This window comes from Episyrphus balteatus, chromosome 3 (assembly GCF_945859705.1).
Source record: "Episyrphus balteatus chromosome 3, idEpiBalt1.1, whole genome shotgun sequence".
NCBI classification, from domain to species: domain Eukaryota; kingdom Metazoa; phylum Arthropoda; class Insecta; order Diptera; family Syrphidae; genus Episyrphus; species Episyrphus balteatus.
This window is the reverse complement of record NC_079136.1, coordinates 48,996,644-49,068,158: the sequence shown is the minus strand read 5'-3', so window position 1 is coordinate 49,068,158 and position 71,515 is coordinate 48,996,644. Positions and strand designations below refer to the sequence as shown.

General features: G+C 30.5%; 6 protein-coding genes, 1 long non-coding RNA gene and 1 pseudogene across 9 annotated transcripts; 5 read left to right on the top strand and 3 right to left on the bottom strand.

Moving 5' to 3' along the window:
* Window positions 1–3,321: 3,321 nt before the first annotated feature.
* On the top strand, window positions 3,322–13,362 carry LOC129916097 (phytanoyl-CoA dioxygenase domain-containing protein 1 homolog). The gene is made up of 5 exons (XM_055995878.1): window positions 3,322–3,816; window positions 12,196–12,456; window positions 12,521–12,671; window positions 12,730–12,975; window positions 13,035–13,362. The coding sequence occupies exons 1-5, from the start codon at window positions 3,793–3,795 to the stop codon at window positions 13,214–13,216; spliced, it is 864 nt and encodes a 287-aa protein (XP_055851853.1). The 5' UTR covers window positions 3,322–3,792; the 3' UTR covers window positions 13,217–13,362.
* A 4,177-nt stretch (window positions 13,363–17,539) lies between these two features.
* LOC129915249 (omega-amidase NIT2) lies at window positions 17,540–18,812 on the top strand. Its single transcript, XM_055994733.1, has 4 exons — window positions 17,540–17,698; window positions 17,754–18,091; window positions 18,146–18,314; window positions 18,363–18,812. The coding sequence occupies exons 1-4, from the start codon at window positions 17,680–17,682 to the stop codon at window positions 18,683–18,685; spliced, it is 849 nt and encodes a 282-aa protein (XP_055850708.1). The 5' UTR covers window positions 17,540–17,679; the 3' UTR covers window positions 18,686–18,812.
* On the bottom strand, window positions 18,730–25,095 carry LOC129915248 (golgin-45). Its single transcript, XM_055994732.1, has 4 exons — window positions 24,929–25,095; window positions 24,088–24,821; window positions 18,994–19,371; window positions 18,730–18,933 (listed from the first exon to the last, which is right to left on the bottom strand). The coding sequence occupies exons 1-4, from the start codon at window positions 24,963–24,965 to the stop codon at window positions 18,808–18,810; spliced, it is 1,275 nt and encodes a 424-aa protein (XP_055850707.1). The 5' UTR covers window positions 24,966–25,095; the 3' UTR covers window positions 18,730–18,807.
* Window positions 25,096–31,244: 6,149 nt separating this feature from the next.
* Window positions 31,245–47,804, top strand: LOC129914141 (AP-1 complex subunit sigma-2). 3 transcript variants are annotated; one of them, XM_055993218.1, is made up of 5 exons: window positions 31,245–31,385; window positions 31,515–31,693; window positions 31,758–31,866; window positions 34,970–35,107; window positions 47,486–47,804. In XM_055993218.1, exons 1-5 carry the CDS (start codon window positions 31,383–31,385, stop codon window positions 47,528–47,530), a joined length of 474 nt encoding a protein of 157 aa, XP_055849193.1. In that variant the 5' UTR covers window positions 31,245–31,382; the 3' UTR covers window positions 47,531–47,804. The 3 variants fall into 3 exon arrangements, with proteins under 3 accessions (XP_055849193.1, XP_055849194.1, XP_055849195.1); XM_055993219.1 differs by lacking the exon at window positions 47,486–47,804 and adding an exon at window positions 45,218–45,315; XM_055993220.1 differs by lacking the exon at window positions 47,486–47,804 and adding an exon at window positions 38,640–41,122.
* Window positions 47,805–49,968: 2,164 nt separating this feature from the next.
* Window positions 49,969–54,228, bottom strand: LOC129915788 (MOB kinase activator-like 1). Its single transcript, XM_055995464.1, has 3 exons — window positions 53,823–54,228; window positions 53,390–53,556; window positions 49,969–50,483 (listed from the first exon to the last, which is right to left on the bottom strand). Exons 1-3 carry the CDS (start codon window positions 53,834–53,836, stop codon window positions 50,005–50,007), a joined length of 660 nt encoding a protein of 219 aa, XP_055851439.1. The 5' UTR covers window positions 53,837–54,228; the 3' UTR covers window positions 49,969–50,004.
* A 4,465-nt stretch (window positions 54,229–58,693) lies between these two features.
* LOC129917002 (cytoplasmic dynein 1 intermediate chain-like) lies at window positions 58,694–61,454 on the top strand (annotated as a pseudogene).
* A 107-nt stretch (window positions 61,455–61,561) lies between these two features.
* LOC129917003 (uncharacterized) lies at window positions 61,562–63,135 on the bottom strand. The gene is made up of 4 exons (XR_008772578.1): window positions 62,856–63,135; window positions 62,704–62,773; window positions 62,028–62,651; window positions 61,562–61,963 (listed from the first exon to the last, which is right to left on the bottom strand). It is a non-coding gene; the product is annotated as an uncharacterized LOC129917003 (long non-coding RNA).
* A 1,555-nt stretch (window positions 63,136–64,690) lies between these two features.
* On the top strand, window positions 64,691–66,799 carry LOC129917001 (nucleolar protein 56). The gene is made up of 3 exons (XM_055997299.1): window positions 64,691–64,825; window positions 64,966–65,368; window positions 65,444–66,799. Exons 1-3 carry the CDS (start codon window positions 64,823–64,825, stop codon window positions 66,547–66,549), a joined length of 1,512 nt encoding a protein of 503 aa, XP_055853274.1. The 5' UTR covers window positions 64,691–64,822; the 3' UTR covers window positions 66,550–66,799.
* The last annotated feature ends 4,716 nt before the right edge of the window (window positions 66,800–71,515 follow it).

Genomic DNA, 71,515 nt, shown 5'->3' with positions numbered 1-71,515 from the left:
TTTTCATTTGGATTAGCGAATAGAGGTTTGAATTTTTGAGAGATAGTGGCTATAGTTTTTTTCTGCGATTCTGACATATGGTCAATTTTTATACCTATGGGGTTTACGTATTGTGACTTAAGTTGTTTAATTCGAATTTTAGTTTTGCCTAAAATTGACATAAAATTATCTTTTGTATGAATAACTGCATGTAAATTTTTAAGACTATCATTTCCCAAGATCCCATGAAAAGATTTAAGGGTTGGGAGAAGGTAGAATTTCAGTTTGACGTCATTTAAATTAAATAGGTTAACGAACGTGTGTTTCGTTATTTCAATGTTACCTGCAATTGATTTTGCCAAAAATGTTTGTTCGTTTGGAAGAGGTTTCTCTACCAAACATGGTTGGATGTAATTTTTACTCGAGCCTGTATCAATTAGAAAATTTAGTAGTTGTCCACTCTTCGTTCTGCATTGAAAGTATGGCAGCGAAGAGTCATTTAACCTAAAAAATGAATGTCACATTCATCGGCTTCGGGTTCCTGATCTTCAATCTGTTCTTGCATATAATTATAAAGATCGGGATCGTTTTCTGCTTCTTGTACGTTTGGTTGTTGGTAGAAGGCATAAGCATCGTTAGGAGAGATATATCCAGTTGGCTGCAGGGTGAAATCTGGAGGTATATTTGAAGATGATGGAACTGGATTTTCAGAATTTATATGAAAATTCCTTTGGATTTTCTGAGGTACCATATTTTGAACTGAAGGGTTGAACCCTTGTGTCCTTTTACCAGCGTATTTAAACGGTTGGGGACGGTTCTGGTAGTTTACGGCACCAGAGTGGATAGTTGATGTCTCCATTGGTTCCGGTTTGGGTTGGGGTTTGGGTGGGCGTGGAGGAGCAAAATTGGGAAAATTATAGTTAGGTTGTGTTTGTGTATAGTTAGGGTAATTAGGATTGGGGTAGTTATAATTAGGGTGCGTGTAGTTGGGGTAGTTGGGATAATTTCTTTGCTTATTTTGGTAAGCAAGATTAGGGATACTGTTGTTAGGTTGTGGCAAGTAGGCAATTTCTGGATAGAAAGCATTTTGTTGTGGTGTTCTCCTATTCTGTGCATATCCGGTGGACAATGTTGGTTGTTGTCGTCTATTTTGGAATTTTTGATAGTTTCCTAAATGTTGCTGATTTTGATGGTTGCTCGCATATTGGGAGCGAAATTTTTGATTTTCCAGTTTTTGGCATAAGTTTAAGGCTTCTGGGAGGTCCGACGGCTCTTTCATGCCTAGGAGTCTTGGAAGATCTCCGTTTAGGCCTCTAATGAAAGTATCCAATGCCTTGTCCCTGTAGTTGCTAGTCAACAGAGAGATGGCCTCTTGACCAACGTCCATGCAGGAAATCTTATTTAGGAGGAGTGACAAGTGTTTATATACCGATTGGTAGAACTCTTGCACTGAAGAATATCCTTGAACAAGAGATGTCATTTGGTACTCTAAAGTACCCAAATCTCTTTTATCCGCATAGTGTAAGGTTAGACATTTGGAAATTGCTCTCCAGTCTAGTGGAGTATTATACGACTCCAATACGGCGTCTGCATCACCAATAATTTTATTACGAATTATACTCAAGATACCGTAGAACTTTGGTGTACCTTGGAGAGGTTCATAAATTTTTAAGATACGTTCTACACTTTTACGCCAGGAGCTGAATTCTCCTGACTTACCCGAAAAATCCCGCAAGGATCTTACGACATCGGGTATCTTATCAAGTTCTTCCAAATTGTTCAATAATTCGGGGCGAATGGCTTGGTCCCGTGTAGGGACAGCATCAAAGTCTGGCCTAACTATTGAATTAACTACTTCAGCGATAATATTTATTAATTCCGGAGAAGCGATAAAGGCAGGTTGAATAGGTGGTGGTGGTCGATTCCCTTGTGGTTGTGGATTTGGAGGGGGTATATTCAAATTAGGGGGGTTAATAGGTGGGGGAACTAAATTATTGTTTTGGTTTGCCATGTTGCACTTTTTATGTTTATATATTTTTCTTAAAACTATTTATTCTTGATTTAAAATTTTCTACACTTTTGTGAAGATAATATTTTTGAAATATAAAAAATATTTATTCTTGGATTTTTTGTAATATAAAAATTTGTTTCTTTTTTCGCTTGTTGCGTAATTATTTCTTATTTAATTTGTGTCACTTTTTTTTGTAATAAATTCTTATATAAATTTATTTATATATTTTGTCGTATTATTTTAATATATTTTGAATTACTGCGTAATTATTTCTTATTTAATTTTTGTAACTTTTTTTTGTAAATTCTTATATAAATTTATTTATATATTTTGTCGTATTATTTTAATATATTTTGAATTAATTAAATTAAAAATAATTTTCTTTTGAGAAAAAAAATTTTTTAAAAAAATAATAAACTTCCTTACGCTATTATGATTGTAATTATCATCTTCCTTATGTCCTGGGCGGCTGGTAAATAATTTCACCTCCTTTTTGCTGGTTGCTACTGGGGGGCCTCTTTTCCTCAGGGGAGTTACGCACTGTCTTAGTTCACTTTTTGTGTGTTTTAATCCACTTTTTATCCACTTTTTTTTTTATTTGCTTTTAGTGTCTTAGTTCACTTTTTGCATTTAGTGTTTTAATTCACTTTTTTTTATTTTTATTTGCTTTTAGTGTCTTAGTTCACTTTTTGCATTTTTTTTAATTCACTTTTATTTTTTTTTTAACTTTAACCGGGTTTCACTTATTTTATTTAAGTTTGCACGGGTTTTCAGTAAACGGTTATTTATTCCGCGATAATCTGCTCGGGCGCCAGTTATGGATTTGTTTATTATATGAACTAAAAAAAACAGTTTTTGTACTTTTTGCTCAATGAAGTGAGCTCTTTTATTGATAGAAGTAAACTCAATTATACATATTTTGTTGGCCCGAAAGAAACCTAATTTTATTGTTATGTTGTTAGTGTTGCTGACTGTAGTACTGCTGACTTCATATTCCTGGAATTCCCACCTGTGGGAACCCTCGCTGCAGTCTGGTCACTGGCTCGTGTTGACTGGGGTCGACAACATGTTGTGTCAGCTAAGTTGTGTCGCGCGTGTTGTTAGCGACGACAACTTATACTGTGATAACTTATATTTACACTCAAACTGAAAGACTTTCACTCACCAAAAATCTTGAAAAGCATCCTCTTTTTGAATGAGTGTTGAGTTTATTTCTGTTAACATTGTTTACTTACTTGAGAATTTTCAATTTCCGATCACACTGAGTGCCACCCTCAACGCGCTGCCTGCTGACACATTTGATAGATTCCAATTTAGTTATGCTGAGGTTGACTGCTAACATGTGCTAATGTCTGGTGTATATCGCAGATACAAATTACCCGCCGGAGTCGGCGCACTAAGAATATAATTTTTGAACACTTCGAATTCGAAGCATAATATTTTGCTGTTGGATGCACTAAAAAAATTGCTTACTGGCTGCTGATTTTAGTTCAAAAATCAAATTCAGTTTGTAAACGATCGTGAAACTGTTGAATACAATAGTACGATTCTGTTCTAAGATACTTTTGTGTATAGTCAACGAACGCTTATTTATTAAGAAAATTTTCCGTGTCGGAAGTGAACAAAAAAAGAAGATTTTTTTTTTTCTACTTGTTTCGGAAAAAGTGAAAGGAAATTAATAGAAATTATTGAATTTCAAAAATTTTAGTAATTTAAAAAATAAAACAAAAAGTGTTATTAAAGAAGTGTTGAGTTAAATTGAGATTATTCTTAAGTGGATTTGTTGAGTGAAATATTTAAAAATGCATAGCACAATCTTGGAGGAGGTTTGTATTTTTTTTTTAAATTGTTTGTTTTTATTTTTTTCAAATTTATGAGTGTTTTCTGAAATAAATTACAAAAAATTATTCGAAAGTATTAATGGGTTTGAATATTAATTTTAATAATTTGTCTTTGAGAGAATACTTCTTCGTAAAGATCTTTAATAGAAATTTCGATCTTTTTGACATTTCTGATACTTTGAAAGTTATCATCACTGATATCCTTTTAATTGGATTTTATTTCATATATGTTTTTATTTTTAAGTGCTTGAATGCACTTAAAACGTGTGTTTGTTTGATTCCATAACAAAAGAATCAAACAATGTATTGAGCATTTTTTTTGTTAAAAATATTATCTATAGTATGCAAAAATGAACGTCAACGAATGTTTTTTTTTTTTGTGAATATTAATTGACACACGTGCCATACTTTTTTGAAGAAATACTTAAATAAAAATACATACCCAGCATTTTTTCAAATTTATTAGAATAATCATGGATTATTATATTAGAGCTATAAAGGTTCATAAGATAATAATGGTTGTTGGAATTTGATAAGTTTTTTCCCAATCAACATTATTTGACATAAAAAAAAGGTCGGAAATTAATGTGGTTATTTTTATTTTTTCTATTTCATTCAACTTGTTATAACTTCTTTGTTTTAATAGATAGATGAATGAATTTTGTAGATAGGTAATTAAATAAACTATAAATGTACAAAATTTCAATTAATTTCATATTCAAAATTCTGAGATAACGTTATATCTTTTTATCTAGTGCACATACAAATTTGATTTAACTTTAATACGCATGCTAATAACATAACCTTTCATTTGATATATCACCATTAACTCTACGAGCTCTAAAAGTTACACAATCTTAAATTGAAAAACTTGAAAAACCTCAAAACACCTGTGGAGATCTGTTGACGATGACCAGTGTAGGAAGTACCGTAATCTCAGCTTGAAATTTCGACATAGTTCGCTTTAAAAAATTCTTATTTTTTTTCTAGGCATGGTAGAAATATGATTCATACGTCATATAAAAGGTGAAATAACCTTTCAGATGATATAAAATTTACTATAGGTTGTCATTTAAAAAAATATATTTAATGGTGTTAAAAGAGAAAAAAAATTGATTTTTTTGTTGCTTTTTTGATGAAAAGTGATTTAGTTTGAAAAAAAAATAAGCTCTTTTTGTTGATGTTGTATAGACATGGACGATATAAATATTTTGAGCTTAAACAATAAGCTTTCAGATGATATAAAATTAATATAGGTTGCCATATAAAAAATGTGTACTTAAAGCAAATAGAATACAAAATAGGTAGATTTTTTCTTTTTTTTTTTGCAAGAAATTTTTTTTTTTAAGGTTTCACTTCTACCACGTGTGAATTGCACACATGACTTTTTTTTTAATAACAAAGCATTCAAGAACATTTATACACATTCGGACAAGAAATACACCTGTTCTAATTGTTTCAGACTTTGTCTATGTCGATGTTTTAACAATGAACAATTTCTCGGCCTGCTTGAGGGCACTTTTTTCCCCAGGATTCTATTTGGGTTTAAGTGATAAATATGTAAGTTTGTCTTAACAGTGATTCAGTTCTTCCTGATCTTCTTTGCGTTTTTTAGTGGCTGGTTCATTTAAGGGCATTTGCGACAATGATTTGAGAACAACCAACCTGTATCGCTATATTATTGTTAAGGTGTTTCCGTCGCCTCCAAGCGTTCTCTTACCCTGTTCCATTAATTGGAAAATAATGAAAAAAATATTTTTAACAAATAACAAACTAAGTCACACCATTAATAAGTCAAAAACCATGAATGAGAGGTACCTATTTTATTGAGACATTTTGGTTGGACTTATTATTTCACTACTTCCTAAAAAAAATCCAAAATTCCCTTTTCGTACCTTTTTTTCCACACTACTGTCTATTTATTACCTTGAGTGATTTTCTTCAAACTTATTACCTATGATTTTTCTAAGATTTCTTAGTTACTAATTTCATGGAAAATTTATATACAAAATCTTTTTAGTAATCGTTTAATTTAAAATATGTACAATTTTGGAAGAAAATATTTTTTCTTGAAAAATCAGTTTTTTGAAAACGGATGATGAGTTTTTTGTTTTCTTTGAAACACTGTCTTAGGCCCAATTTATTCACTCTCCATTATTTTTAAAGGCTCCATTAAAAATTATAAAACTGTCAAATCGCATACAAATTTTAAAATTTCCCTTTTTTAATGGCGACTTTAAATTTAATGGAGTGTGAATAAATTGGACCTTAAAGCGTCAATTAATTTCTTTTGAATGACATACCATATTTTAACTTACGATAAGAAAAAGTTGAGGCAACAACATGATTTTACGGATAGCCCGATGATCATCAAACTTGGTTTGTAGACTCTCCATGATGGGTTTTTTAAAATTAATTTTTTTAGACAAAAAGTAAAATAGTTTTGGAAAAGTATAATTTTCTCAAAACGGCTTCGACGACTTATTTGAAAAAATTCAAATGATATTAGGTATGTAGTTTTACACACGGTCTATATTTTTACCGACTTTCGAAAAAGGGGGAGGTATTCAATTCGCCTGTATTTTTTTTTTTTTTTATGTTTGTTACCTCATAACTTTGGACTGAGTGAACCAATTTTGATAATTCTTTTTGTATTGGAAAGCTGGTGGCTGCAATGTGGTCCCAGTCCCATTTCAATTTCGTTAGATGTTAAAGTTAAAGCCCTAGGAACTATTACAAAAACCATAAAACCCAGTTTTCATCCATGGAAGTTGGTTTTGTTTTTTGATAAAAAAGATTATAATGAGACTTTTTTTTCGAAATTCATTATTAACGATACCTGCCATAAAATCGTGTTTTTATCTAAATTTCTCCCTTACAACTAATTGAATTTCAATATTTAGAAAAATTTTGAATTTTTTTTGAGAAAACAAATTTTCGAAAACGGGAAAGTGATTTTTTGTACAAAATGGCAAATCGAGCTATAATTATATTTGCGTTTGCCCAAAATTATAGCAATCAAAGTTGTTTTATCCGGCTTGAGATTGAACCTAGATATACCTATATTATGTATTGCAAACGAGTAAGAAATATTATAAATAAATTTTATTTTGGTTCTCTGATTGATATAATACTTATTTTTCTCACTTAATTAATTTATATTTGTTTGTGTTCAAACTAACTGATTGACTTAAACAAGAACATGCGCGCGAATAGAAAAAACATATCTTCATTAATCATTTTAAGTTTCTTTTGCCAAACAAAAAAAAAACATTTTATTCTTTCTGACAATGGTCTCGTAGTTTAAAAATTGACAAGTACAAACCAATACCTACAAATTCAATCATAACCCATAAAAACTTTTCGAACTCATCACCAAACAAAACTTTATTATTTGTTGTTTTCTAATTATAGAAATTTTGACAGACGTGGGAAAATCCACTTAATTATATTTACTTTATTCATTTATCTATTTTTATTCTTCATAATCATCTCTTTCATTTAAAATTTCAATTTAACAATTTTCAAGAAAAAAAACATCATCAACATTTATTCAAACAATTTTTGAAAAATGACGAAAATACTCTTGATTTCCATCGCACTTTTACTTTATGTTTATAATAAACACCTTTACCACCGGCCACTTTCTTGACGTGATGAGAAATCACTAAATTCAATCACTTGTCTTAAAAATAAACTATAAAAACAATTTTCATTTCTTTGAGACTTCTTGAGAGAGGGTTGAATTGAATTTTGGCTGAATATATAAAATTGGGTGTGTGGTGTCTTGCAGGTGTATATTTTTTTGTGGTTAGACAGACTTCCTATTTTTAATAAAAAAAAAAAACAACCACAAAATCGACGGGCTCTGTTATGTGTCAGGTGAATAAATGGTTTTCTTATGCATCATCTAAACAAAGAAAGATTTTGGCCTCTGTGGCACCAACCACCCTGTTGCACTTTTAAGTGATAGTTGCCATTTAAATTTAGGGTATTGACGTGATGTGTTAACACCTACACAAAATGTAGAACTTTTTAAAATTTATTGACAAATGATTTGTTTGTTTATAATGTTTGGCGATGGAATGGTTTATTAATTTTATTTGTTTATGCTTTTGCATTTTATTTTTTTAGATTTTTAAGTGGATAGAAAAAAAAACTTGATAATTATGAAAATCAAAAATAAAATTCGCAGAAAGATCCATCCTGTTTGATTGAGATGAAACATTACCCTTCAAGTTAGAAAACGGAGTTTTCAAAGCTTCGCTTTGATTATAATTTCCATACTAATTTGAGCCGCCTTCGGACCCGTTTCTTAGCCGAAGTCGGACTCAGCTCCGCCTGAGGCGGAGTGGATTCGGACCGAGGTCGGACCTGTGTGCTTGAAGGGTAATTTATTTGTTGTCCGTGGATCTAGAAAAATTTAGGTTTCTTGAGAAAGATTTTGATGTCATTTTTACGTTGACGGATTTTTACGTTGACCTTAATCAATTTTGTATTCTAATCAAATAAGCTGAAAAAATAAAATAAAATGGTGGAAGAACCGGGTCATTTTGCAAAAAAATTGAGTAATATGTAGTTTCATTTGCACCATTCATTGGGAGAAATCTTTTTGCGAATACAAGATAATGCTAAACCAAACATCGCACATAGGAGTATTTAATAAATTTAGGCGGACAAAAGACAAAATTTTAAACTGATCCAAACGTATAAAATTAACACCCTACTAAAAGTAGATAACTTGCTTAGCACTTTCTTATAGTTTTAAAATTAATTATCACTCCAGGGCCCCTGTTCTGTAACTCTATCACTGGCGATAAGCGTTTTTCAACGTCTCTAAAATCCAATTTCTCCCACACATAAAGCAAAATTTCTTTCAAACTTAGAGTTTATGAACTAAGAAACTATGATTTTGAACCAAATTTCTTTTATTTCGTTGAGATAAAGTGGATTTTTAAGTCATTCAAATATTTTATCGCCAGTGATAAAAGTTACAGAACATGGGCACAGATGATTAACAGCAGTGGTCTAGAGTTCAAAGTTTTCAGCACAAAGAAAAAATTATTTTTTTTTAGCGACAGTGCTTATGTAAGTACTTTTTTTACTTGCGATATAGGTAGGTTACTATATATCAAGTTATGCATTCGTACAAAAAAAAAATTGAGATAGCATTTTTCCATGACATTACGATGGTAGAGAATGCCAAAAAAGTGGGTCCCGGAAGTCCGTCTGTCTGTCCGTCTGTCAGTCTGTCTGTCTGTAAACGAAGCTACAGCTTAAACGGATGAACCGATTGATGTCAAACTTGGTATGTAGCATTATTTGGCGCCTCTCCAGAGGGGTTTTTGGAATTAATTTTTTTGGACCAAAAATAACGGTACTTGTCATATACCGATTTTAGTAAAATTGAAATTTCTCAAAAACGGCTCCAACGATTTTGTTTAAAAAATTCAAATGTTAGTTTTAAGACAAGGTCTATCTTTCAATAAAAATTTTTTTTTTTAAAATCATTATTAACGGTACCTGCCATAGAACCGTTTTTTTTTCAAATCCGATTATCTCTGAAAGAGCTTATTCGATTTCAACGAAACTTTTTGTGAAGAAGCATTTATATAATTTAAATATAAACCAAAAACAAAATTTCAAAAAAAATAATTTTTGGATTTTTAAAAAAATGTTGAAAATTATTTTTTCAAAAATCAAATTTTCAAAAACGGGACATTGAATTTTTTTGAAATTTTTTTTTAAATGTTGATTAGTGATTTTTGCAAAATGGCATACCAATATTATTTTAAAACTTTTTTTCCAAAAAATTATTTATAAAAAATTAGATTTTTAAAAAACGGCTCTAACGATTTTGAAAATTTTTTTCTAAAAATGCATGTTAATATATCAATCAAAATTGCATACTTGTTTTGGAGGGCAATTTGATTTCAGATTTTATTTTATTTTCTTAAAAAACTAATTTTATTTTTTTTTTTTACCTATATAGTAGGTACCTACATTTTCCAAATTTCTATATAAAAAGTCTTAAAAATTTAAGCAACTTTAACTCTAAGAGCAAGTTCGTGCGACCCAGTCGTGCATTTTATTTTTAAGTGGCTATTGGCTATAGAAAAATGTTTTTATGGAATATTGATATAGAGATACGAAACTGTCTACTAGATGCTTTATCTAAATTTTATATTACTTTATAAATAAAAAAGTGATAAGTTGAATCTTAATATAAATTAAACGTACAAATAGTTTTCTTTCTGTGAAAAGTTATACTATTTTACATTATTGTGTCATAAAATTTAATGTTTTCTAAAGGTTAAACTCGTATCTAATTGAATCTGCAAAAAAAAATTGCAACTAAGTGCAACTTCGACACATTTGCTCCTTTTAAACGTTTTAGGCTTTTTAAAATGCCTACCTTTTCTTCATGCATCCATATTTAGTTTTTTTTTTTAAGATTCAACTTTTTGAATTACAGAATCTGATTCCTTATAATTTTTCCTAAATTTTAAGACCTTTATTTTGTCGATACCATTAATAAAACTCCATTTATAAGCATTTTAATAGACCATTTGGGTCCATACTTGAAACTTTTTTGTTTAATCAAAAATTGGTTTTGGAAGAAAAATGTTTTTTTTTGAAATCCACAGTTAAAATACGTTATTCAAGTACTAAATACAAGTTTTTACCTTGTCGATGAAGTAAAACCGGCAAAATAATTTTGTCCGCGTAAAACTGGCAAATACCCATATGTGCATTGTCGAGTGCACTTCCGAGTTCCGAGTACCTACTTGCAAGAATTTGAATTTGGCTTGAGAGATTCTCTTAATATTATAACATTTCGTTTTTTTTTAATATAAAATATTCAATTTTTCCTCAACACATTTCACAATACATTAATAACTAATATTGCAATAGTATTTTTTGATTCACAGACAAAAAAGAGCACCTTAAAATAAGATGATGCTCACCTCCCTCCCCCTTTAATCAAAAGATTTCCGCTTAAAATAAGTTCAATCCGCTTAAATTCTGTTAAATTTAAAGTGATCTTCATTTCATTTTAATATAAATTTTAATTAAAAAAATACAACAAGAAACAAAACTTTAAAAGTTTAGACGGAAGTTATCTTGCCAAAAACCATAAACAAAAATCCGCTTAGTTAAATACGGAAACCGCTTGTCTTTTTTTCTCGGTGTAGTTATATCAACTTTTTTTACGAATGCCTTACTTGATCCATCTATTTTTATCCTACTTATATCGCAAGTGAAAATTAGTACGATATTAAGTTTCGGTTATTATTTTCGTAAAAATAATAACTTTTTTTCTCCAAAATTTTAGAAAATTTTTAATTATAAGAAACAAATTTATATAAAAAAAAAACCGCTCCAACAATTTTCAAAAATAATTCTTTGTCGAAACCGTTCAAAAAGATGTTTTTGTAATCTTAAAACAAGGTTTATATTTTTTGCATTCCTTTTAAGTTTAAAGTTTGATGTATTTTTAATCAAATATTTTTAAACCATCTAAGATTTATTTTGAATTTGAATAAAAATTATTAATATTAATATAAATTGTTGTCTAAGTACTAACTTATCACTGCTTTTAACAACGATTTACTTTATATACAAATTAGGCAAATTTCAAACAAAATCTTATATTATATTTTTTTCATAAAAAGTTAAAGAAAACTATTGTATCTTTGTTACGTATTCATCATGTTTGTCTTTGATATTGGATATTCTATAATTATTAAAATTTATTATTTCTAATTCAAAAATCTGCTATACTGAATAATATTTGCGATTAAGTTTAAAGATAACCTTACTTTAGTAATTTGTCTTTTCTTTGAATCACTACAAAAAAAAAACACTCAAATCAATTATAAATGTAATTGTGACCTTGTCGTTGGTTAAATATAAGTTAGTAAAAACAAAAATATATTTATCAATATAAAATGGAAAAAATTTCCACGCGCCTGATCTAACTGATAATCAAAATTAATTTACTAATCAAAAGTGAATGAACAGCTCTCCTCAAGAACAAAAAAAAACTGATTTAAATATTATTTATTTTATTTTTATTCCTATCACAAATTAAGTATAGACTTTGATATTTACTAAGTAATATTCAATAAAATTATACTGATAATAAAATATTATAATAGCTTATTCCTTATCAGCACTCAAACTGATCTTCTAACCTTTGATTTCGATTCCAAGAGACAAAATGTTTGTTTCTTTTTCTTTCTAAATTATGAAACTTTGTAATTCTTATCATGTAGACTGGCAGTCTAGTAAAAACATAATTATTGTTTCCTTAATAAGATTAATTGATCATTAATTAGCTTTATAATTTTTTTTTTACAGCTCATGGAAAATGGCTTCGTTGTCATTGAAGACTTTCTTACACCCGAAGAGACTGAAGAATTATACAAATCTGGACGTGCATTATGCATGGAAGCACCAAAAAGTGAAAGAATTATCTTCAGCACGATCAATAGTGAAAAGCAACAATCGAAGGAAAATTATTTCCTAGAATCGGGCAATAAAGTTCGTTATTTCTTTGAAGAAGGTGCAATTGGTGAAAATGGAGAATTACTGGTCGATCCAATGTGTGCATTGAATAAAGTGAGTTTGCTTTTCTATTTTTGCATCACATTCTTAAACATTTTGGTCTACTGTACTATTTTAGGTGGGACATGCTCTTCATGTTGAAAATGAGACTTTTAAGAAAATTACCTTCAGCAATCGAGTGAAAGAAATATGTTGGCAATTAAACTACAGAAAACCTGCAGTTTGCCAAAGTATGTACATTTACAAGCATCCTGGTATTGGCGGAGAAGGTATGATCGCAGAGCATTCTCTCTTACGTTCTTTTTTATAAAACTGCTTTTTCGACAGTTATTGCTCATCAAGATGCTTGGTATTTACATACTGAACCCAGTACAGCAATTGGTTTCTGGTTTGCCTTGGAAGATACAACACTTCAAAATGGTTGCTTGCAATTCATCAAAGGATCGCATAAGGGCGGTGTTCATAGAAGATTCATGAGAAATCCAGATTTGAAGTCAAGTGAGCTTCTAATCTACGATAGACCTGCTCCAATATATCCAACATCGAACTTTACTCCAATCACAGTTAGCAAAGGTAATTCATCACCTATGAATTATGTTCGATTTGGTGTTAATACTTTTTGTTTCAAATAGGAACCTGCATTATTATTCATGGTCAAGTTGTGCATAAAAGTGATCACAATCGATCGAATAAGAGTCGTCACGCATATACCTTCCATGTTATTGAGACTGATAATACGAAATATTCCGAAGACAATTGGTTACAGCCACCGAAAGATGAACCCTTCCCTGTATTGTATGAACGAACTGATTGATAAATAACTATATGGATGCCATTGTTGGAGTGGATGTCATAGAGATTATAAATGGAGATCTAACTTACATTGCCTTTTATTATAAGTTATAAGTTGTGTATTAATAAAGATGTGGAAAGGCATTTGATTATACTGTTGTATTATAAGATTTGGAATTTTTATTGCAAACTGATTTTTTTTAGTTTTCCAAATAGCGAAAAAAGCTAGAAAGAGACTTGATATATTAACTCTCAAAATTAACACGCAATCAGAAAATTTCGAATGACCATTTTGGATTGTTTTCAAAATTATAGAAACTTTAATCTTAACGGGTCACTAGGGTGTATGTGTAACTTTTTTTTTTAAATTGATAAAATACCTAATTTTCTTGCTGACTTAATAATGATCAAGTTAATCATTCGCTTATTTAAAAAAAAAAAAGGTGTCTGTACTCATATATTTTTAAATGAGTAGGTAGAAGAAACTCTTAAAATTTTTTTTTCCTTCTTTGTATAATTTTGTTTAAATTTTGCTTCTTTGTATACCATTTTTGCCATTCTGTCAAGTTTCAAGACTGAATACTGCTCCATACTTACTCATCCTTAGTAGCTAAAATTAATTGACGTGCTGTTTTCTTATTATCTCAAAAATCATACGAGTTTGAAATTTCTGGCAATTTTGCAATTGAAGAAGAAGAGAGTGTTGAAAATGGCCTGAGTTGCTTCCTGTGTGTTCTAGTGTAAGTAAGGCCTACACACGGCCTGTTAAATATTTAAGGGGGGAAAACCCTCTGGGCGACAGATTTTTTAATAATTTTTTATGAAAAACTGAAAGCACGTATTAGAATTTGTAAAAGAACAAAATATTACTGATATTATTAAGAATTGATACAATTTTTTTCAAATAAAAAAAGAAAAAAATGGCGGCTCTAGAGCTCTTCAAAATTGGCGCCTCTAGTTTGCGCCGTGCAACGCACAGGTCCAGGAAACCATCTTATATCAAAAGAGAAATTTTTTATCGTTAGATGATATTAAAACGCATTGTATGAATCTAAAATTATATTTTAAAAAGGAAAAATAAAAATTAGAAATCAAAAAAACTAAAAAAAGGTGTTTTTCTTACAAAGAAGTATTTAAAATAGTATTTACTGTACAAATTAAATTCAACTTTTAGGTTCATGCAATGGCCAATTATTCAAGGAGTAATTTGCTTCAAAGTTCAAGTCGATAGCTTCATTAGTTTTTGAGTTACGTTGCACGGCGCGGAAAAAAATGTGTTTCGAGAAAAATGCGTTTATAGTTTTCGTTTTTGTACTGTGGTAGACTCGGAACGCATGGGTTTCGGGACTATCTGGGGTCTTTTGAGGCTTCATTCAAGTCTAAGACCAATAAAATTGTTTCTTCGGTTGATAAATGAAATTTTTAGGGAAAAAAATAATAATGCAAAAATTATAAAAATCCAGATTGTTTTCCCCCCTTAACCGAGGTTAAATTTTTGACACTATTGAGGTGAATAAAAAAATTTTCAGTTGTTAAAAATTTAACCTTCGCTTTAGCTGTGTGAATTAGAATAAATTTTTGACGTGGCTGGAGAATTTGTTGAAGCAGCAAAACAAAAAGATTAATGGTGCTAAAAACTTTTTAATAAATCTTAAAAATATACAAACTCCGTGTTCCGTGAATTTTATTTTTGATTCTCATGCACATCCAATTTTTTTCATTAGATATCAATAAAGTGAAATATATCAAAGAATATTTTTTTTCCCTTGATATACATTCATACTGGACTCGAAATCCATAAAATTTTAAATAAAAAATTTTAAAGTTTTAAGTTAAATAATTGACCAATATTTTTAATTTAATTTATTGTTTTTGATTTTTTTTTAATATGGTGGTCATTAAGGGTTTTTTTTTCTTTTTCTTTTATTAAATTAACGCGACCACAAGCAAAGAAAAGTTCAATTCCTTTTCAGTTTTTCTTCAGGATAACTGTTCCACTGTGTAACAAAAGACTAGAAAAGACTTTAATTTTACTTGGTTAAATATTTAACCCAATTCAAACACGGCCTTAAATCGATGTAAAAAAAAAACAGTATTTTTGAAATTCTTGAGCTTATTTGAAATGACAAAATACTTATGTCATCTTACAAACTTTGTTCAATAAGCACTTTGCATTTGTACTCAATTGTGCTGTTCGACAAGATTTCTGCTGAACTCGAATCCGAAGTTAGAAAAATTGTGTCTTTTTTTTTTTTTTTAATACTTATAGTTGTTATAAAATCCAAAAAAAAGAAAGTCATTTTGACTCTTTTTAAAATTATCCTTTAATGTGAGGTTATTTATTTCAACATGTTTTGTTAAGTGTCTGTAAGATAAGTTTTTCTTCTTCTAAAAACTGTTTAAAAGCAGAAACACAATCACGCTTTGCCGTCGATTGGGCAACTGCCAAAAGTTCAATTATACGAAATCTGTGTAACGTAACCTCCCACAATGACGCTTTTCCTAAGTACGCTTTTTTTTGACAAACGTAAGAAAGCGTTTTAAACGTGCATTTAAAACGTGCTGTTTTCTTATTATCTCAAAAATCTTACGAGTTTGAAATTTCTGGCATCTACGAGTCATTTAAAACCCTGTTCATGTTGGTTGCTCGTCTCCTTACTGAAGTTTTTGCTACTTCGAATGTTTTGGATGTTTTTTCACATATTTTTTGCGGAATCAAGGACTTTCCTCAGTCCAGGACTTCCTCTCTGTAGATTGTTTATATTCCCGACTTACAAATTTGCTTCTATAAAGCTTTACAGGTGGTAATGTAGCTCCTGTAAAGCTTTATAGAAGGGATATTGTTTGTTGGGTTAAGAAACCATTTTCAGTATATAAAAATAAAAATGTGAAAGTAAGTATAAAATAGCATGTGAAAGTAGGTATGCCATTTTACCCATTTTGGGTTTTTTGAATTTATACTTTATACCGAAAAATCTAAAATCATTCTAAGGGCCAATTTTTCAATAGTCAGGTAAACAGTCAGTTAGTACTTATTCCTAAGGATAGAGAAAAAATCAATTTTTCAACAAGCAGATATAGCTTATTCCTTAGAATAAAACTATCTGCTTCTTTCAGAGACGAATAAAAATTATTCTAAGGAATAATCTCAACAAAAATATTGTGTCAGTTGTCAAAGCTGTTTTGAAAGAATTTTGAAAAAAATACAGTGGAACACAAGAAAACAAAAACAATCATGAATTAAAATGACGTTTAATTTTAAATATTTTTGAATTTGACAATTTTTTTTTTGTTATTCTGTAGAATAAATTATTCTTGATTGAAAAATTCAATGTTTTTATCTGATTGTTTATGAGCCTAATAACTTTATTAGTCGAACAGTTATCTGACTGTTTATTAGAAGATTGAAAAATTGGCTCTAAGCCAACTTATTTCAATAAATTAATAAGATATACTTCATGACAAATTTAACGACCAAATAAATAAAATTATATTTAAATTGTCAGAGTTCATTTTATTTGACCAATTTTGTAAGCTCAAGCTGATTTAAACAACAAAAATTAAATCCCATCGAAAACTTGACATTTAGGTAGATGTCAAAAAATTTTAAACGTCAAACAAAAACCTGTAAATTTGTGTTGTGAACGCTTTTCAGGTTTTTGAAAACTTTTTGCCATAAACCGCGTTTTTGGGTCAGGTGTGAAAAGCCTATAAGCCAACTTATTTCAATAAATTAATGAGAAATACTTCACGCATACATACATTAACTTCTTTTTGCAAAATAAGATGTTTTTTATACTTTTTTTGCAAAAACAAATTCAGATAATTTTAACGAGTGTACTTTTTGAGGTAGTCAAATTTCAAATAATGGCTAAATAAATAGCTAAATGTTTGCTAAAATTTCGTATATGTCGATTTTGCCAGATAAAGTAAAGAATTGCGTTCATAAAACTTTCTAATTATGTTCGATTCCACGATTTCTAGCAAGGGGGCCATTTTACCTTGGGGTGCCATTTTAGGCCACTTTCCCCTACGTAAAGGCCTTGCTGCACTGTGATTTTTCAATCGCCTTAACAGTCAGGTTGTAGGCAAGGGTGAGGATAACAAAAATTTCGATCTTTTCGTGAAAAGCCACGAAAGATTTCGTTTCGCATCAGCAGCATACTAGCTTAACACTTGTACTTTAAAATAATTTTTAATAAATTACAGTGTGCAGTTACCATAAGAAAATTGAGTGCGCCATCTATTGTTAAGTATATTAAACAAATTCGAAAACGGTTTCCGATTTATCTTCTCCATCAACCATTAAACTGTCAAAAATGTTATCAGTCAAAGCAGTAAGCAGCTGTTTTCTTTCGACGAGCAAAGTATTTGTTATTTGGATTATTGCAAGCTCATAATCTACCTCCAATTCTTATCAGCAACTTAGTTATTTTTAATTTGCCGTTTAACTTTATTCCCATTTGACCTTTTTTCACTATTGTCATGAGCAAAACTGTCAACAGTAAGCTTATTTTTATACTGCAATTTCCCAAATAACATCTTACCCATAATTACAGTGCTTCGCCTTGCTCTACTCCAGTTAAAAGTCTCAAAAGACAAAGCTACAAATATACAAAATGCACAAACAAAGATTGCACAAGTTGTCAACGATTCCAAACCACGAATTGTTGCACTTTCCGAATGTTTCAATTGTCCTTATGGCACCGGTTTCTTTCGTCAATATTCCGAAACTATTCCTGATGGGGATACTTGCAAAGCTCTGTCGCAAAGTGCCAAACAACATGGAATTTATATTATAGGTGGAACTATTCCCGAAAAAGATGAAAATGATTCTATTTATAATACTTGCACTGTTTGGGATCCAATGGGTAATCTAATTGCAAAACATAGAAAGGTTTGTTTACGGCATCTTGTTGGACACAATCATTTTAGTTGTTGTTCCTTGTAGGTTCATCTTTTTGATATTGACATTCCCGGAGGTATTCGATTCAAGGAATCTGAAACCTTATCCGCTGGTGATCAATTCACCATCATTGAAATTGATGGTCATAAAGTGGGAATTGGTATTTGCTATGACATTCGTTTCGAAGAAATGGCAAGGATCTACCGAAACAAAGGTAAGCATATTCTTTCTTTCAATATCTTTCAATAAATTCCTTTAAAAGGCTGTGAAATGTTAATTTATCCGGCTGCTTTCAACATGACCACTGGACCACTGCACTGGGAACTGTTGCAGCGATCCAGAGCTAATGACAATCAGCTTTTCGTCGCTACCATATCACCATCTCGAGATGAAAGTGCAGGCTATGTGGCTTTTGGTCATTCGATGGTCGTCGATCCATGGGCAAAGATCTTAGCTAGTGCTAAAGAGAGCGAGGAAATAGTAATTGCTGATCTAGACTTTACCTTAGTGGAAAAAGTCCGCCAACAGATTCCAGTTTTCAGTCAAAGGAGAACTGATCTTTATTCAACTGAATCAAAATCTTAATCAAATCTCTTGCTTTTTTTCATTTGATTGCATTAAAAATGTGATTTTTATAAATATTTTATGTCCTTAACAGGTTTCTTTATTTTTACATATAGAAATAAAATTGTTCATATTCTTATAAACTAAACACTTGGTTCTTCGATTGGCACTTCACTGTTCGCCGTCACATAGGATCTGCGAGTTTGTCCAAAAAGAGCTTTAATTGCATCATCAGTTGCGATCAGAGGTTGACTTATAAACTCCAGAGCCTACAAAGAAAACAAAAAATTATCTTTTATGATACTAATCATTTAAATCATTCAACTTACTTGAATGGCAAATTGTTCGTCTTGTGTTAACTGCTGAGTGTCATTACTTAAATAGAGATTTTCTGGTATACCAACACCAGAATGGAGTGCCATTTGCTGCAATATATTCAAACACTCCGCTCCGAGATTTCTTACATCTGTTGATGGTAGATTGAGGTATTTTATGTTGCCCATAAATTTGAGGTTTTTGAGAATATCAATTTGGGTTTTTCGGGTTTCGGAGGAGAGACGTAGCAATCGTTTGGTTGATTCAGTGAGCAATTCGTTTTTCTGAGTTAGATCGGCTTTCCATCGGGCGAGTTCTTCTACCATTACGCTACTGGCGAGAAATTTACTGCGCCACACCTCGCATTGACTGGCAAGGAATTCAATTTGTTCCTATAATTAATGGAATTTATATAATTTAGACATGTTTTAAGGTGTTATTGGATTGTAGATGGGATGTTTAAATTATTGCCGCTATAATTGAAATTGAAAGCTATAACTTGGAAATTCGATTTAAATAACTTTTACAGAAGGATATGGTTAAGGAATCAGTCGGAAATAAAAATCTCAGAACAAAGAGGACAGCGGTGAAAAAAAAATCATTATTTAATTTTAAATTATTGGTACCAAACCACATATTGTAGAACCCACTCATTTAGCTTACAGACGTATTCGGTCGAACAAGAAAAAGTGAGACTAGTGCAGTGTCAGAAACGTTAGGGACTAAAGATTAGTTAAGTATGTTTGAAGTATTGAAAAATTGACTGGAAAATAAGAGCCGCTTATAGTAATCAGGAAAAAATAAACAGTATGAATTGATATTTTTGATCTGTTGATCGTCGGAAAATTTTATCAGTTTTTTTTTTTGTAATTTAAATTTTTGTTAAACAATCCAAAAATGTGAATTTGGAAAATTTTACTTATTTCAAATTTTACGGTAGCTTAAACGTCTTTCTACAAAAATTTTCATAGAATCGTTTAGAAGTCTAGGTCGTTTCAAATCAAAAGTCTTGACTCTGAGTTTATTTTCTCCCTTCCAATAAAATTGAGAACAAATAAACAAAAAACTCAATTTTATTGGCTCATTGCGACAAATCAACTCAAAAAATAACAACAAATCATGCTTGTTTGAATGAAAGAAATGCTAGAGAAAAAAATAAACAAACGAAAAATCTGAATTTGCTTATTAATGATTTCTATAGTGACGACTCCAAAAAATAAGATATTTACTGCCCAATTATACAAATGAAAAGATGTAAATAGAATTTTAAGTTATGAATTGCTATCATATAAACTGGACATTTCTGGTCCATCTTCACCTAGTCCTATAATAATATCTTCGGCAAAGTTATCCCAACTGCCTTCAAATGATAAATAATTAAATAATTGTATGTTTTTTTGTATTGCCCGCGAATATGGAGTGATGCAAGCCTGGGAGACTTGCCTCCGCTTTCTGAGGCTAATCCAGTGAATCTCACAGACGGATCAATTAATTAAAATAGGGATATCAAGAACTGTTCTTAGTTATTTTATCGTAATTTTAGAAAAAGTTCAGCTGCCTCATAAATGCTTCCTTCCACTAAGCAAATGAGTTTTTTTTTTTATTTTTGCTCAATTCTCCATGGGACTTTTGATTTGAAACGACCTGTAAGTCAGAAATGAAGAAAACAGCTCAAAAAATATTTCCTCTATTCAAAAAGTAAGACACGCAAAAATTTGAACCAAAATCTTTGGAGCAGTTTTTGATATAATTTTTTTTTTTTTCATATTGCATTAATGTCAGGACCATTTATTTTGGTCCTAAAAATAAAATTTCAACTTCGCCTCTAAGGAATCTGCCAAGACTCATAAGTCATTATAATCAAATTTGAAAGAAATCTTCTCTTCTCTTCTCTCTACGAGGGTGTTCAACAATTGATGGAGTTGATCAACTAGGTGTAAGGGGCCCCCAACGCGTTTTATTCAATTTTACATCTAGTTTTGTTGCTCAACGTGAAGAACGTGAGTTTGTGCACTAATGTACGAGGTTATAAAAATGTTTGTCCAATCGATGAGTTGAATAAGAAGTTGGTTGAACTAGTTGCGCACGTAGTGTACGACGGGCATTATGCTTGAATTCTAAAATATATGAGCGGATACAAAACACAACAAAAAACGAGAAACAATTTGATGTTGCCCTCAAAAATTAGGTAGATAGATAGGAATTTTCTGAAAGCAGAATTAGTTCTGGTTAGCTCTATTTTGAAGACATAATTCTTAGTATGTATAACTAGGAATGGCAGATCCTAGTCAAGTGATTTTCATAAATTGGTGGTTATTGAGTGTTGGGTTTCTAAACAAAATGATAGGACTGTTTAAGCGCTTTCGTGACAGTTCTCCACAAACTCGTTTGTCTATCGATAGACGACTTTTATCGTCGATCATCGAAAATTAATTTTGGTAGTGTAAATGATATTCTTTTGCTTTATCGTTCGATCTTTTTGGTTTAACAATTTTGCTATCGACTCAAATCAAGTCCATACATTGCCGAAAGAGATAGACAATACCAAACTAGATATTTATCTATTCGATCGACTTTTGTTGCGTTGAAATTTGAACGACACTCGCAATAAATACCTATGTTTTAGAAGTTACCTGATCTGAACAGGGTTATTTGTCAGATGTGACCTAGAACTTACGTTAACAGCCTTTCCTGTAACGTTAACGACTCTTTAACATCATAGTCTTTTCGACAGAAGATCGATTGGGCAAGTCTTCTTCAAAAATGTTTCTATTCGAGTGTCTCCCCACAAAAAGTAATAAATCTTTGAGTAGGGCTACGGCCACGTCCTGAGCGGCTGAGCGTCTAAGCGGCTGAGCGGCTAAGCGTCAATCCTGAGCGACGAGGTGGCCACGTCCTGAGCGGCGATCCTGAGCGGCAATTTCAAAACCCTACAAGTGCAAAATATTCGATGAGTATTCGGCTCGCACGCGGGAGTCCCAGGTTCGATTCCTAGAAGTGCCTATTTTTTTTTATTTTATAATTCTAAATTAAATAAAGTTGGTATGCCATATTGTAGTAAATATAGATCAACACCTAAAACCCAAATTTCAAAAGAATTCAATGACCTGTTTTGGAAAATTTGATTTTTCAAAAAAAAAAATTCAACATTTTTTCAAAAATCCAAAAATGCATTTCTATATATAAATGCTTTTCTATACAAAATTTTAATAAAATTGAATAAGTCGTTTGAGAGAAATTCAGAGTTAAAAAAAAACGGTTCTATGACAGGTACCGTTAATAATGAGTTTCGAAAAAATCTTTTTTTGTTAAAAGATAGGCCTTGTCCAAAAACCCACACATAATTTTTTTTTTTGTTTTAATCGTTAAAAGAGTATTTGAGAAAATTATACTTTTCTAGAATATGTGCATCACAGGTATGGTTAGATAAGGTTCTAAAAAAATTAATTCCATAGAATCATCTGCACAATCTCCAAAAACTGCTACATACCAAGTTTGAAGAGAATTGATCCATCCGTTTAGGCTATAGCTTCTATAACAGACATTACAGATTCGAGTTGATTCTTTGTTTTTTTTTTATTTTAACGAAAAAATTAATTTTTTTTTAATATTTTTCTTCAAAAGAAACCATAATTTTCACCATTTACTAAAATGTTCGTGGTAATTTAGTATTTAATGTAGTTCGTCGCTCAGGATTTCAAAAAAAATAGAACAGAGCTGAGCGGCTGAGCGACGTCGCTCAGCCGCTCATTCTATCGTATGTTGATTCTAGCTGCATTACAGCCTATTGAACGATAGCCCTTGGCGATTGTAAAAAAGACTTCATTGCTAATACAATAATTGTAAGATTTAAAAGCATTTTTAGGGCTTTCCAAATTACACTCCTGCTCAAAATTAACGCACACTTTTTTCTTCTTTAGTCATACCCCTACATCTTATTTAAAATGGCTTTTAAATTATTTGTTGTATTTTTTTGTGTTTGGTTATTATTAAGCAAGTCAGAAAAATGCTAAACTGCAACAGTATTATCAACCAAAAAAAAGATGAACCAAATTTAGCAATTTAAGGTCTGAAAACTGATATTAAAATAATTTAATAATAGCGCTTATGACAACTTGGAGTCATCTATTCATTCCACGAATTAACATTTGAAGGTTTTATTGTAACTTTTCTTTCACTCCAATTTTCTGTGGATCAAGAATGCTTGGAGGTGGATTTCGGCCGCAAATGCAATTTTTTCAACATTTCCTAGACATGTTCTATTGAATTCAAATCCGAATATCTGTGTGGTCAATTCAAGGGTGGCATATTTTAATCTTGAAGATATTTTCAAACCACTCTAGCATGCATTATCGTGCATCAGACTGAACTGTGGACCAAATCTAGGGGTGATTGGAACCGCATGGTGTTCGAGGATATCAGTCAAGTATTTTTGGGTATTTAAAGTAGGTCTAGGAGAGCTCACTAACTCCGTAGGTGTTGTAAAGCAGAGTTTACTTCATGAAAATTTATGACTCATCTCTAAAAGGTTAGCGGGTTGACAGATAGACTTCAGCATATCTCTCCAAATCTTCCCCACAAACATTTTACTCCATACCTTCAATTTAAGATCACTCCTGTCTTATTTGAGAAAATAACCACGATACTGTGAGAGAAAGTAATAGTAGGAATTTTCGGTAAAATAAATATGATGTGCGTTAAATTTGAGCAGGAGTGTACAATCAACTTTTATCTGAAAAACGATAACATTTTTTGAATAGCAAAATAATTTATTGATTTTAAAAATGTTTCAGAAAACACCTGAAAATCTATTTTCGAACCATTTTAATGATAGCGGTATCAAAATGCTTTTGAATTTCTTCTTTTTTCTGTAGATTCTTTGCATTCTACAATCAAATAAACTTTCGTAGAAGACATTTCTGAATTCTACGTCTTTTTTTCTCAAGTTGCTTAAGAATGAACCTAATAATGAATTTCGTATGAGTAAAGAAAAGATATCAAATTAGTGTTCTAAGCTTAGATATTTTAAACTTTGGAGCAACGTTTTTAAGTTTGTATTCTGTAAAAAAAAAAACAACAAATCGGAATGTTCTTCTACACATACTTACAGAATGAGTTGTTAAATTATTTGCCGTGTCCAATAGAGCTCTCGCCAGTTGTAACTTATCTTCCGTCAAAACATTAACTCTTGTCTGAAGATCCTCCCCAACCGAAGCAACAAGTAAACCCTTCAACTCCGAATTCACTTGAGATTGAAACTTGAGCTGACTATTTAAATAGTCACGTTCCTCTTTGATCTTTGCCAATTCAGCTTTCAACTCAGCCACCTGAGGATCTTCAGAATGTTTCTCAACTGGAGTTTCATTCTCTACATCCCCTTCTTTTCCTTCATGAAGTTCTTGAGTTCGCATTGTCGACATATGACTTACCAAAACTCCAATATCTAAATTATTACGGTCTCTTTTTAATATCTTCTTTGACTTGTCTTTATTTGGAAATATTGGATTGACAGCACCCGCGTACGGTTCGAATGGAACAAATCGTGGCGGTTTGGTTTTCTTGTGTTCGGGAACTTCCCGAACATCAATCAATCTGGGAGTGAGTAAACGAAGTTCACCTCGGGGCTTGCAAGCTGGTAAACTTCTTGAAGTTTCTGTTGGTCGATAGAGGGTATGCAGGCCAGGAATTGGAATTGTGCTGGGTGGTGGCGGGGGAGGTTTTTTCTGATGAATTGACTCTTGAATTGTGCTGTCTTTGCGACGCAATTGAGTTTTTGAAAATGTTGGTTTATCTTCGGTTTTGGTAGTTTCGCTAGTTTCCATTCCATCGCCGCTAGTACGGGCTAAAAAGAGAAATTTATAAGAAAATTGTTACAATTCCTGTTTTGGATAAAAACGACAAAAAAAAACAACAAAATGTGTGTCACACATTCTTTTTCTTCGTTCGCACCTTTGCCAACATCCATCATTTTATCGGTATGTGGCATTTTTTTCTGCTAAAATCTTGAGACAAATTCTTATCTATATAATTTGTGATGTTAAATGATGTTTATTTGTTAAATTTAGGATTTTATTAATTTTTTTTTGTTTAGATTTTTTTCACTTGTTTTCTTCGGGATAAAAACACACACAAAAAGTCAGATGATGAAGTGATGGATGACGTTTTAAATTTTTTTTTTTAGGTTTGTTCGATGTGAGGTTTGTTTGGTTAGTAAAAAAGTTGCTCAATTTTTCGCAAATGGTTCTCTCTAATGCCCACTTTTCACGAGTCACGTTCACACGAGTCGAAAGTCAGCTATTACATGAAGCCTCAAAAGGTGCGACTCTTTTCAAACGTAATGAGTGCAAAAGAGAAAAAAGATGAAACAAAAAATTATCCGACCAGAAAGTCGTGGGTGGGAATTCTGAGACTCTTTTTTGACGTTTCTTTTTCCACTTTTCCTTTTTTCAACATTCTCTTTCATTTCTTTATGCTTCTTAGTGCAATACAACAACAACAAATTTTAAATCAAAAGAGAAATGTCAAATTTGAGTCCTGGACTCAAGAGGCATCGTGTAATAGTACGCGCCTCACAGAATGATTATCAAAAGAAAATTAGAAAAAAGTGTCAAGCCTCTTGAGGCTTCATGTAATAGCTGACAAAAGCTTCTTCGCACGGCAAAAATCGACTAGTGAAAAGTCCCCATAAACGAAAGCGTTTTTGTAGCAGTGACAAAAACGTTTTCAACTTTCAAATTTTAGAAATACAGTGGTTTTTTATCATATAAAAGAACTGTGACTGCCACTTTTGTTGTGTTGCTGTAAACGTGGATTTGTAAGGATTTGTGTTACTCAAATTTAAAACATGAACATGGCGTTGTCATGGCAAGAGGAACGCATTGGTTTTGGAGAGCCTTTTAAGTTAATTCCAAACCAATGCAACAAAATAAAAAAAATCTTAGTATATTTTTAAGACATTCTGCATAAGCATTACTTTTTTAGCTTGAAAAACAACCGAGCACCCAACAAACATTATCCCTTCTAAAAAGCTTTACAGGAGCTACATTAACATTTCTGTAAAGCTTTATAGGAGCAAATTTTTTAGTCGGGCAGATCGAGCAAAAGCTAATTTGCGACATGTATTTGCTTTTCTTTTATTAAAATATAATTAAATAAATTAATTAAAAATGGAAAAAAATATAGCAAAAAAACACCAATTTTATTAATTGAAAAGTTCAAGCTTTTTTCAGTTCTAGACTATAGAAAAGATAAATAAACGTTAAACAAGCTTTTTTGTTGCTCTCTGGTAAAATGTTTGTTTAATTTTTCTCTGGTGCAGATATTGGTCAATAGAAAAAAAGAGGAAAAGCAACTAAATAAATAATGAGATAATTTTGCACACTAGATCAGTTTATATACGATTTGACAGTCGAAATGACATATACAGCCCTATTCTGCTATCCATCGGGGGAATATAATCTCTAAATATTCATCAATTGCCATTTTCTGCTTTTTATCGGGGGAACCGAAACTCACGTCGTTAATAACGGGAATGTTTTTCGGTATTCCACTGTTCACGTGAGTGAACTTGCTCCATATATTTTCAATCCGCATAAAAAATGTTGCGGATCACTGTCACTTTTGGTTTTAAAAATAAATTCACTGGGCCTTACTAATAATCAAATTTAAAGCTGGCTTTAATTTTTACCTTAATTCCACATATTTCACAATACCAAAAACCAATTAAATAGTCAGGTTAAAGGCTAACTCTAGGTTAAATTTTATAGTTGAGTTTCCCAACTATAAATTTTAATCGAGAATTACCCTTAAACTTGACTTTTAAATTGGTTTTTGGTATTGTGAAATATGTAGAATTAAGGTAAAAATTAAAGTCAGCTTTAAATTTGATTATTTGTAGGGCCCACAATCTTTTAAATTAGCAAAATACCACTTCTCATAAATGTTTAAGTTTTTTTAGTATAGCTGCGTTCCTTTGGAAATATTTATCTACTTTTTAGTACTTAAAACTACTTTGATCTACTTTGCTATACTGAAAAAGTAGTTCAAAGCAGCTTTAAGTACTAAAAAGTAGATAAATATTTCCAAAGGAACGCAGCTTATGTAATCTATTGTTTTTATTTTTTCTGTGGGAAAAAACAATTTACTTCGTCGCCAATTTTTTTTTTTTTTAGTTGACGTTCACGTGGACGACAAATAGGGGTATGATAATGCAGTTCACCCGATAGATTTCAGAATGACAAAGTAGAGTTACGGCCATATTATTCACTAGTTTAAAAAATACATCTGGATGTAAAGAAATTGAAATGTCAAAAGTAAATCCAAATCCATAATATTCACTATCACACACAGAAAAAAATAGTCATTTTTAACTATTTTTATAGTTAAAATCAGGATATCTATTTTGGATTTGGATTTACTTTTGACATTAATATTTGAATTTTACATCCAGATGTATTTTTTAAACTAGTGAATAATATGGCCGTTAAAGTGAATAGAATGTGTAAATCGGATCTGAGATTCACGTGAATAGCAGAATAGAACTGATAATAGGGGTACCCGCAAGTAACAATTTTACTTGCATAAGGTCCATTTTCTTCGATTCGGCAAGCTATAGTTTGTATAAGTTTAGTTTAAGGCTTACTTACGCAAATCTTCCATTTTGGAAACAAAGGAGGTCTCCTTAAGGCCATCTGGAAGTGTTTAGAAGAAGCCTTGTAAATATAAGTTAAAGAAGACCTTCATAAGACCTGTTTGAACCGTTTTAAAAAAGCCTTCTATTTTCAAGTGACAGAAGGCTTTCATAAGACCTGTTCCAAGAGGTTATTGTAAGTATGCAATGTTTTCATCTCTCAAGTATGCAATGTTTTTCACCAATAAGTATGCAAAGCTTTTATCCTGCAGATATGCAATGTTTGTAACACTTTAGAAAAAAAAATTGCATTTATATATGTGAGGTTTCAATTAGCTCCCTTTTTGCCACTCATCTTTAATATTCGAGTATGGTCTACTGGTAAGGTGCTGACTTGGTATGCAGAATAACGTGGGATCGATTCCTGGCGGGGCCATTTGTGAAATAAAAAAAAATGTGTTCTTTTTCAATTAAAATAAAATTCTTCCCATTTCAGAACGACAGGAAAAGCATTACCATGGCCAAAAAAGAAGAAAAAAAAAAATAGAAAAAAATTAAAAGAAAAAAAATCAATAAAATCTTTTTTTTTTTTATTCATAAATTCAACATCTTATAACAACCTCCATAACCCAACTAGCACAACAGCTTCTATAAATTGAAATCTCGCAGGATCTACTTTCTATACAGCTTGTATTGAGCTTGCTTCTGAATTTAACTGCTTATAGAAGTTCGGACTTGTTTAAAAACTTCTAATAAGTTGTTTAAATACTGTTAAAGAAACTTAAACGAAAAAAACTTGTTTTTCGGATAAGCCTGTTTAATGAATTTATAGAGGCTTTACAGAAATTACTAAGTTTTGTATTTGATTTTTGGTTTTGATATTAAATAATCTAGCTCGTACACTTTTTGGTTTTGACATTGAATAATTTAGCTCGGACATTTTTTTGCTATTTGAACTGATTAAGTTTTTGATTTCATTAATGAATATACTAGGATGGGCGAGTGGGTAGAGTGATGGACTACCACCAAGCAGATACGAAGTTCGATTCCTGGGTGTGGTAAAAAAATTATATACTTTTAAAATTATTATTAATAGATATACTAAAAACTAATGGAATGTTATATATAATATCAGATCAAAAGATAAAATTCATGATTTAAAACCAGTTAAAAAAGAATTCTTTTTTTTTTTTTTTTTTTTTTTTTTTTTTAGTTTTTCCGTATGTTTACATACTTGCAGTGACTGCTTTTTATTCCGTCAATTCCATTATAATCTTTGAACAACAACAACATCTTGAAGGTGCTACCACCAAGTGTTTTATGGCTAGAGTTACAGTACTGTTTCACGGACGCCAATCCGATCATCAGACTCCTTATTCCATTTTGTGTGTGGTGCTTAGTCTAGTAATTTTTCATTTAATTTGAAAAACTTTTTCCGTCACACTTGAGTATTGAACCTAGACCAAGCGAGTTCAGAAGCCAGTACACTACGCACTGCGCTACCTCTCCCACATGATTAGCTTCACCCAATTGTAGGCTTTATAGTTTATCAACATTCAAATGAATAGACTTAGCATTTTTACTAGCTCTTTCAAGTATGTATATTGTTATTCGGCTCTTTCATGTTTTTTTCCATACACTTAGGCATAGCAACAATTCGTTGCATATACGAAAGGAGGAAAGTAATTAGAAAGATGTTAGGCGCGGGCCCTGATTATTTTTCATCATTTAAGTTTCAGTTTTTCCGTATGTTTACATACTTGCAGTGACTGCTTTTTATTCCGTCAATTCCATTATAATCTTTGAACAACAACAACATCTTGAAGGTGCTACCACCAAGTGTTTTATGGCTAGAGTTACAGTACTGTTTCACGGACGCCAATCCGATCATCAGACTCCTTATTCCATTTTGTGTGTGGTGCTTAGTCTAGTAATTTTTCATTTAATTTGAAAAACTTTTTCCGTCACACTTGAGTATTGAACCTAGACCAAGCGAGTTCAGAAGCCAGTACACTACGCACTGCGCTACCTCTCCCACATGATTAGCTTCACCCAATTGTAGGCTTTATAGTTTATCAACATTCAAATGAATAGACTTAGCATTTTTACTAGCTCTTTCAAGTATGTATATTGTTATTCGGCTCTTTCATGTTTTTTTCCATACACTTAGGCATAGCAACAATTCGTTGCATATACGAAAGGAGGAAAGTAATTAGAAAGATGTTAGGCGCGGGCCCTGATTATTTTTCATCATTTAAGTTTCAGTTTTTCCGTATGTTTACATACTTGCAGTGACTGCTTTTTATTCCGTCAATTCCATTATAATCTTTGAACAACAACAACATCTTGAAGGTGCTACCACCAAGTGTTTTATGGCTAGAGTTACAGTACTGTTTCACGGACGCCAATCCGATCATCAGACTCCTTATTCCATTTTGTGTGTGGTGCTTAGTCTAGTAATTTTTCATTTAATTTGAAAAACTTTTTCCGTCACACTTGAGTATTGAACCTAGACCAAGCGAGTTCAGAAGCCAGTACACTACGCACTGCGCTACCTCTCCCACATGATTAGCTTCACCCAATTGTAGGCTTTATAGTTTATCAACATTCAAATGAATAGACTTAGCATTTTTACTAGCTCTTTCAAGTATGTATATTGTTATTCGGCTCTTTCATGTTTTTTTCCATACACTTAGGCATAGCAACAATTCGTTGCATATACGAAAGGAGGAAAGTAATTAGAAAGATGTTAGGCGCGGGCCCTGATTATTTTCATCATTCTTTTTTGTTTTTGTAGTTGTTTTTTTTAATTTCGATAAGACATGTATTAAAGAGCTATACAAGCTCTTCCGAAGCTATCTGTCAAACCTCAAAGCTTCTGTAGAGCTTCGGTAAAGCTTCGTTTAAGATCCTTATAGAAGGTCAAACTTGTATAACGTTCTCCTTTTTCCATGCCCAACAACCTTACTAAAGTTTAAAAGAAGCTGAAATGTAGCTTTTGTAATACCTTAACCGAAGCTGAAATGTTAGTTGGGAAGCCTTATTATAACATCCAATGCAAATGATAGTTTCCTTAGCGAAGCTATAGTTTCTCTAAAATGTTTCATTGTTTTGTAAAAAGGCCTGCATAAGGTCGTTTTTTGCTGTTCGTCACAAGCTATTAGCTTGTGAATTGCCTGTGGAGGAAGGTCTTTGGGAAATTCGGTAATGTGCGCCAAAATGATTTGCATAAGACTTGTCCTTCTTCTTAAACAAGCCAAAAAATAGCTTGCATTATGAAAGCTAAATTGTTACTTGGGTATTCACGATCCGGTGTAACAAAAAAGTGTAAAAATGCAAAATTTTGTTTTCTACTACCACAACTACAATAGACAAATTTTGCACCATTGTATTTTATTTTTGCAATAGGGTTGGGGTATAGCAAAAATGTAAAAGTGTAAAAAATTGTAGTCTGTATATTTGGTTGTTTTATTTTAAGAAAATGTTACACTTTTGCACTTTTACAACGATACAAGACCATTTGCATCGAATCGTGAATACCCCTAATCTATTTGATTGGTTATATATTCGAACACACCCATTGATTTCAAAACTGAGCTACACAAAGTTATAGCTCATGTAGTTGCTTCATTACTCAAACGTCAAAATTTTCAACCTACTGTCAAAAGAAAATTTCGTGTCTCACTTAAAATTTTCTGATTCCTTTTGTTTTTTTAAATAATTTAATAAAAAATTACAAAATAAATTGGAATATAATTGAAAACTTCTAACAAAATGGTAAGTTTTCCATTAAACAAAAAGTATTTACTAGATTCCATTATATTACTTTCACATGGAACAAAAATTTTTAGTCCCATGAAACCTTTGAAAAAATATTCATGTTTTTTTTTTTGTTTCTTCCACTAGATGCTTTTTATGCTTTTATTTAGCCGACAAGGCAAATTAAGATTACAAAAATGGTATGGTGCATATCCAGATAAGACAAAGAAGAAGATTACCAGAGAATTGGTTACAACAATTTTGGCAAGGAAGCCAAAAATGTGCTCATTCCTTGAATGGAAAGATTGTAAAATTGTTTACAAAAGGTGAGGTGGCTTTCGGTGAGTCTTTTTTTGGAATTACTCATTATTCTTCGTTTCTTTTTTTAAGATATGCAAGTTTATATTTTTGCTGTGCTATCGAACAAAATGACAATGAACTGCTGACACTCGAAATAATTCATCGATATGTTGAATTGTTGGATAAATATTTTGGAAGTGTAAGTTATTAAAAATTCATTATCATAATATAAATAATCCTTTAAGCTACCTTAAACGTTGCAAGTATATTTTAATTGTCTACCATAGCTCAAAATTACGGAAAATTCTGTTCCGTAAATCACAAAAAATTTTGTTTCAATGTACCTAAATTTTGCTTGAATTTGTCTACATTATAGGTACTTTGAGACAAAAGCCTGAGATTTTATTCTTAAAAAAACAATTGATAAGGAAATACTTATTTTTTAGCGTTCGCACAAAACGTGTTTCGAACAATGCAACAAAATCTTTTTTGGTGATAAAACTAGTTTATAAAATTATATTGGAGCTGATTGAATTTTTCCGACTTCGAATTCGAGTTCACAAAAATCTTTTAAACAAGCGTGATCTTCCCGCTCTTGTAAATGAGCCTTACCAATAATCAAATTTAAAGCTCACTTAAATATTGGACTGAATTCTACATATTTCAGCATACCAATAACCAATTAAATAGTCAGGTGAATGCTCGGTTAAATTGTATAGTTGGGAAACTCAACTATAAAACTTAACCGAGCGCCAGCCTTTAACCTGACTATTTAATTGGTTATTAGTGTGTGAAATATAGAGAATTTGATTAAATATTTAAGTGAGCTTTATATTTGATTATAAGTAAGGCCCAATGTCAATGCTTCCGCTTCATTCAACAGAACTAGGATGATTAAGGAATTTATTGTAATATTTTTTCTCTTTAAACTTTCTCTTGTTATACAGTTATAAACTCAAAGTATGTATTTATGCTAGATCCTTGCGAATCGCATTCTGTGCTATTATGAAATTCGAAAAGTATCTTATATTGATTTTTGACTTTATAATTCCGTTAATTGGCCGTTATTGGTAAAGTTTTTTTTTCTGTTGAACGGCATCGTGCATTTAAAAATCGGTTATATCCTGAAGCAAATTTTCCACTGAAAGGTTCAAAATTCAAATAAGATACGACTCAAGTTTTATAATTGACTTAATTAGTTCACTCCCTGTAAGCTACTTTGTGAGTATGAGCACTCGTTGACAGCTGTGAGTGTCATTCACCCTTACATTGCATCCAACATTAGTTATGAGCGGTGACGTCTGGTAAAAATATTTTGTGTTGCACCAAAATCTTAGGTTAATTTTGTTTTTTTTTTTTTTTTTTTTGTTTCAAGTCTACCCACAAAATTAACTCGAGGGGTAATACTTTGAGTTGTTACTATGACCAGGTTACCAGGCTTCATTTAAACTTTCAAAACTCATAATTTATTGGTGAATGAAACAAATATTTTCTTTTTGTCACAACTTTTCGTCTATGTACATATAAGGACATCATCAGGTGAACAATGGTTTCTATTTAAGCATTGATAAATATTTAAAAAAATGTTTACAAATTATTCACAATACAGTAAAAACTTATGGCGTTTTCGATTGGCAGTCCGGAAGCGTCCGGAATCATTCTGAAAAAATTTTATTCATACAAAACTGTCAGTTTTGTGTGAATAAAACGCTTTCAGAATGATTCCGGACGCTTCCAGACTTCCAATCGAAAACGCCATTACAATAATTATTGTAACATTTAAATTTAAATTAAATAATAAACTTCTTACAACCACACAGTATAACATAAAAAATTTATTTAAATTTTAAACATAACAATAACAGCTTTTTTAGATTTTAGACTTTTTTCTTCACAGTTATTACACATTTTTAAGTTTTAATTTTTCGGACTTACCGGTAAGTCCGAAAATTAAAACTTAATAACAGCTTTTGTTAAATCAACCTCAGACTAAATGGTAATATACTTAAAATTTGTAAATATCTTTGTTTGGACATTCTTTGACTTACCGAAAAGTTTAGACAAATGTCATGTCATGTTGTATGTTATCACTACAACTGTTAAATTGTCACCAAAAGGTCATTAGATACCATTTGATAATGTTTGAAGAGTTACTTTGTTAATTTGTTTAGGTACATTAAAAATAAAATTATGCATACTATTAAAGGATTTAACATCCACATACTTTATTTTATAAGTACAAAGTTTTGTTGTACCTGGTTGAGAAACCAAATATCAAGTGATTTAAGGCGTGTTTTTTCTACAACTCAGTAGCTACTCATTTTTTTATTTTATTCGAAAAACAATAAAAACAAATACTTACTTGTGTAATTTTTATTATTGTTTTGCGAATAAAATAAAAGTGAGTAGCTACTGAGTATTAGAAAAAAACACGCCTTTAGTAAAAAAAAAAAAAAAACATAAATTTTTAAACATTTTTTCTTTGAAAATATACTATTTTAAATGAAGGCTTAGTTTTCGTGTTAACTCAGTGAAAAGAAATGTAAACCGACTAGTGTTGCCGTTTGCTCAGAAATGCACAAATTGATTTGATAGTACTTTTAAAAATTTAGTCTTAAAAGAGTCCCCACTCCAAAAATTATATTATAGGTACTATTTCTTATTTTTTTTCAAAAATAATAATTCTTCAAGGAATTTTTAAAATAGAATAACAAAAAAAAATGATTAAATTTGCAAAACATATTCAACTATGTAGTTTCCAATAATTGTAATAAAATAACTATTAAAAGAACTTTTTACATGTAGATTTGAAATGGAATGCAATCAAATGACTGTAGCAAAAGTATTTCATTAGTTTGGTTCGATTAAAAGTTCGTTTTTTTACGGCTGATCATCTTTAAACAAAAATTATTCCAAATATAAATCCTCCTATGTTCTTGTAACTTAATTATTTTTTCTGAGAATCCAAAGTTTAAATTGTTAACATAACCAATCGATTTCAGTTAATTAGCGCCATTCAATAAGTTTCTTTGTCACACTCTAGAAATCTGATCCATCAGACTTCAGACCTAAACATATTTAGCCAATATAACGGTAATTAGTTATACAAAGTTATATAAGCTTATAAGAAATAGATCATAAAAACGCTCCTTACTTAAACCGAAGTGGTTGAGAGCACAAATTACTAAAGGTTGTTGCACCACATTCACTTTAATTAATCTTTTTTCTATCTTCAGTTGCCAATTTTTTGTATTCCTTTTACTTCTATCATTTTTCAATTTGTTTTTTGCTTTATATTTTAGGTCTGTGAATTGGACATAATCTTCAACTTTGAAAAAGCTTACTTCATACTTGATGAATTGTTAATAGGAGGTGAGATGCAAGAGACATCAAAGAAAAATGTCCTCAAAGCAATTGCATCTCAGGATCTACTTCAAGAGGTCAGTACACCAGAAGCGTATGAGTTGTAACAAAAAAAAAAAAAAATATATAATTTATAACTTAAATCTTTAAACAAATAAGTTGTTTAGTTAATACTTTTACTTTCGAATGCTGTATAATTTTGTTTTGTTTTGTTGTTTTCTGTTTGCATCCGTACAACTATAAAAAAAAAAAGAATGATAATTTGTCTCTCTTTGGAATGCTTTAAGCTTTACATCAAAAAAATACAAAAAAAATAATCATAAAATATCCACAAACTGATGGATATAATTCTATTACTTCAAAATATATAAAATTCAACTAAAAAAAATTATAAATAACCATTAAACCAAAAACGAAAAAAAAAATAATAAATTCATCGTCAATCTTTGTTTTCAATTTAATGCATGCATGAAAATGTTGTGATTGCATAAATATTTTTTTTTGTAAATGTCTCATTCTTTGAGTATGTTACTTCTCTTTTCTTTTAGTTCTTTTTACTTTTCTTCAATCTTCTTTTTTATTTAAAAATAAAATAAAAATAAATATTAAGGAAGTATTTTATACATTACAAGTATTACCAAGTAAAAATTATAATCTTGCCATTTATATTCTTTATGACTGTTTCAATTAGACTGTAAGACTATCAAATTGATATAACTGTAACTATCAATTATGATGAACTTTTCTAATCAATCTAACAATTTTGTATATTAAGCGTTTTTAAGTGCAATACAATTCGTCTAAGCTTTTAAGATGTCTTCAAATAAGTATACAGGTTTTTTGAAATTTTCCATATTATTATTATTATAACCGAATCATATATTTTGTGAGTGTAGTGTAGTTCTATAGTTAAAGAAAATAATGTGTCCGTCCCCTAAATACAAAATTATAAACATCTGCTCCGCTAGTTGTAGCTCTTAGTAGTTAGTCTAGTTTCTGACTTTAAACTTTATAATAATAATGCTTACAACATTTCAATCATAAATATGAATTATAAGCTCGATTTAGTGTTTGCAGTAAGCTTTAAGAGATATCCACTTATCAAAACCCCTTTCTTTTCCTTTTCCAAATAAAATTTAATTGATGGTAAAACTGTGCACCTCAGTAAGTAGTTAAACATTGCCACTTTTACTAAAACAGTCACCGGAAAGTAACTTTAATTTTTGTACTACGTTCGATTCAAATGTCCTCGAAACAGATCGTAGTCAAATCGTCGCAAAAAATCTTTAAAAATAAGTTTGTATCACGACACCTCATTTAGGATAAAGGCCTAGTGACTTACAACTCTCAACTATTCTTGTGCGTGTTATTAATTTGCAAGAATGAAAGGGTTCTATAATTTATCGCTTGTTTAGCAGCCATGCACATTTTCAAAATAAGAAGATAAACAAAGTACCGTTTATTATTTTAGGTTTCAATACATTCTTTACCCGCTGAAAAAGCCGTTGGTCTCTAGATCTGAGATTAATATAAGCAAACAGAATGAGCTTAAAATTTCTTCAAGATGCTGAATTTGATATTTTTGATAACTTTGATGGAAATGATTTTCGAAGGTCATTTCACTGCTTACTCCCTGTGAGTTGGATCAGATCCATCTCAATTCATCATAAAATCGTTTTTAACTACAATTTCTTTCATAGATATACCTGGTGAAAAACAAATAAAATCCTTCAAGTACTTTTGTTTACCACTTCTGGCTTAAGTGTGAACTTTGAACTAAAAACATTCTCACCTGATACCAAAAGTTTGCTTTGAAATCTTCAAAGAGGTCTAATTTATGAAAACTCTGACAACACTTTGAGTTAGGGCAGATGATATCCAGATAAAGGTAATATATTAAGAAATGAAGGTTATCTAGAATGAGTTTCGAACCGAGAAAACAAACATTTCCATAATATGACGGACACTCGAATGCCCATTCTATCTTTTATTACAATAATTGGTAAAATGTTTCTCGTCTATTAGTTCGCTTTTTTGAATTTCTAAGCTACCATCTAGGCGAGATTGCTTAGAAGTATGGATGATGACCAATATATGTATGTCGATTCGACGCCGAATAATTGTGGGATTGAATTAAGCATCGCCAAAGAGTCAACACGTCTTAATTTCCGTTTGGATTTGGGCTTACATCTGTAATATCTGAAGTCGAAGAACAACGTCAGGCTAAATTCTATTTACGAGACTATTTTCTAGTAAGAGGGCTCAAAAGTTTCATATTGACGAGAAGACTTTGAGTGTATGCTTACTTTTTTCTTTGGAGATAATTTTTTGGGCCTCTACCAGCGATTATATAAATTCCCTTTTTTTTGCCTTAGAGACTGGTTGAGCCCGAAAAGTTATATTTAAATTATAAAGTAAAATTATATTTTGAAGCTGCTCGTTAATACTCGTTGATACCTCTTTTGATAAAATAAGAATTAAAACAAAAATCATCATAAAATGACAAAACAATCTACTATCCATGTAAACTAAAATGGAAAATTTCGATCCAAATTCGGTTGCAATACCAAAACTATGGCTGCCCCAAGTTCTTCTTAACCAAACCAATAGATTTCACAGAAGTTCTAAATCTCTTATTTCACAACTTGTGATGGAATTTTAAGTAAAGGTCTTTGAAACTAGTCTCTGCTAATGTTTCATGGAAAACTCATCTTCATCGACTGACTGATGTGGAATTGAATAGTTTAAGAGAACTCAATAGTTAGTAAAAGTAATTCATAAAGAAATACACATAGAATCTAATCAATACACTTTTGCACTGAAATCGCTAATATTATAATTTTATAATCGTTCGTAAATAAATTAATTAATTCGTTATTAAATCCCTTTTAGACAATTATAGTATCATATTCTATCTTAGAATCTATTTAAAATAATCAAAGGAAATTATAATCATGAATTAAGAGTGATTTCTATGAAGGATTACCTTTTTGAAACTCTATTTCGATTATATGACATTACATAGATTCTGTAATAAGAAAAAATATCAAATTTAATTCAAATCAATGACGCAAAATTTTAAACGATCTAGTAAAATGCTAAGGCTCTTTACTAATTTACTAAGTTAAAAATCAGTCTGCTTTTGACTTAGTAAATTACTAAAATAGATTTAACATTTAACTAAATCGTTTAAAATTTTGCGCTAATGCTTTTAAAATATAGTTTAACATTCACCTAATATAAAATTTTAAGTTCAATATTGTTTTGCATGAAACACGGTTATTTTTTGTTTTATATTTTATTTGCACTTGCATGATTTTTTAATTAATTAATTTGTTAGTGTTTGTTTGCATTATTTAATAAAAATTATTATTAATTTATTCACTGTAGTTAAGTTAGTTTTGTAGTTTTGAGTAAAAATAAATCATTCTAATGTGCAATAACTACTAACTAAAAAAAAAACACCCTCCTCTCTAATTGTAATTAATAATTGTTTCTTTTATTGTTTATTTTACGCTTTCGATATATGAATTTCAAATCAATCAAACAAAATATAAATACAAAAATAAAACAACATTTTGCTAAATACTCGTTAAAAAATAACCAAAGGACTTCAATGAGTATCTCAATTGATTAGATATTCCCGTAGAAGAGAACAGTGTTGAATCAAAGCTTAAACTCGTTTAAGTTTGATTAAAATCACCTAATTGGCACTCGTTGTAACTAATTGGATTCTTTTTTGTTTCTATTTTAATTTTTCTTTTAATTTATAAAAATTGTAATACTTTTATTAATATTTTTAATTGCCTTGCACTTGTTAGCAAAACAAAAAATGTAACACACAATTGTTTCAGGAGTTATTAAAAATTGCAATAACATTTAATTGGGTCTATTTCACAATAAAGTCAGTTCAGGATTTCTAAGATTCCAAAATTTATCTCATTCAAGTTCATGTTGTTAAATTGAACTGATTAATATAAAACAAAAGTCACTTACTAGAAAACTAATGTGTAGATAATATCTACCTTGTGATTAAAGAAAGATTAACGTACAAATTATTTTATTGTATGTATATTTTAAAACCAGAAAAGACTGACAGTTGAATATGATAAACTATAATAATAAGATTAAGGATGATGGATGTGTTGATCATGTATTATGTGCTGGCCTTTGGAGAAAAACTATTCCACTGAGGTTGTATTAGCAAACAATTTTTTTGAACTATACATTTCTACGGATCTGCCCTGTTAATAAGTAAATCGAACAAATTTTCAATTTTCACTATATAAACTTTATAGTATAAAGCGATTCTCATTCTCCAAGACCGAGATTGAGTTTATTGCAATGAAAATCGTATCAGGTGTAGGTTTGACGTCGATAACAAATTCATTGAATGTTTTCATTCACATAGTGGAAGTCGCTTCCTTAGACCACATGAAGTGAAAACTATTTATTCATTTCACTTATTCAAAAAGAACACTGTTGGACAATGTGCACAAAATATGGGAATAATGTCGAATTTCTTTAAAGCACTTGGTTGAAATTAAAAAACTAGCGATCTCTTTGTGTGAAGTTACCTGAGTCCAAGTGATACATATGTGATATGTTTTTTTGGGTCACTGAAACCGAATCGGAAGTCAATTTTACCCCATCACGTAAGGTTTTCTAGATAACCTCAAAAAAGATTTTCGTTTCACGGTCAGTTCTTGACCCTGATGTAATCGAGTGAAATGGATTCCGTTTCAGCAACCCAAAAAATATTCATTAACAAAGTTTCACTCCCAGTTCAGAATTTGTTTGTGCGCGGATGTGACAGCCTAGAAAATACCCTGTGATTGGGAAAAAAAAGGGCTGACTTGAGGATCCGACAATGTTAATATGTAATTTTTTTTTATAGCTTAAACCGAATCCGAAGTCAATTTCACTCTACCACGTTAGATCTTCTAGATAACCTCAAAAAGTTCTCACAGACACCCTGAAACGAAAATCTTTTTGTAGGTTATCTCAAAAACCTGACGTGATGGCGTGAATTTGAATTCAGATTCGGTTTCAGCGACCCAAAACACACATAATTTTCATAGGTCCCAGGTCAGAACTTTTTTTTTGTGTGGCTCTGTTATTTTCGCCATAAGCCGTTCTGAAAAATAAAAAATGAATACAATGAGTCATATGTAAAAAAAAATGAGTTAAAGCTCTTTTCTCACTCTTCAGTACCTTTTTTTTGAGATCTATATCTCATGACGACGCAATGTTAGAGAAGTGCCAGATGCCCTATATTATCGCAATGTGCATGTGCAGTGCATATTACTCGAAATACTATATCAGCTGCAAAGGAGGTAGGGTTAAAAATGAATATACAAAAGTGTTGTAGTTATAAATTGATTTCAGAAACTATAGAAACAAATATTTTCTCAAAAGCTAAAATTCAAGATTCTAGTTTAACTTTTATTACATCCTAAGAATTTGGCTAAGGAAAGCATCATTTTGAAATCATTATTTAATCATATTTCAACATTAGAATTTTTCAAAATTTTTGATAAGCGACAAAACAAAAGAACAAAATTTGAAAAGCCTTTTATGAAAATAATTTCACTTACCGTGTCAGTTCACTCTTTGGCGTACCAAGTCGAAAGCAGTCAATGACAAAACAAATCGACTGTTGTTTTACAAGAAATGTAAGTTGAAGTATTTCCAATTGTTTGTATGATTTGCGACTATTGAGATTTATAAAATAGTAACTTTCGATCTATGTAAATGATTTGAAACTCGATTTCTCAATTCAATATCCTCATTGAATCGACTATAATATGTCATACTGAAAAATTAAAGAATGATAGGCCATCTACTTGTCCAATTGTATACAAACAAAATTCGTGGAGATATCAGAACGAACTAGTAGAACGAAATCTAAGAAAATCTAACCTTTTTGCAATTTTTTAACTCTTGAAACAAAACAAAAAAAACAATATTTTATCAAAACCAACAGTAAAAAATAATAAATTAATTAAACAAAATTTTAACTGCTGAGCTTCTTTTTATACGGGATGAACTGTGCAATATCACTTAATTTTGAAAATCTTTTTCAAAAAGAATCATAACAAAAAACATCTCACCATGCATGTTAGCTATTAATGTCACAATGAAAATTAGATTTAAGACATAAACATCTTTTTGGAAAACATATTAAATTGTGTCCGCATTCTCATCTAATAAAAGTGTGCTTTTATTAAAGAGAGCATTTATCAAAACTTAAGATGATGGGCGAAATTTTTTTGTTATAGTTTTAAGCTTACTTACTAACTGTATCAATGAGACATTTTTCTATATTCATTCAAACACTTATTGTTGGTCATTTAAATATTAGCAGCACAGTATAATTATTATTAATAAATTAATAAAACCAGAAGATCTCTTCTGATATTCTTTGAATGTTAAATTTATTTTTTACAACTACAATTCTATAACACTAACACCATTTAGTATATCTTTTGTGAATTTACTTCTATACTTGATTTTTTTTTTCAATAACTGTATCACTTAATATATAAGAAAAAGTTATTGTAAATTTTTTCTCTTATAGTAAAAAAAAAATAATAATAAGAAATTCTTTTCTTCAAAAACAATAAAATGCGTATGTGTATGTTTCTATATGTTTAATTTTACAAAATATCTGTTTAATGTCAGAAAATAAACTAAAACAAAAAAAAAATTGTTAAAAAAATATATATCTGGAACTATAAAAACTACTATAAGAATTGTTCTAAATAAAACAAAAATTATATATATATTTACTAATACTATATACAGCTTTTTCACTCTATTTTCTCTATATATTATGAAGCTTTGTTTATATCGGTGTTTATTGGTTTAGTTTGTATCATAAAGGGGGTTATTTCTTTTGAAAATGCAGGGGTTTATCGTTTATCATAAAATTATTAAAATAATAATAATTAAATGAATAAAATGCAAACAACTTTTTAAACTATTTCAATAAGTCAACCAAATTATGAGTCATTTTTGGTCTAAAAACATAAACAAATTGCAAAATATAAGAATAGATTTTTATTATTATTTCACTTTTTAATTAACGACATGCACATGCAAATAAAATATACCTAATTATAAACAAATTAAAACTAATTAAAAAAAAAAAACAAATAGATGTTAAGAATTCGACCTAATTCCATAAAAACACAATTTACAATCATAACACACCTGCACATAACAGGTCAATATTTTTTGAAATTAACATATGTAGATGTTTGACCCATTTAAAGGGCCAGTTACCAGTAAAAGCCAGCCATCAGCAAAAAAAATATTTTGGATAATTTCGTATGTTACACAAATACGATTCATTCCCTCTTAGTCGTACCAAGGGGCACGAAACATTAGAATTAAGTACCTGGGTGACCGAGCTTTGCTCGGTATCTTTAAATGTCATAACTTTCAGTGAAAAAAGTCAAATGTAAACAGCAATTTTTTGGAGTGGGTTTGAGTTTGCAATGACCAGTTTTTTCGCGGGTTACAAAACACCACATTCCCACTTTATAATCCAGTTTATTTACGTTTGAATACACATACGACGATCAGCAATGGATAGAAGGGTTACAGGAATCTGCATTATCGAAAATGCCTACAGCAATGAGATCCCTTTTTGTTCAAATTTTAATTTACGGGTCAGAAAGTTTTGGATAGTGTACATAAAGTTAATCTTTTTTTCAAGTTTAGCCTTGTCGGCTTGTTGTGAGTTATTTTATTTTTATACGTTAACAATAGTTGCATTTAATCAAAAGAAAAACGTAAGACAAAGGTAATGTGTGATACCTAATTAACAAATTACTTAAAAGTTTCAATACATGATCAAAAAAGTCATGATCTAAAAATTTTTGTTTAGTTATTGTAACAAAAAGAAAAAGAACAATGCGTAAAATATGAAACCATCCTTCAAAATTTTATTGAAATCGTTGAATCTGTCTCCGCGAAAAAAAAACTAATGTAAGAGAAAATACTTTCAAAATGTTGTATTTGCCTAGAGGAAAAAACCCTCAAAATTTTATCGAAATCTTTAAAGCAATTACCAAAGAACTAATATGTGAGAAAAATAAGCGTAGCTGTGGGCGGATGTTTCTAAAAGTACTTCCAAAACATTTTATTCGGCTAGGGGACCAAACCCTTAAAATTTCATCGAAATCCTTAAAGTTGTTACCAAAAAAAAATTCCATGTTAAAAAAGTGGGCGTGGAGGTGGGCGGATTTTCCAAAAATACTTCCAAACTTTTTACTCACTTAGATAAACAAACTCCGAAAATTTCATCGAAATCCTTAAAGTGGTTACCAAAAAAAAATTCCATGTTAAAAAAGTGGGCGTGGCAGTGGGCGGATTTTTCCAAAAATACTTCCAAACTTTTTACTCACTTAGATAAACAAACCCTGAAAATTTCATCGAAATCGTTAGAGCCGTTCCCGAAAAAACTTATATGTTAAAAAAGTGGGCGTGGCAGTGGGCGGATTTTTCCAAAAAAAACTTGCAAAACTTTTGACTCGCTAAGATAAACAAACCCTGAAAATTTCATCGAAATCGTTAGAGCCGTTTCTGAAAAAACTTATATGTTAAAAAAGTGGGCGTGGCAGTGGGCGGATTTTTCCAAAAAAAACTTTTGACTCGCTAAGATAAACAAACCCTGAAAATTTCATCGAAATCGTTAGAGCCGTTTCTGAAAAAACTTATATGTTAAAAAAGTGGGCGTGGCAGTGGGCGGATTTTCCAAAAAAAACTTCCAAAACTTTTGACTCGCTAAGATAAACAAACCCTGAAAATTTCATCGAAATCGTTAGAGCCGTTTCTGAAAAAACTTATATGTTAAAAAAGTGGGCGTGGCAGTGGGCGGATTTTTCCAAAAAAAACTTCCAAAACTTTTGACTCGCTAAGATAAACAAACCCTGAAAATTTCATCGAAATCGTTAGAGCCGTTTCTGAAAAAACTTATATGTATGTTAAAAAAGTGGGCGTGGCAGTGGGCGGATTTTCCAAAAAAAACTTCCAAAACTTTTGACTCGCTAAGATAAACAAACCCTGAAAATTTCATCGAAATCGTTAGAGCCGTTACTGAAAAAACTTATATGTTAAAAAAGTGGGCGTGGCAGTGGGCGGATTTTTCCAAAAAAAACTTGCAAAACTTTTGACTCGCTAAGATAAACAAACCCTGAAAATTTCATCGAAATCGTTAGAGCCGTTTCTGAAAAAACTTATATGTTAAAAAAGTGGGCGTGGCAGTGGGCGGATTTTTCCAAAAATACTTCCAAAATTTTTTACTCGCTTAGATGAACAAACCCTGAAAATTTCATCGAAATCGTTAGAGCCGTTTCCGAGATCCCAATTTTATATATATTTATATATGTATATATATATATATAAACAATTTTAGCTCGTTTAAAGTTATAAGATATTATCTTTTTCTTAAACTTCATCATTGAAAATGGTGAAAAAAATCGAGTTAAAAACGCGACTTAGAGAAAGTTCGACCTAAAAGGATTTAAAGGATAAAAATGTTCGGTTTTGCATTGAATTTTTTTTTTCAAAACCCAAAATTTTTAATTGCTTTAGATAATTTTTTAAATTTGCAATTTAATACAAATGCAAGTAGGTACCCTTCTTTGAAAACTTTTTGAACATATGTATGCAAAAAGATGAGACAAAGCTCTTTTCTCACTCGGTTCATTTTCTTGAGATTTTTCTCAAGAAATTGAGTTCGATCGAGAAAAGAGCTCAAGCTATTTTTTTTTTGCATAAGAGTATTTGTTTATCAATTTTTTACATTTACCCATATAAATAAATTTCCTAAAAATATGCCTTGGTGTGTTTTTATTTAATTTTTTTTGTGTATAAATATTATTTAATGCTTGCCAATGTTATGTCCATAAGTAATCTGTTCTTCAGCAGCATCACCGCAAAAAAATCAGGAAAACTAAAAAATACTTTTTTTTTGTTATGAAAAAGTAAATTGGATGCGCTTTAAAATATCATTGAAAACAAAATAAAAGTTCTTTATAAAGTTTTTTTTTTGTTGTACATATAAACCATTCATTTTGCTCTTCACTGTAAGTTGAAAATTCATTTCATTAAAGCAATAAGTTAGTATTATTCCCTTATCTGCACCAAAAAATTTACTTTTTTCTTATATACTCTAGGATGAAGCTATTGACGGCTCTTTAAGAGACATTGGACTTCTCTGATAAAAAAAAAAAATAAAAAAAAAAAAGTTTTCTTCTTTTAACATCTAAGATATCCTGTTTTCTTTTCTAATATATTTTAATTTTGTAAAAATTTAAACAAAAAAAAAAAAAAAATAATTTTAAATAAAAGTACAAAATATCACAAATATTATATTGTAGTTTTGTGGTTGCCTTTTAATCATATAAGGTTTCGCCTGTAACAACATTAATCCTGCTGCTTATTAAATTTGATTAATAAAGAATTATCTTTAATTCCTAATCAAAATAAGACAATTACAAAAAAAAAAGATTAATTTTTCGGAACAATAAATGAATAAATGTGTTGTAATTTTATTTATTTAATACAAATATATTTTGTCTTTTGTAAAAAAAAAAATAAAGCATAGAAGTCCAAAACAACACAAAGAGAGAAAAATATGTTGTTTCCTAAAAAAAATAATATACATAGATATAAATTTTGTATAAAAAGAGCCATTTAATTATTAAAATAAAGCTTTTATAAAATAACAAGAAATATTGTTGTTATTTCTTAACAAAAAAAAAGTTTGGACCAAAAATGACCCTGCAATTTGTATAGTTTTTTTTCTCATTCAATTCAATGGAAGACGGTGGTTCTTTCGAGTAAGGAAATGATAATGTGTTTATTATTATTTCCTGCATCAATTTTAAGCATTAAAAAACATAATTATTTCTATATCAGAACTCAGAAGGTAATTCAATAAAAACAAATTGCTAAAACTAAAAGCTCAAACATTTTGCAGCCTCTTTGAAGCTGTATTTTATAAACTATTGGGTTGAGTTTTAGACTAACAAAAACTGAAAAAGAGTAAAAATATATTTTCTTAACCTTTTAGGGAAAAAGTTTAAGCAAAATTATGTTTATAGGTAGAAAAACATCTCTGAAAAAGCCAAAAAAAAAATTTTTGGCGCTTACGATAAGTTAAATTTGAAAAAGTAGTTTTTTCTTAAATTTCTTTGTCATAAAAATTTGTTTTTTTTTTTTTTTCTAATGGCCGATTTCATAAACATTTAAAAGGCTTTTAAATTTTTAAATGACGTTTTTTGTATGGAACAAACGTCATTTTAGGACGTAAAAGCCTGATAAATAATTAAAAGGGCTTTATGAAACTGGCCATTAGCCATAAAAATTTACTTTTTTTAAATGCTACGTCAAGACAATTTAACACAGCAATATAGCACTTCGCGCTCAAACATAATTAAAAAAAAAAAATGATCCACATACGCTACAGTGACCTACTTTGAATTGTTCTTTGTTGAAAGATCTCTAACATACTACATATTACATTGGATAAGAAATTATTTTTAAGGTCATTCAATACGAATTAAAGATGAAAATAAACGCTGTATACCACAAGTCTAGTTTCGTCTCCCACGGATTTTCTCATCTGCATAAAGGCCTCATCAAATTTTTGTTTCAATTTGCCAAAACTATCGCACAGATCACAGTGGTAGTTATGACAAATTATAGAACGAACAACCGCATTTCATTTGTATCTTTTTATTTAACATGGATGCAAAACAAGTACTGAGTACTTAAAAAAAAAACTTGGTAACTTTTAAAATCTTTACAAAATGTATACGAGCATAGTAAATTTCACATAATCCTGGATCACTGTTCTGTAACTTTGTCACTGGCGATAAACATTTTATAGGATCTTTTATTTTATATATGTATTTAGCAAAATTTCGTTTAAATTCAGAATTTATGAACTAAAAAATTATGATCTTAAACGAAACTCTGTTAATTTTTATGTGAAAGAAATGGTTTTTATAGTCTGTCAAAAATGATTATTATCGCCCCAGTGATAAACTTACAAAACATGGGTACTGAGCCAAACAATTCAGCAATTATTGCTGATTTGAATATGAACAATTATTCCTCATATTGATACAAAAGTTGTTTGCATTTATTTCGTTGATTGTTATTATTGGTTTTCTCCTGTCTATCACGGTAGAAGTGCACTTAAATGTGAGTTTCAGCTTTCACTTTTTTTCAAATAAATGCATTTAAGTAAAAAAGAAAAAAAGTATAATAAAAAATATTATATAGTAGTTTTATTTTTTTGGGATCATTTTCGAGGTACGTAGCAATGAAATTCTCTTAAAATTTATTTGTTTCTGTTTTGTTTTCTAATATGATGCCTGCTGTTTAATAAAAACAAATAAATGACTAAAATTTTATTTAATTTTTAATAATTTCAGGATGAAACACCTCAAGGATTCTTTGAAGATCATGGTCTTGGCTAGAGTTGATTTATTTGATTTTGAATTAAAAGAAATGCAAATGATGTCATTCCTTAATAAATATTTCAGTAAAACGTCCAATACACATTTCATAATTAAATTTTTCAATAAACTGCACATTTTTTCGTGAGCCTTAAAAAAGTAACAATATATTAATTTAACTTCAATGTTTTTCGTTTGTTTTTTAGAATTAACATATTTTTTTAGAATGTATTATTAAAACAAGATTCAATTATTTAAAAAAAGATAAAATATAGACATTTACGGATTAGTGGTACATTACTTGTTTTTTTATTTAAAAAAAAGGGGGATGGTAAAATTTAAAGTGTTTAAGAGCATTAAAACAAGCAGTAAAATCTAAACTGATTTACATAATTCAAAGAAAGTAATCCAATCTTATATGTGAGAAGTTTTATTGACCAATAAAAAAGACAAAAGTAAAGACTTTACAACATTAAAATATTTATAAGTAAAAAAAAAAACCATTAAATAAGGCCCGTCGAAATTATAGTCTTAATATGGCGAAACTTTAAATCAGATGGGGAAGACAATATCCACGTTCCGTTGAGGGTGGTAATCTACTCATGAGTGGATGATTAGTAGATCTAGTACTACAATCAACACATGCTCTTCCAAGGCCGTATGCAAGGGGGGGGGGGGGGGGGGGGGGGCAGGTAGGGCAGTTGTCTCCCTTGAAGTTTTTTATCTGTCAGCCTCTCTTTCGCTGGATTATCTTGAACTGAACCCTAAACTTCTGAAACGATTTTCTTCAAATCTGATAGTAATGAATTTAGTAAAATTTCTTAGAGAGAACCTGTTTTATTTCTAGGACCAAAATTAACTGTACTTGCTATATGAGATATGACCAAAATGGAAAAGCTTGTTTTTATCAAGAAAGAGTCAAACGATTTTTTAAAATAAAAAGAATATTTTTTCAACCCTTATTAACGGTACCTGCCAAAGAACCATTTCCTTGTTTTCTAGCCTTCTCCAAGCCCATTTAAGTGATATTAACGAAAATTTTCGTTCAAAAAGTTTTAAGTAACCAATTTAAAAATTAAGAAACAGTTTCTAAATTTTAATTTTGAATTTTTCTATTTTACAATTATTATTTTTGGATTATAATGGATCGGTTATTTCAAAAACCACTTAAGTCCAACAATTTGAATTTTTCAGGAACCAATAAAAACTGTTTCATGCTCAAGAATTTTGTAATGGGCGTTATAATTGGAAGGGGAAGGAATGTACTATCTTATCTGCTTTTTACCCAGAATACGCATCTAACTTTGAAGAACGATTTTCAGCAAAAAAAAATCTATAGTGAAAAAATGTGACTTAAGTGGTTTTTGCAATGACCGATTCCATTATTTTTTTGAATCAGTCTAATGGATATCCTTTTCTGTAACTCAAGATAAAATTTTTTTCTTTTTTTAAGAACAGTAGTTGTCAACACTATGCTCTTTAAGGTTGCTGGAATTACCTTTTTTCCATCTCAAACCGTAACATCTTTTACCTAGGTCCTCATCCTATTTATTCCGTGGGTTTTCGCTAGAGGTAAATAGGGTCTCAACTGCACCTTAAAATTGGGAACAGCTCCAGTTCGAACATTCTATAGAACCACCAGAATGCCTAGGTCCCAGGTGGCATCTTTCAAATTGCAAAGGCTCGGTTTAACCCTAAATAAATCACTTGCATAATTTGATTTAAGAGCAGCTGGTCAGATGCTTATAACCAGTTTTGATTCGTGCAAATGAGATTAAAGCCTATTATGCTTTTATTCTCTTTTGCTTTGTTTAAAATTGTTTTTTTTTTCAGTAAAGCAAGGTTGTATTTATTTGCAGAATTAGCTGAGTTCATTCAGCCCTGCCACTTCATTCATACCATTGTAAAAAAATACAAATCCAAAATTTTTTTGATGAATATGAAAAAATAAAACAAATTTATTTATACAGTTTGTCATGTCAATAAAATAGTTTTTCATTTTAATTGCTATAAATGTAAATGTGAAATAATAATAATAAAAAAAAATAAGATTAATATTTTCTTTTTCTATATAATTATTATGTAGTAGTAATTAAATGTGTAAAAATCAATCTTAAAGCTAAACGTAAAAATCTAGATAAGCGTTAAATAAAGTTTGTTTTTTTTTAAATTACTTAAAGTACACATTAAGAGTTGTGTTGGAAATAAAAACACAAAGAAAATAAAGATTTGAACAAAAAAATAAAATGCAAACTACGTACAATGATGCGCGCGTCGTGAAAAATTTCTTTCATTTTTTTTATTTTTGTTGATTTTTGTTTTATTGTTTCGAACAATTATTTTATGTTAATTGTTTTTTTTTTTTTTTTTTTGTTATAAAAATAATTGATTTTTAACATATATAATTTACAAAATACAATATATAGGTTAAGGAGGGGGCGACAGTTTAATTTGATTAATTTATTTTGTTTTTTTTTTTTTCTTTTTTTTTAAATTTAAATCTGCCGTTCATCCTTTGCTGTAAGCTTATTGATCAACTCCTGCAACGGAGCTAATTCTTTACGTTCAATCAAATCGAATTCTTGCACAAAAAATATAAAATGCTTAAAGGAAGTGTTGAGGTGAGCTTCTTCACCCAATGTTACCACTTCAGAGAAATGCTGGTGATAAATGTGCGCGTAAACTCGAAAGAGTCGTTTTAGTATTGTCTTGGCAATTGCTAGGAAATTTTTCGGAAAAGGTATACCAATTTTCGAAGGGAATAAGGTTTCGTCGTCTAGTTGGTCTTGGACCCATGTCATTAGATAGTCGATGTATTTGGGTGCACTGCATTTGATAGGTTTCTTTACCGCTTGACCGTCAGCCCATAGATATTCGTATTTTGGTCCAGCCGACATGTTGCCACAGCTTTCTTCAGTGCAGAATTCAGTAATGGTCCCATAAAGCATGTTGATTTGATTAAAGAAATCCACAGCTATAGAAAAAGAGAAAAGAAAACAGTTAAATAATGGTAATAATTAATTAAATTTAAAGCATTCTAAAAAATTTTTTTGGAAAATTGGAGGGAGCAGTTCGGAAAACTAAGTTTTTTTTTAGAAGTACAAAAAGTCTTCGTTGGTTAGTTTGAAGAAGAAATTTCATCTTCTGATGAATTGGTCCAGTTTTTAGTATTTTCAGAAATGATATAACGTAAACTTTTCTTTATTTTCTTTACTCCATTTTTCGGAGTTGTTTTGAAAGGCTCCTCTGAAATTTAATAATAATAATAATAATAATAATAATAAAAGCTCCATAGGAGCTGAGAATTCTTACAAAAGTCAATAATAATAATAATAATTTTAAACTATATGCCTGTAAGACCTAAGGTATTTTAAATGTAAACTGCATGGCACTAGCTCGAAGGAATAGAAAGATAGGAAAGAAGTTATTTTTTAAATAATGTTCCTTTTTATATCCCGATTATAAAAAAAAGGAAGAAGAGAATAAATAAATAAAGATAGAACAAATGTTAATATTACTATTTATGGTCCATTTTTTTTAGTTTAAAAGCTGACCAAAGTGGTCCAAGGGACAGGGTTACTTTGATCCACTCGAAAACTTAGGGATTATATTTGCTGCATTTGAAGAGCTATTGCTTTTTTATTTAACTAGTTGGAGACCGAAAAATATTTTTGATATGCGCGTATAAGTACATAAATAAGCAAATTAAGGATATACAATACAGCTTAAATCTTTGAAGTGATTTTTATATTCAAACTTACATTTGTATAAAAGGATTCAAGTTATCTAATAGAGAACCAAATTATTTATTTTCTTCTTTAAATTTAAAATATAAACAAAGCTTAATCCAAGCTAAGCTATAATTTGCAGAATCTACCATAGAACAGCAAATGTATTTTGGATATAATCTTTAAACTGAATTGAACGAATTTTTTGAACAAAATATTATGTTGTTTTCCTTCACTCCACTGAGAAGTTTCTGATTTAACACTTTTTTTCTGGAGTGAAGCGTAGAGTAGATGTATTTATGTTATTAAAGCCGGGTTTTTTTTAAAGTGAAAACTTCTTTAGTATCGTAGTGATTTCAAACACGATGAAACGAAAAAGCCACAGGAAGAATCAATTGATTATAACTTTTTTGTTTTAATAGATAGATGTACTGTGGATAGGTAATAGAATTAACTATAATTGTACAAAATTTCAATTAATTTCATATTCAAAATCCTGAGATAACGGTGAAAAGATGTTCTTTTTCCAAACACGTTATATCTTTTGAACTAGAGCACATACAAATTTGATTTAATGATAAAAATGATTTTTTTAAGGTTTCACTTCTACCACTTGTGAGTTGCACACATTTTTTTTTATTTTTTTTTGTAACTCAGTACTTACATAGCTCAGTAAGATTTTGAACTAAAAGCTACAAGAAATGATTGCTAAGGATAATACGTTTCGACAATAAATTCAAATAATCGTTTGTTGTTGTTTACAGCATAAAATATTAACTCAGTAAAATACTGAGTACCAATAAAAGACGACTTGAACTCTGAACTGGAAAAAAGACGGATAAATTCTTCATACAAAACTCTGGCTTTTTTCCTAGGAAAAAAATGCAAACTTTTATTACCAATTATCTTTCAACATGAAGTAAATGCCATTGTAAAATGAGTAGGACTAAACCTTCAATTAAATCAGCGTAATAAAAATATTACCATTATGTATGATATTAAAGCTGCCCTAAAAGCACTGAAAAGTCATAATCCTGGGCCATTAATGTCCAGGGGAACGAGGAGGCAGACTCTTTACCAAAAGCGGGAGCAATTTCCGTCTTTAGTGGGAGAAATCGTTATTGAAAATAAAATAAAAATTGACGAGGAGACCAGGAGAGCACAAGACTGGGCAAAACTACCAAAATTAAAACAAGCCAAAATGCTTCTCAGGAACTATAACCAAGATCTTTTCAAATCCTGTATTAGTCTAAAAAATCCTGTATCATTCTAAATCTCGTGATTTATTCTAAAGCTCGGATTGAGGGTAAGTGAAAACCTACGTAAACCTTTAGCGAAGTAGATTTAGAATAAATCCCGAGATTTATTCTAAATAATCTACTTAGCTAAATCTCAAATTTAGGGTAGATGGAAACATAGTATAAGCTAGGAAGGCACCTAAACATATTGCAGAGATTCCGTAATCAACAAAAAGAAAAACAAGATCTGGGCAGTTGCAACGCACTATATAAAATTCAGCTAGCTAAAAAGGGGACGCAATAAATCTTATAGGTCGCACTATCAAAGTAATAAGACGGATTAAATAGAAAAAGTTATATCGTTTACTACGAAACGTCAACTAGAAACAAACTTCCCAACAAAATTATAATTCTTATCGAAAGAGATTTCCGGTATTAAATTTCAAAATAGATAACAGCCCTAAGAAACTTTCCCAGTCGAAAATTATAAAAAGAACCGGGGAATTCAAAAAATATTGGCGCCTTCATTTTATCAAGTCTACAATCTACAATCCATAAAAGTATTAGGAACTTGTTCGGCATAAGATAACACAACAAGAACATTTTCATTTCCATTCATAAATGTATTTTCTGTTCTCAAAACAATTCTTAAGCAAAAGTGAAATGTTTTTGCAAGAAGCTCATATCCAATACCGTTTATCAATTATATTAAACTAGGTACATTGGCAGGCTATTGAACTTAACGTACACAAAGCCTTTTTCGTGAAATATTCATTCAATCAAAATTGTTTTCATTGATTATCCGATTTTGGCTACGCACTTAAATTCTATGTAAATAAATCCAAGACTATTATATTTTCATGACGTAAGCTTACTAATGAAATTAAAAGAAAAGAATAACAACTCAAACTTACTATTAACAGCTACCCATTCGTTTAAATCCTCGCCATCGGGAAGAGCAACTGCATTTCGCAAATTTCCAGATCCCAAAGTGGCGGCAGCATGTTTCATGAGATCATACTGATGGGTTCCTTCCGGAATGTTCTTTTTCGGTTTAAATGTTTTACTCGAACGTGATCCACTTGAAATTGAAAAAATTACAATTTCCAATTATTTACAAAAATTATTGATTATAAAAAAAAAAGTTCAAAAGGTTGAGGTCACTGGACTTGGGTCTTCTCTAAGACCAGTCTACAAGAACAAAAAAAAAAAAGACGGGTACTTTAAAGAGATAAATAATTCTTATCTTTCTTCAAAAAAAGATCAAAACCAAATCAATCGGAAACGATGTGATCATAAATTTATTTTTAATTTATATGTTCTTGTCCTTGGCAGGAGTATACTTACAACAAAAACTCCATTTTTCCGTCTGGATGAAAAAACTTTTTGTTGTTTCGTCGTCGGGACGGCACGGCACTTTTTCAAGTCGAAAGAAGTTTTTTCGTTTTTCGTTTCTTTTTCTTCTGTTCTTATGTCCAGCAACAAAAACAGGAATATTGCGTTTGAATTTTATTTAATGCGAGTTAAACACTCAAGTCAAATAATAAACAATAATATTGAAATTGTTTTGTTGGAAAATAAAATGAATAAAACTAAAATCTTTCTTTTTTGCAATATAAATTTACTAGGAAATAAATAGATAATAGAAATAATGCAACTCAAAAAGAAAGAAGAACCTGTCTCACACAATCACAATAAAAATTAAAGCAAGCAAAAAATCTTTGGCAATATGGCCTGTTCGCAGTATAGTTGGTGTAGTTGTGTGTTTGCATGTGAACTGTGAAAATTTGACATTTTGGTTGGTTTTGTGCATTTGTGTTGGTGTTTTGTCAGATGACATTTGAAATTTTTGGGGCGAAGTGGCGAATTTGTGGAACGTAAACCGAGAGTGGATGGGTATGAGTACAGTAAAAACCAAAAATTAAGTACACTTTCATTGAGGAATTTTGTTTAAAGGCTTGACCACATCGGAAAAATACTTGTATGGAACATCAATAGGGAATATTTATCTATTATTTACCCAGCAAACGTAGAACTACAGAAAAAACTGGTGAAATATGTACGTAAAAGAAGTACTTCTTTTCCACTGAAAAAAGATAGGAGCTCGGGAAAAAATTCAGTTATATACTTTCTGTATAATAAGAATACGTGAAGCAGCTATCTCTTTCTTGCATGCAAGATGAAATAAATTTCCCCTCCATTAATAGTACAGACAAATGTACTTCAAAAGTGCATCAGCGAAGCACTTCTGGAAGTGGTTCTGATGTACATTTCCCAGTACTTTTTTACCTACAGAAAAAGCACTGAAACTTGTACTTTTAAAGTACTTATTTGGAGCACTTTCATGGGTTTATATCCGTATTGCTAAAATCCATATTTTAATTTCATCTGAAAATAAAAAAATCTTCAAAACAAACAAACAATTCTTTTAAACAACTATTATTTAATATTTTATTGGAAAAACACAAAATAGTTTTTTTTTTGAAAACAAAATACATAAAAAAAAGATCCTTGGGCACGCGACTGTGGCCTGGCCAGTTGAGAAAAATGAAAAAGAAAAAATACTCTGCAGTCTGCACTTTGGTGGTAGTTTTTGTATCTTGTTTGATTTTTTTTTTCTAAATGCTCAAGGCTGAAGCTGCTGTAAACTCAGTCAATGATGTCTGGAATTGATCGCCACTAAAAGACAGAAAAATCAACAACTTTATAATTTATTAATTTTATAATCAGCATACCTTTATTTTCCAAATCAATTGGTGGTTGTTTTTGTATCATTTTTGTGTTACTTTTTTTTCTAAATGCACAAGGCTGAGGCTGTGCATTTTGATGGTGGAAATACATTTTTGTGGCGTGCCGAAGAATTTGTGTGGTAGATATTGTTTAGAGAAAATAGTTTTCACAAATAACACTCAACACTGAGAAGATTATATATTTTTTAAATTAAATTGTTTTTATTTTTATTCTTCAAATGGAGCAGCGAAAAATTTTTTTGATGTTGCTGTGGCTGTGGCTATCAAGGTTTTACTGGTTTCACTAGAAAATATAAAATGTAGAAAAAGTCAAATCAAACGCGAGCCGCCATTACAAAAGACACAAAACTTTGTGCATTGCATACATCGCGCTCGTTTCCTCCCATTTATCAAAGAAGAGTTTATTTTTTCAGGAGAAACAAAACTTCTATTTTTGGAGGGGAGAGATTTTGGTAAATAAGGAAACACATACATCCTCAAAATAAGCTTTGTTGGTGGTTGTATTTTCCCCTAAACTACTGAGGTTTGGTTTGCAGGGTAGTACTTAAAACTACTTTGAACTACTTGTGCTATATTAAGTGGGTTTTTTTATTTATTTATATAGATTTTGCACAAAAATCGACATCGAGATATTTTAAATCAAAACAATTTCGGTATTAAAAACAACAACTATAGGGGTATTCACAATCCGATGCAACTGGTCTAGTATCATTGCAAAAGTGCAAAAGTGTAAAATCTTGCAACACTACAACAACAAAATAGGGGTATTCACGATCTGGTGCAACAGGCCTAGTAAAAGTGTAAAATTTTATTTTTTTACAATAGATCGTGAACGCATTTCTTCTTATCTATAGTAAATATTGAATGGAATCCATGATATGATTTATATCAGCTTCACTCTTTTTTTTACGGAGTTGTCTTTCCACCGATGCTTCTTCTTTTTTTTATAATTTCATTCCTTGTTGTGTTCGGGTTAATTTATTTTCACAAATTGCATCAAAAGAAACAAAATAAAAAAGAATTAGAATAAAAAAGATAAACTGTTCATCATGGGCGACACGCGACGGCGAGCTGCCATCTGTCAAAAAAATTTTACACCATTGTATTTTTATTTTGCAATAGGGTTAGGGTATAGCAAAAGTGCAAGACCATTGTAAAATTTCAATCCATATATTTTGTTGTTGTAGTGTTGTAAGATTTTACACTTTTGCACTTTTGCAATGATACTAGACCAATTGCATCGGATCGTGAATACCCCTAATATATGGATTGAAATTTTACAATGGTCTTGCACTTTTGCTATACCCTAACCCTATTGCAAAATAAAAATACAATGGTGTAAAATTATTTTTGACAGATGGCAGCTCACCATCGCGTCGCCCATGATAAACACTTTGTCTTTTTTATTCTGTTTATAATGGTTGTCGCTACTCATGTTCCGTAATTTAGTTTCTTTTGATGTAAAATAATTAGTAAAAATTAATTAACCAGAACAAAACAAAGAATTAAATTATAAATAATCGAAAAAAAGAAGAAGCAACGGTGGAGGAAAAAAAACATCATTCATGCTTCAATATTTACTATAGATAAGAAGAGGGGCGTTCACGATCTATTGTAAAAAAATAAAATTTTACATTTTTACTAGGCCTGTTGCATCAGATCGTGAATACCCCTTATATTTTCTGTATAGATATTTGAAAAATCCAGATCATTATCCAGATAGTAATGCCAAGGTACTCAAATTGTTGTGTTATCGATAATTTATACAGAAATATCAAAAATATTTATCAGAAAAAAAAGCGGAGAAGATGAGGTTTGAAAAAAGCTCTCATAGAAAAAAATAACCCAAATTTTATTTGACATGATTGCATTGAAATGGTATTCACTATCCGATGCAAGTGGTCTAGTATCATTGCAAAAGTGTAAAATAAAATCTTACAACACCACAACAACAAATATCCCTACTAACAATTTTGCTTCTATAATGCTTTATAGAAGAAACAATTGCATCTGTAAAGCTTTATAGAACCAAAATAGTTTGTCGGGATACGGAATACAATTTTACAACAGTCTTGCACCCTAAAGGCTTAACTACATTCAACACTTTTGGAAAAAGTACAAAAGTGAAAATATTTTTTTTCTAGCTAGCGGGATTTTTTTGTAAAAAAAGAGATTACAAATTGATTTTTGGACGGAAAAATAAGCATTCTGCATCATTTATTTTAATTTTCTAGCCCGAAAAACCATACAAAAATGCGTTTGAAAATTTTCACTTTTGTACTTTTTCACTTTTTGAGCCAATGTAGTTATGGCTTAACCCGTACCACCCAACTAACATTTCAGCTTCGGTTAAAGGCTTGGCCACACCGGAGGGTACATGCGGTAGCGGTACGGGTAATTGTATGAAAAAAATTCCAAACTGAAGGCTTGGCCACACCGGAGGGTACGCGGTAGCGGTACGGGTAGCGGCAACGATATTTGTATTAAAAAAAATTCCACACCCGAACGTTGATGTGTCAGTTTGGAATTTTTTCCATACAAATACCCGTACCGTTACCTGTACCTCTACCGCGTACCCTCCGGTGTGGCCAAGCCTTGACATATCAACGTTCAGATGTGGAATTTTTTTCATACAATTACCCGTACCGCTACCGCATGTACCCTCCAGTGTGGCCAAGCCTTTAAGGTATTACAAAAGCTACATTTCAGCTTTTTTTAAACTTTAGTAAGGTTGTCTCTACCGAAGCTTTGAGATTTGACAGATAGTTTTGAAAGAGCTCTTCAATAAATGTCTTATCGAAATTTAAAAAAAAAAAACTACAAAAACAAAAAAGAATTCTTTTTTAACTGGTTTTAAATCATGAATTTTATCTTTTGATCTGATTTATATATAACATTCCATTAGTTTTTAGTATATCTTTTAATAATAATTTTAAAAGTATATCATTTTTTTACCACACCCAGGAATCGATCTTCGTATCTGCTTGGTGGTAGTCCACCACTCTACCCACTCGGCCATCCTAGTATATTCATTAAGGGGTAATAACACCTTGTAAACAATGAAATGCCATTTTAAAGAAATAGCATTAGTTTGAAAAAATTATTTCATTCCAAAAACAAAATTCGTTGAAAAAAAGACCATAAAATCGTTAAATTTTAATATTTCAAAAAAATCTTACGTACTTCTCTAGAGAATAGTATTTTTAAGCTCCGCACAAAATTTCAGCCCAATCGGTTAAAAACTTTAGGAGTTAGTTGGTCGCCCGATGGGAGCACAGGATTTTACTATCATCCTGAACTACACCGCCATTTAAAAAAATTCACATCATTAAAAAATTTAACATTAGCATATTCTGTTACCTATTAATATACTTAATTAAACTAAACAAACACCAAAAGAAAATAATAGGTGTGTTTTTTTGTTTATCTATATAGATTTTGTGCAAAAAAACGACATCGAGATTTTTGAAATCCGTGTAAAAGTTTGGCAGCACTGAACATTAACTTTGACAGCTGTCTGTCAAAAAGTTTGCTTTTGCTTTTTTATTTAAAAAATTAAAATTTAATAAAACAAAGCTCTAAACAAAATGAGAGAAAAAAAAAACAAACAAAAAAAATCGTAGAATTGTTCCTGTTTTACCTATGCTTACTTATGAAGCCCAAGGAGATGACGAACAGAGATCGCTGCCACACATCGACAATGGTGACCATTCCAAACTACCACCAGGAATTCTACCACATGGTTTGCCCACTATGAAGGAAGTTGCATCAGCCATAACACCACTTGAACACAAAAAAGAACCTGAAGAGAAAAATAGAGTAAGTGAATTTTTTCTCTCCTCTCTTTACATCAATTTAACATTTGTGCTTTCAGTTAAGGAACTATCGGAAGAACAAAAACAGATGATCATCTTGTCGGAGGACTTTCAGAGGTTTGTTCTACGCGCTGGTCTCTATCTGAGAATGTCGACATCTACACAGACTACATTGGAGGTGGTGATAATGAAGAGTCAAACGATGAGAGGACACATGCTAGGTTATCATTGAATCGAGCTTTCTACGAAGACCGATGGTCTAAGAATCGATGCATCACTTCAATGAATTGGTCAACACATATTCCTGAACTGATTGTTGATTCATATCACAATAATGAGGTTTGCAATTTTATTTTTTTCTACAATTCTATCTAAAACCCACTAAATAACTTTTTATAGGAGAGTCCCAATGAACCAGATAGTGTTGTAATGGTCTGGAACACAAAATATAAAAAACAAACACCCGAAGATGTATTCCATTGTCAGATATGTCCATATGTCAGCATGCTTTGCTAAATTCAATCAAAATCTTATACTCGCTGGAACGTATTCCGATCAGATTGTATTATGGGATAATCGAGTGCAAAAGCGGACACCCATCCAGAGGACACCTCTAAGTGCAACTGCACATACGCACCCAGTGTATTGTTTTGCAAATGGTTGGCACACAGAATGCACACAATGTGATATCCATCTCATCCGATGGCAAGCTTTGCTCATGGAGTTTGGATAAGTTGTCGATGCCGCAAGATACACTGAAATTGCAGCAACGGCAATCGAAGCCAATTGCTATCAGTTGCATGTCCTTTCCGTCGAATGGTAAAAGTTTGTTGTGATTTTCCATTTGCTTATAAATAAATCGTTATTTTTACTCAAGCTTATCGACATGGAATACGTTCGGGTGTGTCTGAAGTCTATGAGAAGCATTTGGGTCCAGTGAAGGGAATACCAACTCATCCAAATCAATCTACACCAGATTTTGAAGATTTGTTCCCTACATCGTCCAATGATTGGACAATTAAGTTATGTAGTCTTAAGGTGAAATTTAATATCTACTATAACAACCAATATGTATAACATTTTTTGTATTTACTTGTAGGACACTAAACCATTATATTCATTTAAAGATAATTAAGATAATGTTATGGATGTTGCATGGTCTCCAATTCATCCCGCCTTGTTCGCTTCTGTCGACGGCAGTGGTCGCCTTGATATATGGAATTTAAATTAGGATACCGAAGTGCCCTCAGCATCGGTCGCAAGTTATCGTAACAATGCTTCCCACAAATTCTTTCGTCGATGAGCAGAATTAGCTTTAGAAAACTTCCATTACTGTACAAATTGTATGTGATGTATATGGGTTAGTGTTTTTTTTTTTGTGGTTATATATGCTATGCATAGCTATATTTAATTTATTTTTTTTGTCCCCCTTTAATCTAGCCCATGGAAGTGTATATCGACGATGAAGACAAACTCACTTTGCATGGTTTGCAACAGCATCAAGTTTAATTGAAGGAAATCGAGAAGAACAAGTAACACTCGCCAGCAATTTTCAACTTTTTTAATTTTCCAGAAAAATTTATACCAAATCGTATGCATTTGGATTCAATTAGCTCAAAAATCATAATGGTTTCATTCTATCAGCTCTAGTTTTTGAAATATTTAATTTTTCATATTTAGGGGCATGTTCGTTCATACTAATTTTTAAGTTTTGCCCATTTTGATCGTTTATTGAAATTTTCCAGAAAAAATTATACTAATTTAATTAATTAATTAATAAATTTAATGTATTTAAGGTCAGTAATCCTAAAAATCACATTTTTTTCTTTCTAGAAGCTCTATTTTTATTTATTATTTTTTAGTTTTTCACATTTTGGTGGCAATTTTCTACTATTTTTAAAGTTATGCATATTTTGACTGTTTGTTAACATTTTCCATACAATTTTTTATCAAACCTTATGTATTTGGGTCCACTAAGCCTGAAAATCACACTTTTTTTTCTATGAGCTGTAATTTTTCCGATATTTTCATTTTTCACATTTTGGGGGTAATTTCATTCTAAAATCTTTTTAGTTTTTCTTATCACATGCGTTTTTAAAGTTTCACTGGAAAAATTTATTTCGACTGTAATGTATTTCGGTTCAGTAGCTAAACAAAAATACAAAATAAAAATTTACAAAAAAAAATTTGTATGAGTTTTTATGTATGAATAATTTAAAAACTAGATCTGCTAGAAAAAAAACTAAAAATGTTGTTTTCGGAATCAGCACCCTCCATTTAGTAAGACATGATAAACAACGATCGGGAAAATTTTTGTGTGTTGGGCAGTGAATTTATGTGGTTAAATTAAAGAAAAATGTATTAAAAGAGACTTCAAAACTATTCAAATAAAAATTTTAAGTTGTAATAATTGAAACTTCTCAACCACGATTCTTATTTCACTAATATCCCGCCTTTGTAAGGACTCCCACAGCTGGACCAAGAATGCTAGCTTGCAAATAAGTTTTTTGTTTAATTGCAATTTAATTTTAATTTTGATTTATTGAACTTCCTATTGACTTAAAATAACTTATTTCTAAGATACATTGATAGATACAAAATTTTGTTAGCACAAAGGGGGCCTAACGTTAAATAATGACAAAGTTATAAAATATAAACAAATATAATACATGGATAAACTTTATTTAAAAAGTCTGCTGTCTAGGCGGTTGTCCTCGAGGTGTTCAGACCCGGATGTCCAGTTGTAGGGTTGGTTGAGTGGGGTTTAATTCCTTCCGCTGCATAGCTGTTTAGGAGGGGAAAGTAATTGCGAAGAAGATTTATGCAGATATCATTTTCTCGGGATCCCGATGGGGGCTTTAGAGCCATCTGTAGAAGACATGTCCTACAGAAACAGGACGACATCAATGCAGGCAGAGTTCATCTGATGAAGAAAGAATAATGAATATATCGAACCAAAAAAGGAGAATTAATAAAAAAAAAATTACCCGCAATCAAAATTGGGGACATAAATGATGCTCTGAAACATTTACTATAACGTTCTTTCAAATATTTCTTCCACATCAACTTTCAAGATGGTATAGTTTCCACATCACATGTCGTCCAAGTTTATAAACGTCGATACCATCATTTGCACAGGCAGTGAAGTGATCTTCTTCTAAGATGGCTTTTCATCAACGGGTCTTGGTTCTGATATCATTTACATAAAGTGAGGTCAATTTTAGGGAGCTGAAGAATATGGGTGTTGAATGAGCTGCATAATGCGATGTTAGGATTGTCTTGCTTATTGCTGTCTGCTGTTTGGGATGAAAAGTATTTCCTGGGGGAATATTTTTCGGCTTTTCTTCGCAGCGCACATACATGACGTGTATATTTTTAAAAAGTTATGAAACTGTTTTTGTGGTGGGCATTCTATTGAGGCAAATGATTAACAACAAGATCTTTGTTATAATTTATCCATGTTTATCGTCAAAGAATAAACGTTTTCGCAAACGAGCGGGCATTCCAAGAGCATTTTACACTACATTTGGCTTTGCATGGGGGTTGAAGGTACCGGCACGATTAAGACACAAGCGCACAATACACAGAATTCTTCTTTTGTGAAATAATTCCTAGAAAAAAAGATTAATTATGCTAGCTCATTGTAAGAATAAATTGTTTTACTTTCCATCTGGTTTCAGGTTTTTTTCTTTAATTTTGCGGAAGATATCGCACTCTTGCAGAAACGTGAATCCTAAAATTATTAATCAAATTAAAACAAAACAAATTTTATGGTACAATTTTCATCTTTTTTCAAAAAATATGCTTGTACTTACATTGATTTGTGTTGTTTGCTATTCCTAATTGAATTCAATTTTAAATATTATATTTTTTTGTCATATATCTGTCAGCTGCAGCTGTCGTTCAATGGAATCTGACATTTAATACCTGTAATGTACCTTGGCAGTACTGTTTTCTATCGAGAGAAAGTAAAATCTGGATAATTATCTGGATTTTTGAAAAATCTATACAGATAAAGTTTTTGTTGTATTTAACACGTAAATTGTTTCGATTTCAAAAATCTCGATGTCGTTTTTTTGCACAAAATCTATATAGATAAACAAAAAAACACACCTAATATTTCTTCTTTGTTTTATACGCTGATGAAAATGACGCTCGATTTCATGGTTTACAAGGTGTTATTACCCCTTAATGAAATCAAAAACTTAATCAGTTCAAATAATATCACAAAAATGTCCGAGCTAAATTATTCAATGTCAAAACCAAAAAGTGTCCGAGCTAGATTATTCAATATCAAAACCAAAAATCAAATACAGAACTTTGTAATTTCTGTAAAGCTTCTATAAGTTCATTAAACAGGCTTATCCGAAAAAAAAGCTTTCTTCGTTTAAGTTTGTTTAACAGTATTTAAACAACTTATTAGAAGTTGTTAAAAAAGTCGGAACTATTAAGCAGTTAAATTCTGAAGCAAGCTCAGCACAAGCTGTATACAAAGTAGAACCTGTGAGATTTCAATTTACAGAAGCTGTTGGCTAGTTGGGACTTATTTTCTGATTTTTTTCTTGTCCTTGAATTTTTTTATACACTACCCAACTAACATTTCAGCTTCGGCTAAGGTATTACAAAAGCTACATTTCAGCTTCTTTTAAACTTCAGTAAGGTTGTTGGGCATGGAAAAAGGAGAACGTTATACAAGTTCGACTCTCTATAAGGATTTTAAACGAAGCTTTACCGAAGCTTTGAGATTTGGCAGATAGCTTCGTAAGAGCTTGTATAGCTCCTTAATACATGTCTTATCCAAATTAAAAAAAAAACAACTACAAAAACAAAAAAGGATTCTTTTTTAACTGGTTTTTATTTGATTTTAAATCATAAATTTTATCTTTTGACCTGAAATTATTTATATTATTCCATTATATCTATTGATAATAATATTAAAAGTATGTAATTTTTTTACCACACCCAGGAATCGAACTTCGTACATACTTGGTGGCAGTCCGCCACTCAACCCACTCGGCCATTCTAGTATATTCATTAATGAAATCAAAAACTTAATCAGTTCAAATAGCAGAAATGTCAAAAAAAATGTCTGAGCTAAATTATTCAATGTCAAAACCAAAAAGTGTCCGAGCTAGATTATTCAATATCAAAACCAAAAATCAAATACTAAACTTGGTAATTTCTGTAAAACTTCTATAAATTCATTAAACAGGCTTTTCCAAAAAGAATCTTTTTTTCGTTTAAGTTTCTTTAACAGTATTTAAAAAAACTTATTAGAAAATGTTAAACAAGTTCGAACTTCTATAAGCAATTAAATTCTGAAGCAAGCTCAATACAAGCTGTATAAAAAGTAGTACCTGCGAGATCTCAATTTATAGAAGCTGTTGTGCTAGTTGGGTATTGATGGTATTTTTCGTTAGCATCTTGCTATAGATTTTGGAGATTTTTCGTTTCGCTTCAGCTCCGTTTTTGTCTAATAAGCCCTCATCAAAATTCGGACTGCAAAATTATAATTTCCTTCTCGTTAAAATCCAACTCAATCTCTCGATTCTCCATGAAAATTCGAATTTTGCCACCTGCCAAATATTTTTGTGTTTCCACCTTAATGTCACAACCATTTTGTCCCAAAAAGTACATTTCGAAACAAAACTTTTTTCTAATCTGTCATTTTACGTCATTTCCAAAACTTCTCTCAACGCGCACGTGGAAAAACACGATCGACACACTGGCTGGATAACACATTTTTTCTTTTTATAAAACAAAAGAAAAATATCTTAACAAAATGGTAAATACACATTATAAATACATTATTTTAATATTCTACATCACCAAATTATCAAATCAAGAAACCATCAATTTATTTAGAAAAAAAAACTCACTCAGTTTTTGTAACCTCACATTTTTATTTTTTTCTTCCTCCCAAAGTCGCGCTTGTACGTTTTGTACGAGCACGCGGCTGGCTATGCCCTCTTTAGCGTCACCGAATTTGAGGAAATCTCCATGTTCTTACCTCAAGTTGAATCCTCTGTGACTGACTTTGCACGATTCAATGCAATCGTCAAACTGGTTAGCTTCTCTCCTTTCAAGACGGCCGTTTCTGCTTTGGAGAATATCAATGCCATTTCTGAAGGCATCCCACCTCAAGATCTTTTGGTATTTCTTGACGATTTCTTCTCGAAAATAAAGAAGAAGAAGTGTACTTTGGGTGTGGCTGATGCCAAGCTGGGAGCTGCCATCACCGAAGCTATTCAAGTTCAAAGTAGCCATTTCGGTGCTGTTCCAGAAATTCTTCGTGGCATTCGTTTCCATTTTCATCGTTTAGTTAAAGGTACATTCTAATCTTTAAGTTCCTTTTAAAAGAATATCTTTATTTATGATTTTTGTTTATTTATAAAAAAAAAAGGTTTTACTGACAAAGGAGCTGGCGTTGCTCAACTTGGTTTGGGTCACAGCTATTCGCGTGCCAAGGTCAAGTTCAATGTCCATCGTTCGGACAATATGATCATTCAGTCAATTGCACTGCTCGATCAATTGGACAAGGATGTGAATACATTCTCTATGCGAATCCGTGAATGGTATTCGTACCATTTCCCAGAGTTGGTCAAAATTGTTCCAGACAATTATATCTTCGCTAAATCTGCTAAATTCATTAAAGACCGTAAAACATTGACACAAGACAAATTGGAACAACTCGAGGAAATTGTAATGGATTCCTCGAAAGCTCAGGCTATAATTGACGCTGGTAAAATGTCAATGGGAATGGATATTTCGGTTGTGGATTTGATAAACATTGAAATGTTTGCTGAGAGAGTCGTAAAACTCTCGGAATATAGAAAGAAACTTTCTGAATATCTTCATAATAAAATGAATAGCGTTGCACCAAACTTGCAGTCTTTGATTGGTGATCAAGTTGGAGCCCGTTTAATCTCGCACGCTGGTTCATTGACAAATTTGGCCAAGTATCCAGCTTCGACAGTACAAATTCTTGGTGCTGAAAAGGCTCTTTTCAGAGCTTTGAAGACTAGAACTAATACACCGAAATATGGTTTGTTATATCATAGTTCTTTTATTGGTCGAGCTGGTCTCAAGAACAAGGGACGTATTTCTCGTTTCTTGGCTAACAAATGTTCGATTGCATCGAGAATTGATTGTTTCCTTGAACAACCGACAAGTGTGTTTGGTGAATCGTTGAAACAACAAGTCGAAGATAGGCTTAAATTCTACGAGTCTGGAGAGATTCCACGTAAGAATATTGAAGTGATGCAAGAAGCTATTGGTTTGGCTGCTAAAGAAACACCAGCTGATGTGGGTGCCAATGGTGAGGGTAAGAAGAAAAAGAAGAAGAATAAGAAGAGGAAATTAGAAGACGAAGAAGTTGCTACCAATGGTAATGGAGTAGCTGATGAGACGCAAGATGCTGAGGCAATAGAAAATGGAAATGGTGAAGCTGAGAATGGAGAGCCTAAGAAAAAAAAGAAAAAGAAGAAGAATAAGAATGCTGACGCTTAAAAAAACTTCACCATACTGAACTTATATACAAATCCTTTTATTGTATTTTTTTTTCTTTTTAGATTTAAGCTTACTAGACTATAGTTTTATAAAAAAAAAATAAGAGCTTGTTTGGTTATTGTAGATGAGGATGATTTGAGTAGATGGTACTCTTTGAATTTTTATTTTGTCTATATTTTGAACTACTCTTTTATTATAACTTTCAAAAAAAAAAATATTAAAACCAATAAAAATAACTAAACTGTCTTCGGTTTAACCAAAAAAGATACTTTTTTTTTAATTATCTTTTTAAATTGATTCATTGGGAATAAAAGGGTAAATTCACAAACGTCAAAGGAGTATATTTTAGCTTTTCAAAAAGGTATAGGACATTATAATGTGCTTTTGTTTTTTTGTTAAAATTTTTTTCCAAATTCCCTCCCGCGTGTATATATGTAAAATGCCTGTCACTCAAAAAAGGGATCAGGTACGATTTTGAAATTTACAAATTTGGAATCCTGAGATCATTTCGAACAAATCTGCATCATTACTTTTGGGATCCATTTTTATAAAACCTGCCGCGTTTTCAAGACCACCGTGAGTAACGAATAAAAATAAATCTCTTGACAATATCCATTTGCCACTGGAGATCAATGGATCGGATCAACTACAAAAACTATTTGAAATTGAAATCGGCATAAGTATGTAGCCTGCTTTTTGGAATTGATTTTTAAAACTAAATAAAAAGGTAAGTACCTACCATATGCAATTTCAAAAAAGGTTAATTTTCTCAAAAACATTCATACCTACTAACTTTTTTGAGCTCATACTAAAATAAAGTTTTTTTTTTCTATAAAAAACGAATTTTAGGTTTTTCATAAACATTTACCAAATGTGTTTATAAAAAGTTTTAAAAATGTAAGCAACTTGAATTCTAAGAGCAATTTCATGCGACCCAGTCATGGATTTTATTTTTGTTCGTAAAATGGACTAAGGATTAAGGATTTTGATTAAACGCACTTTTGTGTATTTTTAATCCATAATTATAGATCGCGATCCGTAATCTCGACGTAAGCAAAATGCATTTTTCATGAGAGTCAAAGTCCACACAACATGTACAAAAATTGGAATCAATTCACCTTTATCATCTTAATGTGCCTGATTGATTTTGTACGAATCGCATATTTACTTTATAAGGGGCCGGTTATAGCGAAAAGGAAAATTGACCAGGAAATTTTTTGAAATCGATAATTAAAAAATAATAGTTTTATGCGATTTAAAGAACAAATGCCACACTTATCGATAGAAGATCTCTAAAACAATATGTTTTGATAAAAATATTTTCAACTGAACAATTATTCTTTGTTAAAAAAGCCATTTCTTTATTTTTCTGATCCAAACCATCAAAAAAACACAAATATTCATATTTACGAATAAACAATTGTTGAATTCAATTTTTTTTTTTTTGAAAACTTATTCTTTAATGAATTCCTATCGAATGGTGTGGGATCTTTTCTTGAAATTTCACCAATTATCGGTTTTAAACATTTTCCAGATCCGTTTTCCTGATCGCTATAACCGGCCTTTAAAGTCGCCGGTAAAAAAAAGTAACAGCAGAACAATAATGGATATTTTTTGTCTACTTTTCCAATTTTTTTTTGTTAATGTGAATACATAGTATGAGTAAAGTAGAATTTATTTTACATAGTCTCTCTTGAGATTGTTTGTCGGTAATCTTCAAGTGGTCATATCATAAGCCTCGTACCATCAGCCTATTCACCAACTATTTATACAATTAAGTTGTAGAAAAAGTGGATAAAAATGCCAATAGATTGGCCATTCATTGATGAAACAATTCAATATCATCTCGAAGACCAAAAACAACATGCAGGTCAACTGTTATAATAAACCCAAGATCTGAAGATATTCGTACCTGGCCACAGCTGTGACTGATGTAAGGATTTTGTTGCTGTCTTATTCTCAAGATGGAGTTGAAGTGTTACTCAAGTAACCTGAAATCATATATTCATACAACTTATGGGTGGTCTCGACCACTCTTAACTTATGATCCAAATTCCGAAACCGAAGTAACCCTCACAATGAAGTTGCTTGAATTTTTTTCTTGATAAATTTGTCGGTGCAGTCAGCCAGCGGCCTTGAGTTTGAAAACACCTTCATCCATAAAGTTAAAAAAGTAAAAAATATTTTACGTGTAACGGTTTTCGTTTTATTTCATTAATATACGTTAAGTTTCATTTTTGTTTTTAATTAAAATTAAATAAAAATGTTCTATTATACCAAGTTTTATCACGTCGAACAAAGTTTTTTTTTTTTATTTCTTTTGATTTGTTGTTGTTTTTAAATTTTTTTTTTTTTCAATACGTTTTTGAAGTAACTTGTTAACATCCAAGTTTAATCATTTCATTTGTTAATATAATTTCATTATTTTTTTCAAGTCCAATGTTCCTGAACAATTAATTCGAAATATATTATTTATTTTTTTTATTTAATTATTTAATTACTTAATTTTGTTTTTTTTGTTCTTAATAAAATCTATGTTATAATTTTTGCTCACAAATCCCTAGGTATTTTTTTTGTGTTTAAATAATTTGTTTACTTTTTTTTTGTTATAAATATATTATGTATGTTTGTTTTATTTTTATTTTTACTCAAGAAGTTTTTTCATATAATTATTTATTTTTTACTCTTTCTTTTAAATATATATACTTAGTTTGTATGTTATGTTTTAATTTTTGTTTATTTAATAATTTTAAATATGTACACATTTTTAGCAAAAAAAAAAAAAAAATAAAAATCAATAGAAAATGGAAGTTATTTTTTTATTTTGTTAAGGAATACAAATTATATTTAATTTTTTGTGTAGAAGAGTAGATGGAATGTTGAAAATGTTTAAAACAAAAGGAAAATATTTAATAAAAACAAACTAAAAACAAAAATTTTAAATAATTTGCAAATTATTTAACTAATTGTTGTGCGTTACAATATATAATTTTTGTTACATACTTTTTTAAAGATTATAAAAGGTCAATATCAATTCAATTAGCTACCAATTATTTTTAATTGAAGAAGCCCAACACCTTTTTTTTTGTTTGATAGTTGAAAACAAAAACAAAAAAAAAAAAAACTAATATGATTACAAAATTTGTTTATAACTAAAATTGCAATTTATTATATATGTGTAAATTTAAACTATAATATATATATATTGTTATATTTATTTATCAATAAATGTATAATATCGTTTTGACAGTTTATGGTGGTATAATTAGACTGGAACGGAATGAAGCATGCAAAATATGTATAGAACAAGATTAAGGATAACATGCATCGATTTACTATTGTTTTTCTTTAACATTAAATACTTTTAGGGGAGAAAAGTATAATAAAATGTTGCGGGATGTGATGGAACTACCCAGTCTTCTAAAATTTATTTACTCACATTTTTAACAGAGTTTCAATCAAATATTAAGAATTTTGTTCTGATGGTTTCAGTGTTTTAAAATATGTATATTATTCCTGATGGATAATAGTCTGTAATTTTATTGCATAGAAACATAATTCGCAAGAAGTTAGTTTATTTTTTTTGTATTTCAGTTTCATTTGGGACATTCAGTCTTGGAAAAGCCCAAAACCATTACAATTTGCAATCATTAGTTAAATGTTTTCCTATGTAACTTTTTAAGAATAATCATTTTCGTTAATTATTAATATTTTAATTGATGCTCAAACTAGGCAAGTTAATTTTTGATTCGTTGATTTTGATGTATTGCATCACAAACATTGGGCGAATCCCCTGAATTTTTTAAGACATGTTATAAATAAAAATAAATGAACCGTCGCGGTTGGTGGTTTAATTAAAACTTAACTCGATCTCTAAAGACCAACCTGGAACTTTATGAACTTTCAAAATGCATTACTCAGCTTTGACCTTCTGAGTTGCATTCTGGAAGCTGGCTTGACCCACTGAGCGTTGCGTCACATTAAGTGTGACACAAAGTTGCTGTTATTCATTATTTAATAAATATATTAAAGTGAAGTGGGTCAGCTCTGGGTGATGCAATATGGGGCAAATTGTCAAATAGTTAATGTAAACTCTTTACAAATTTTTGGAACCTTCTTGTTCAAATAGTTTGATAACTGGTGAGGCGGTAAGCCAACGGCCTTTTTGTACCCTGACTGAATGACATGAATGTGGAAGTGATCTAGAGATCTGCAAACAAATGAACAACCAATTAATAAAAGTGAAAACTCGATGATCTGATAATTTTGCGTTACACATTATTGTAGTGTCTTTTATATTAAACTTCATTTGCAGATGTGTAAAGACGCATTGGAAATCAGCATCATGAAAAATTGTTCGAAACTGTTATTTTGGAATGCCATTCATAGTCCTTGTTCATATTAAAAATTTTCTCAAATATACGTTTGAAGAGAATTTTGTGAAATTACTTCAGATTTTCATCATTTCAAAATCATAATCAAACATTGAGCAACGCATATGAATCCGACCTAAGTAATGACAAGGCATGGGTATTCATCCGAATTCAGAACTGCCTTTCTCTGAATGAGTACAACGAAATTTCAAGTATTTCGTTAAAAGTCAATGAAGTTAGTACTGTCTAAAAAAACACATGCATTGCAACTTTTAACCCTCCTTCGTACATTATGTTTTTTTTTTTCATTACAATTATCATGATTCTATTAAATGATTTTTAAAACCAAACTTGAGAGCTAACTAGACACCCCGATCTTGCTGAAGGCGGCAAAATATGTTTTAGCTAAATTCTTTTTTTTTGGCAAATTTATAAAAAAAATAATAACTATTTATACCAATTTCAGTTAGTTAATTGACATTAGATACAACTTTTTTAAAAATAGTTTCTGCAACAATGTTTTGATAAATTTCACCACTTAACACTTTTTATCCAAACAAATCAATATTCTGGTATAAAAATATATAATATTC

Coding starts and splice junctions, on each gene's coding strand:
- LOC129916097 (XM_055995878.1), top strand. CDS start 3,793: ATGCATAGCACAATCTTGGAGGAG. Junction 12,457..12,520: donor CAATGTGTGCATTGAATAAA/GTGAGTTTGCTT, acceptor GTACTATTTTAG/GTGGGACATGCTCTTCATGT. Junction 12,672..12,729: donor TCCTGGTATTGGCGGAGAAG/GTATGATCGCAG, acceptor CTTTTTCGACAG/TTATTGCTCATCAAGATGCT.
- LOC129915249 (XM_055994733.1), top strand. Junction 18,092..18,145: donor TAATTGCAAAACATAGAAAG/GTTTGTTTACGG, acceptor TGTTCCTTGTAG/GTTCATCTTTTTGATATTGA. Junction 18,315..18,362: donor AAGGATCTACCGAAACAAAG/GTAAGCATATTC, acceptor TTCCTTTAAAAG/GCTGTGAAATGTTAATTTAT.
- LOC129915248 (XM_055994732.1), bottom strand. CDS start 24,965: ATGCCACATACCGATAAAATGATGGATGTTGGCAAAG. Junction 24,822..24,928: donor AATGATGGATGTTGGCAAAG/GTGCGAACGAAG, acceptor TTCTCTTTTTAG/CCCGTACTAGCGGCGATGGA. Junction 19,372..24,087: donor ATAATTTAACAACTCATTCT/GTAAGTATGTGT, acceptor CATTAATTATAG/GAACAAATTGAATTCCTTGC.
- LOC129914141 (XM_055993218.1), top strand. Junction 31,694..31,757: donor TGTAAAATTGTTTACAAAAG/GTGAGGTGGCTT, acceptor TCTTTTTTTAAG/ATATGCAAGTTTATATTTTT. Junction 31,867..34,969: donor TGGATAAATATTTTGGAAGT/GTAAGTTATTAA, acceptor TTTATATTTTAG/GTCTGTGAATTGGACATAAT.
- LOC129915788 (XM_055995464.1), bottom strand. Junction 50,484..53,389: donor CGAATGGGTAGCTGTTAATA/GTAAGTTTGAGT, acceptor CTTTTTCTATAG/CTGTGGATTTCTTTAATCAA.
- LOC129917001 (XM_055997299.1), top strand. Junction 65,369..65,443: donor TTTTCATCGTTTAGTTAAAG/GTACATTCTAAT, acceptor TAAAAAAAAAAG/GTTTTACTGACAAAGGAGCT.